At 36.6% G+C, this 56,616-nt stretch overlaps 2 protein-coding genes and 2 non-coding genes across 6 annotated transcripts; all 4 read left to right on the top strand.

Annotated features, from left to right (window-relative positions):
* The first annotated feature begins 25,552 nt into the window (after positions 1 to 25,552).
* Positions 25,553 to 33,857, top strand: LOC131157011 (F-box protein SKIP8). Of its 2 annotated transcripts, XM_058110828.1 has the most exons (4): positions 25,583 to 25,893; positions 25,988 to 26,261; positions 32,346 to 32,542; positions 33,236 to 33,857. In XM_058110828.1, exons 2-4 carry the CDS (start codon positions 26,070 to 26,072, stop codon positions 33,489 to 33,491), a joined length of 645 nt encoding a protein of 214 aa, XP_057966811.1. In that variant the 5' UTR covers positions 25,583 to 25,893; positions 25,988 to 26,069; the 3' UTR covers positions 33,492 to 33,857. The 2 variants fall into 2 exon arrangements, with proteins under 2 accessions (XP_057966810.1, XP_057966811.1); XM_058110827.1 differs by having other exon boundaries at positions 25,553 to 26,261.
* A 1,377-nt stretch (positions 33,858 to 35,234) lies between these two features.
* Positions 35,235 to 35,306, top strand: TRNAQ-CUG (transfer RNA glutamine (anticodon CUG)). Its single transcript has one exon. It is a non-coding gene; the product is annotated as a tRNA-Gln (tRNA).
* Positions 35,307 to 35,323: 17 nt separating this feature from the next.
* Positions 35,324 to 42,445, top strand: LOC131157010 (uncharacterized). 2 transcript variants are annotated; one of them, XM_058110826.1, is made up of 3 exons: positions 35,324 to 35,767; positions 41,679 to 41,921; positions 42,116 to 42,445. In XM_058110826.1, the coding sequence occupies exons 1-3, from the start codon at positions 35,433 to 35,435 to the stop codon at positions 42,150 to 42,152; spliced, it is 615 nt and encodes a 204-aa protein (XP_057966809.1). In that variant the 5' UTR covers positions 35,324 to 35,432; the 3' UTR covers positions 42,153 to 42,445. The 2 variants fall into 2 exon arrangements, with proteins under 2 accessions (XP_057966809.1, XP_057966808.1); XM_058110825.1 differs by having other exon boundaries at positions 35,340 to 35,767; positions 42,126 to 42,445.
* On the top strand, positions 37,212 to 37,283 carry TRNAQ-CUG (transfer RNA glutamine (anticodon CUG)). The gene has a single exon. It is a non-coding gene; the product is annotated as a tRNA-Gln (tRNA).
* Positions 42,446 to 56,616: the final 14,171 nt, after the last annotated feature.

The following is a 56,616-nucleotide window of genomic DNA, read 5'->3' as shown; positions in this document are numbered from 1 at the left end:
AGAGTATGATAAGGAACAAATATATATATATATATATATAAATATTAAAGCATGTATATATATATATATATATATATATATGTGTGTGTGTGTGTGTGTGTGTGTGTATATATATATAAAGTATAAAAGCTTCTTCAAGAAGCTACACTTTAATAAATGTTTACTATTTTATATATATATATATATATATATATATATATATAAAATAACACAAGCTTCTTTAAGAAGCTTTGAGTTCATTCTCTCTCTCTCTCTCTCTCTCTCTCTCTCTCTCTCTCTCTCTTCTCCCTCTCTCCTACGACTCTCTCTCTCTTCGATTCCGGGCTAGTTTTACGCTTGATCGACAAACCAAAGTCACCACGACGCTCCTGGCAAAGTTCTCTACAAGTCTGTCGGAGTGGATCGTCAGGGAAACGAAGTTGGATTTCATCCCAAATCCAAGGTAAGGTTTTATATTCAATATTTGGATTTTTGGCAGTTGAAAAAAGTGATATAAGCGTAAAAATACTGAACTTTAATACTGGAAATTTTCAGTTCCAAGGTGTTGATTGGGAACGTTGGGAATCATCCCTAAGTTGAGGTAAGATTTTTTAAGTCGAATTTGACTTAGTGGTAGTTATAGAAAATGTTATACGTACGAAAATACTAAACTTTAATTCTGCGAGTTTTCATTTTCAGGGTGTTGAGTTGAGAACCTTGTGGGTACGGGGAAGATTTTCTTAGGGGTTTTTCAGGAATCAGGTAAGGGGATAAACTAAGCTAGTTTTGTTTTGAGAAAATGTATGTATATATATATAGCATCTGGTTTCAGGAAAAATAAATATATTTATATATATGATTTATATTTGGAAAATACTGTTTAAATGATGATATGTTGAATACGTAGAAAATTTGTTTAGTGTGGCGTGAGTATAAAAATGTTGTGAAATACTGTTTTTTTTTTGAATGGGGACGATATGGATTTCTATGATGGAAAATCGGCGTACGGGCCGAGATATTTTTATATGTATATGTGATTTGCCAGCGTATGGGCCGTGCTATGTGGATGAGATTTGCCGGCGTATGGGCCGTGCTATGTGATTTGCCAGCGTACGGGCTGTGCTATGTGATTTGCCGGCGTACGGGTCGTGCTATGTTAAAATGTGTAATACCGGCGTACGGGCCGATGATTTTCATGATACACGTATATATGTGAAATGATATGATTGATGCGAAAATAAATGATATGAGATATTTATGTATCACTGTTTTAGTATATGTATATGATATCAGAACCTGGTTGGCTTGGTTTAGGCTAGCACTTGCACGGTACCGTTACTATGTGTCCATGGTCCTCGTGATCATGATATCTGTGTTAACGCCGCTGTACGGAGTGGTGTGAGATTGGATGGTCGATGTGGTTATTTTCAAGAAGTGTGCTGTTATCGCCCCTGGTGTACGGACCAGTCTGGGTGGACCCATCGGACCTACAGACTACTGTTTGACTTGGCAGTGGTCGGCCAACCATTGTCAGGTCCCGCCTTCGGGCCACACAACCCAGTCATGTGGGAGTAATACATGACAACAGCCAGCTAACGTACCAGGATTGTTTTATGTTATTATTAGTGTATGAGATGAGATATGTTTATGAAAATGTAGTATATTCTGCTATGTGTTGATAGGCATATGTTTTCCCATATTTGATAAACAGTATTGAATATATTATGTATGGTATATGTAGAACACAGAATACTCATGTTGCCACACACTGGTATTAGTTTATTTCCCTTACTGAGAGGTGTCTCACCCCTAAATCTTATACATTTTTCAGGAGCCCCTAATAGGAGAGCGGGAAAAGCCTCACTGATCTAGATCAGTTGTTTGCCCTCTTTAGAAGGGTAAGTTTTTGGTAGGGACAATTAGGTTTTGTGGGGATTGTCCCTAGATTTCATTTTTGAGATGTATATACTGTGAGATAGTAATTGTAGTGACTCTGGTATGTGTTATGCACATTATGATAAGATGTATATGATTTTATACTTTCTGCTGCATAGGCTTCTGCTGTATGTTTTGTTATATCCCTGGTGCCCACGGGCCCAGGTGGATTGTGACCTGCTGAGTTGGAATGTATGATGTGATGATAATTTATTTATATAAAAAAATATATATATGTGAAAAAGGAGCAGGTCGTTACAGATCCGCTCCGGCAGATTTGGAGAGAACTTCCCTAGGAGCGTCGTGGTGACTTCGGATTGTCGATCCGGTGAAAATCTGGCCCGAAATTGATGGAAGAAAGAAAGATGACCGAAGGGGAGAGAGAGAGAGAGAGAGAAGAAGAATAGCTTAATTAAGAAGTTAAATTTGGATTTTTCATATTTATAGGACAGTGGAATTCGTTGACGAGCCCGTCCTTCGTTGACGAGTCCTTAACAAATTTCGCCAACGAAATCCACTCCTCGTCGACGAAATTCAATCGGCTCAAAAACCCCTCTCGGTATTTTTTCGTCGACGAAGCCCTGTGTTCGTTGACAAAATCTTTAAAGCCTTTGTCAACGAAACCTTGTATTTGTCGACGAAGCTTAGCAACTTCCCTTCTGTTCCTATTTCCATTTCCCTTTCTTTATTATTTAAATTCCATTTTAAATTCGGGTCGTTACATCCTCCCCTCCTTATAAAAATTTCGTCCTCGAAATTGACTATTCCCGCAACTCATCATCCCTTAACCAGGAAAAAGGGTCTACTCATTTTATTACCTATCCTCACTTATGGCGGAGGAATACCGTGGTTACATCCCAAGTCTTGGAAGATTACATATACAAAAGAAAATTTTCTCCCAAAACTAAAATACTACACTAACTAAACCTTTACATGTACCTGCAAAATAAAACCACCTAACTACTTACATTTTCCCCAATCATACTTCTTGGAATAGATGCAGATACTTCTGTCTCATCTGCTCCTCAGACTCCCAAGAAGCCTCTTCTACCGCATGATTCCTCCACAAAACTTTCACTTGAGGAATTTTCTTGTTATGTAGCTCTTGCACTTTCCTATCCAGAATCTGAACTGGTACCTCCTCATATCCCAATGAATCATTAAGCTCCAACTCATCATAGCTAATGATATGAGAAGGATCTGGAACATATTTCCTTAACATCGCAACATGGAATACGTCGTGGATCCTGGATAACACAGGTGGCAAAGCTAGCCTGTAGGCTACCGGTCCCACTTTATCTAGAATCTCAAATGGACCGATAAACCTAAGACTATGTTTACCCTTCCTCCCAAATCGCATAACCCCTTTCATCAGGGCTATTTTCAAAAACACATGGTCACCCACGTCAAACTCTAAATTCCTGCGGCGATGGTCGGTATAACTTTTCTATCGGCTTTGAGCTGCATTAATCCTGTCCTTGATAAGCCGAACCTTATCACACACTTGCTGCACAAGCTCTGGCCCCACTACTCGCCGCTCACCCACTTCTTCCCAAAACAAAGGAGAGCGACATCTTCTACCATATAAAGCTTCAAACGGTACCATGCCAATACTGGACTAGTAACTGTTATTATACGCAAACTCTACCATTGGCATGAACTGAGTCCAACTACCCCCAAAATCTAATACACACGCTCGGAGCATATCCTCTAGTATATGTATCGTCCTCTCAGTTTGCCCATCTGACTGAGGATGGAATGCCGTACTAAACGATAACTAAGACCCCAGAGCCTCCTGCAAACTCCTCCAAAAACGTGATGTAAATCGCGGGTCTCGATTTGACACAATAGATACAGGCACCCCATGAGAACGAACTATCTCCTGAATGTAAATCTCCACTAAACGGCTAAGGGAGTAGCTGATCTTGATAGGAATAAAGTGAGCGGTCTTCGTCAAATGGTCAACAATCACCCAGATGGCATTCTGGTTGTATAACGCCGTCGGCAGTCCTGAAACAAAATCCATCGATATATGATCTCACTTCCACTCTGGGATAAATAACGGATGCAACTGCCCTGCTGGCCTCTGGTGCTCAGTCTTTACCTGCTGGCATGTCAAACACTGGGCCACATACTCGGCAATCTCTCTCTTCATACCACTCCACCAGTATGACTCTCGTAGATCTCTGTACATCTTCGTACTACCAGGATGAACTGTATACAAAGATCTGTAAGCTTCCTCTAAAATAGTCTTCCTGATCTCAGTATCGGCAGGAACGCATAATCTAGAACGGAACCGCAATTCTGGATCCTCCCCCTGCCCATTCTGTACTCTGTCTATCACCTCTGCTAATTCTGGATCCTCCTTCTGAGCGGCTTTAATTCTTTCCTGCAAGGTAGGCTATACCACTAGGCTAGCAATACATACTGGAAGATCACTCTCTACTAACTCTATGCTGAGTCTCTCCAGATACATCATGATCAGATGCTGGATCCCCATAGCCGCCAACACTGGCTCCTTGGATTTCCTGCTCAACGCATCAGCTACCACGTTTGCTTTCCCTGGGTGATAACTGATGGTACAATCAAAATCCTTTATCAGTTCCAACCACCTTCTCTGCCTCATATTTAGTTCTTTCTGCGTAAAGAAATACTTCAAGCTCTTGTGGTCGGAGAAGATCTCACACTGTTCGCCGTACAAGTAATGCCTCCAAATTTTCAATGCGTGTACCACTGCAGCTAATTCAAGATCGTGGGTAGGGTAGTTCTTCTCATATTCTTTCAACTGTATAGACGCATATGCCACTACCCTGCCATGCTGCATCAATACACAGCCAAGTCCCTTCAAGGACGCATCACTGTAGATCGTATAGCCCTCACCCCCAGATGGGATGACTAATACTAGTGCTGTGACTAACCTCTACTTCAGCTCTTGAAAACTCTGCTCACAGCTATTGTCCCACTCAAACCTGACATTCTTTCTCCTTAGTTGTGTCAAAGGTCCTGACAAAACTAAGAATCCCTCAACGAAACAACGGTAATAGCCAGCTAGTCCTAAGAAACTCCTAATTTTCTGGACGTTCCTCGGTCTAGCCCAATTCACAACCGCCTCAATCTTGCTAGGATCCATAGAAATACCATTTCCAGATACAACATGCCCCAAAAACACAACCTTCTCCAGCCAAAATTCACATTTACTGAACTTAGCGTACAACTCCTTGTCCCGAAGTGTTTGCAAAACTTTACTCAAGTGCGTCTCATGCTCCTCATAGCTTCTCGAATAGACCAGTACATCATCAATAAACACAACAAAAAACTGGTCTAGGTATCGATGAAAGACTCTGTTCATCAAATCTATAAATACCGCAGGAGCATTCATCAATCCAAACGGCATAACGAGAAACTCGTAATGCCCAAATCGGGTCCTAAAGGCCGTCTTCGAGACGTCTTCTGCTTTCACTTTCATCTAATGGTAGCCGGATCTAAGGTCAATCTTCGAATACACCCGTGTACCCTGGAGCTGGTCAAACAAATCGTCAATACAGGGTAGAGGATACTTGTTCTTGATGGTCACTTTATTAATCTCTCTGTAGTCTATACACATCCTTATAGTCCTGTATTTCTTCTTCAAAAATAGAACAAGAGCTCCCCACGGAGATACACTGGGTCGTATGAAGCTCTTATCAAGCAAATCTTACAACTGATTCTTCAATTCTGCCAATTCTACTAGCGCCATTCGATAAGGTACTTTGGAAATAGGCGATGTACCAGGAAGTAGATCTATGGAAAAATCTACCTCTCGATCAACTGGCAAGCCTAGTAACTCATCTGGGAAAACATCAGTAAACTCCCTTACTACAGGCGTGCTAGTAAGTTTCAATTCATTTTCTGACATCTCCTTCACCACAGCCACAAACCCCTGACACCCACTCAGTAATAGTCTCCTGGCCTGAATAGCTGAAATTAGCTGAGGCGGGGATTGCACTCGCGACCCTACGAACTTGAATTCTGCTTCCCCCAGAGATCTGAATATCACTTCTCGTGCTCGACAATCTATACTAGCAAAATTGGCCGTGTAAGAACCCGAATTTGTATTGTACAGGTTAAGTATGTAAAAGAAGGGTAAAATGGGAATTCTGCAAACTTTGTCGACGAGGCCATAATTCGTCAACGAAGGTAGTGAATTTCTCTTCAACGAAATTCAGAGCCTCGCCGATGAGAAAAAGCTGAGAGGCGGTAAAAATTGGAAATATCAGGGTTCATCGACGAGGCCACCGGTTTGTCGATGAATTTTGTGAAGACTTCGTCGACGAGAAAATCAATTCGTCGACGAAATCCCTTGGGTCAAAGGTCTATCAAAGAGATATTTGGGTTTCTTCTTGGCTAAGCTATGGATATTCTCTCTCTCTCTCTCTCTCTCTCTCTCTCTCTCTTTGTTTCCTTCACCGTTTGTCGCCAGATTTACAAATCCAAAGTGATAGCGAGGATCAGCGAAGGATTCTCTACGTTTCTACTGAATCGGAATCTCGATTCGAGCGTTTTTGGATTTCGAGCTAAAATCAAGGTAAGGCTCGATTTTCATTTCTGATTTGGTATATGTATAGTAGTACGAATTGTAAGTATGTTTAGTATTGTGGTTTGTAGATTTCAGAGTCTCAGTTTGTAGTTTTGAGGACCGTAAAGTTCGTAGTGGATTTCAAGTTAAGGTAAGGGGATTCTGTTTATATCAGTCCATTTTTGAAATCAGGATCGGTAAGCTTGTAGGCTACAATCGTATGTATGTTCTTCCAGATATTTGTGAAACATCTATGTGGCGGTTTATTACTGTACGCTAAAATGTATAGGGACGTGAGTTCCCAAAATGATTCCAGGTTTTGTGAAATTGGCTAGGGGCGGCTAATTACCGTACGCCGAGAGTGGCTGGCTCTATATCCAGGGTGTGAAATATCACCAGTATGGTTCGCCTGGTCACTGAAGGTGTGATCTACACCGTTTGTAGCATTGGATTCACAGTGGGCCTGGGTCGTCGCAGCGTAGTTGTCACATGGCAATGTAATCGGGGTGAGACTGGGTGATCTTGTGTAGTTGCGTATGTAGCAATGGATTCACTATTGGGCCTGAGTAGTAGATCTTCGTAGTTGCATGTGTAGAAACGTAATCGCTATGAGACTAGGTAACCTTGTGTAGTTGCGTATGATGCAATGGATTCACCATTGGGCCTTGATTGTCGCAGTGTAGTTGCGTATGTAGCAATATAATCGCTGTGAGACAAGGTGACCTGGTGTAGTTGCGAACTAGTGTGACCTTCATGGCCTTCAGGTAGCGGTAAGTAGCATCCTAGTGGGTGGAATTAAGGGTGTCGTAGCTATTGCTAGTACCTTCTAGGTACGAGTTTTGGTATCCAGGTTATCGGGATAGTTGTAGACACCTGGGGTATGTTTTGTATTATGGGAATGTATGTCCTAGTTGTATAGACTCTAGCATGATACTGTTATTGTATAAAAGACCATATTTAGTTGTGTATTCTGGATAGGATAGATGATTGTATGTATGTATATAGGGCAACTGTGTACCCCACTGGGTCGGACCCTCATTGTATGTTGTATCATGTATGTTTTGATTGATACAGAGATAGGCTAGGTTCCTACACCTCCGGGTCTCGTTTTTGGGTTCGGGGCGTGGCAGCTTGGTATCAGAGCTAACTAGGTTGTTAGGTCTTGTAGACTTGGTTAGGAGTATTGATGAGTACATACAAGAATGTAGGATGTATGGAATGGGTAGTGTTGGTCGAGGGTTGTTCTATTGCTAGATTGGGATTTGTCGGCGGTATTCCATGTTTTTCCTAGGATGATGATTCCAGTAAAGGCAGGACAGACCATTGACAACTTTTGTGTCAGTGTGACGGGACAGGCTTAGATCTGTAAAAGGAGTAGTTGACATAATTAGGTCTATGATTGTGTTAATTGTGTGCGATATAGGAATTCTAACCGATTCCTATTCTGTTTTCAGTATAGAGCCCAAGGATAACAACTTGGAGAGTGGTTCCGAGGAGACGGCTAGCGATGAGTCTCCTTTTGTGTCTTGCGGTTTGGCGAGATAGGTGATCCGAGAGATTGGGCCGAGTGTTAGGAGACGCAAGAGTTCTCCTACTGATGCGGGGTGTACCTTCGAGAGGTTCACATGCATGCAACCTCCGACATTTACGGGAGGACCTGATCCGATAGTGGCGGAGGATTGGGTTGAGAAGACCGAGAGGATTTCGGAAGTCCTCCACTGCACTGAGAAGCAGAAGGTCTTGTATGCTACCTTCCAGTTGACTGGGGAGGCAGGGCGATGGTGGACGGAAGTGAGCCTGCTGGAGAGACAGAGAGCTGGTCCATCTAGCATGACGTGGGGCCGTTTCAAGGAGGTATTTTTCCAGAGATACTTTTCGGTCTCCACTCAAGATGCAAAGGCTGATGAGTTTTCAGGCCTGGTACAGGGTACTTTGACGGTGCATAAGTATGCTGCCAGATTTATCGAGTTGTCTCGATTCGCACCGTACTTGGTTTCGAATGAGCACGAGAAGGCTCGGAGGTTCGAGAGGGGTCTGAGGAAAGACATCCGCCGTCTTGTGGAGATGCTGCAGATCCGTGAGTTCTATGTCTTGGTGGATAAAGCCACCATAGTTGAGACCGACCTTCGGGGAGATAAGGTAGTACAGGTTCAAGGGAAGAGGCCAGTATCTTCTGGTCCTTAGAATGGTCCTCGGTAGGGACATTGGAAGAAGAAGAAGGGCTACAGTTCTGGTTATCGGCAGAACACCGATCGATTGAGTTCTCAGGGGGGTCCATCCTCCGTACCATGTTCTAAGTGCCATAAATGGCACGAGGGCAAGTGTCGGCCTTTTTGGGGTGTTTGCTACAATTGTGGTGAGTCGGGCCACATGGCGAAGAACTATCAGGAACCGAGGAGGATTATGCCTGCACCAAGTTAGAGCAGTGGAAGTAACCAGGTGCCTCGGGTGAATTATCAAGCAACCACGGCTCCGGTGAGAGTATATTCACTTACTATAGCAGATGCGGAACACGTTGGAAACGTGGTGATAGGTACCATGTTATTGCTTTCGAATAAAGCTGTTGTGTCATTTGATTGGGGGGCAACCAATTCATTCATATCTACTAGATTTGTGAAATTGTGTGGGATTAAAACTGATGTGATGAATAAGATGTTGTCTGTAACTATGCCGACTGGGAGTATAACGATTTGTAGTAAGATGTTAGGAAATTGCCCAGTTGTGATTCATGAGAGACTGTTACCGGCGAATCTTGTAGTATACGACATGTCAGGTTTTGATGTCATACTGGGAATGGATTGGTTGTTCTCCAGCTATTTGGTAATTGATTGTCATAGGAAGGTAGTAGTGTTCAGATCTCCTGGGAAGCAAAAGTTTGAGTTCGCTAGATCGTGTATGCGTTCTACGCCACAAATTCTATCAGCTTTACAAGCAAGGAGGTTACTCTTGGATGGTTGTCAGGGGTACCTAGCTTATGTGAAGGAACCGCCACGGGATGAGTTGAGACTCGAGGACATTCGAGTGGTCAACGAGTTTCAGGATGTGTTTCCAGACGACTTACCCGGTTTACCTCTGGATCGTGAGGTGGAGTTTACGATTGAGTTGCTGCCTGGTAAGGCACCGATCTCTAAAGCTCTATACCAGATGGCTCCAGTAGAACTTCGAGAGTTGAAGGAGCAGTTGCAGGAACTACTGGACAGGGGATTCATTCGACCTAGTGTTTCACCCTGGGGAGCTGCAGTATTATTTGTGAAGAAGAAGGACAGGTTGATGCGTATGTGCATTGATTACTGTGAGATCAACAAAGTGATGGTGAAGAACCGTTACCCTTTGGCTCGTATAGATGATTTTTTTTACCAGTTGCAGGGAACACTAGTCTTTTCGAAGATTGACTTGCATTCAGGATATCATTAGGTGAGGGTTAGAGCAGAGGATGTATCGAAGACGGCTTTCCGAACCAGGTATGGCCACTGTGAGTTTTTGGTCATGCCGTTTGGGTTAACCAATGCTCCTGCGGTGTTCATAGATTTGATGAACAGGGTTTTCCATGAGTACCTAGATCTATTTGTAGTGGTATTCATTGACGATATTCTGGTATACTCGAGGAGTATGGAAGAGTATGTGGAACATTTGAGGTTAGTATTACAGATTCTACGAAAGAAGAAGTTGTATGCTAAGCTGAAGAAGTGTGAGTTCTAGTTGAACCAGGTCGCGTTCTTAGGCCATGTGGTGTCTGAGGGCGGTATTTCCGTTGATCCTAGTAAGATTGAAGCTGTGGTCAACTGGGCTAGACCGAAGAGTGTGCAAGAGGTTCGGAGTTTTCTGGGACTAGCGGGTTACTATCGTCGGTTCGTAGAGGGTTTCTCTAAATTATCTAGACCTCTGACACGATTTAATAAGAAAGGGGTGAAGTTTAACTGGACTGGTGATTGTGAGCAGTGCTTTCTTGAGTCGAAGCACTGACTGGTTACTGCTCCAGTATTGACCATTCCCTCGGGGGATGGGGACTTTGTGATTTATTGCGACACATCTCTGAAGGGTTTGGGATGTGTGCTTATGCAACAGGGTAAGGTGGTAGCTTATGCTTCTAGGCAAATTAAGGAGTATGAGAAGAATGACCCCACACATGATCTAGAATTGGCTGCTATTGTTTATGCCTTAAAGATTTGGCGACACTACCTATACGGTGTTCAGTGTGAGATTTTCACTGACCACAAAAGTCTCAAGTACTTTTTCACGCAGAAGGAGTTGAACATGAGGTAGAGGCGGTGGCTAGAGTTGATTAAAGACTATGATTGCACAATCAGTTATCATTCGGGAAAGGCTAACGTGGTAGCAGATGCTTTGAGTCAGAAGTCAGAACATGCAACAGTATCTGCGGTTGTAGCTTAGCATCATGTTAGACGAGATTTGAAAAGCCTTGGCATAGAGTTGGTGTCTGGTGATCATCAGGCTTTCATTGCCAGCTTGGTAATCCAACCGACCTTGTTTGAGCGAATTAAAGTTGCGCAGGCTAGTGATGCAGAGTTAGCAGAGATTGTGGAAAAAGTGCAGCAGGGTTCGGCTGCATATTTTAACATCTCGGATAAAGGTGTTTTGAGGTTTGGGACCAGGCTGTGTATTCCAAATGACGATGAGATCAGAAGGACAATTCTGGAAGAAGCGCATCATTCTTTGTATACGGTACATCCGGGTAGTACAAAGATGTATCGAGATTTGCGCGAGTCCTTCTGGTGGTCTAGTATGAAGAGGGATATTGTCCGGTTTGTGGAGCAGTGTCTGACATGTCAGCAGGTGAAAGCTGAACATCAGAGGCCGGCAGGGCCGTTGCAGCCTTTGCCTATTTCGGTAAGAAAATGGGAACATATTTCCATGGACTTTGTTACCGGTTTGCCACCAGCACTTCACGGGCAGAATGCTATTTGGGTAATTGTGGACAAGCTGACGAAATCTGCTCACTTTGTACCGATGAAGGTTAGCTATCCTTTGAGTAAGTTAGCTGTTATGTATGTGCATGAGATTGTAAGAATGCACGGGGTGCCAGTGTCCATTGTTTCAGATCGGGATCCGAGGTTTACTTCTCGATTTTGGAAGAGCTTTCAGGAAGCATTGGGGACAAAGCTTACTTTTAGTACAACGTTCCATCCCCAGACAGATGGACAGTCGGAGAGGACGATACAAATCTTGGAAGATATGTTATGGGCTTGTCTATTGGACTTCGGTGGTAGTTGGATTCAGTTTCTGCCACTAGTGGAGTTTGCCTATAACAATAGCTTCCACGCTAGTATAGGGATGGCACCGTTCAAGGCTTTGTATAGTCGGAGGTGTCGATCTCCTTTGTATTGGGATGAGGTTGGTGAACGTCAGGTCTTAGGACCTGAACTTGTGTAGCAGGCGTCTGAGAAGGTGGGTTTGATCTGGGAGAGGATTAGATCGGCTCAGAGTCGGCAGAAGAGTGTCGCGGATGTTCACCGCCGTGAGTTGGAGTTCGAGGTGGGTGGTAAGGTATTCCTTAGAGTTGCTCCGATGAAGGGAGTGATGAGATTCGGAAGGAAGGGCAAGTTGAGCCCGAGGTATGTCGGACCATTCGAGGTACTTGAGTAAGTGGGTCCGGTAGCCTACAGAGTTGCATTACCCCCAGCACTCTCGAGGGTCCACGATGTATTTCGCGTATCCATGTTGGATCCGTCGCATGTTATCAATTACGAGTCTTTGGGACTTAAGGATACTTTAGCGTATGAGGAGATACCTATTCAGGTTCTGGACCATAAAGTTCAGAAGTTTCATACCAAAAAGATACCGTTAGTGAAGGTATTGTGGCGGAACCACGAGGTCGAGGAAGCTTCTTGGGAACTAGAGGCGGAAATACGCCGGAAGTATCCATAGTTGTTCAAGTAGTATTTGGATAACAGGTTGATATGAGTATGTATGTATGTGTGTAATCATCTGTTATCGTGTTGTATTTAGTGGTTAGTCTCAGGGAGAGTCCTGTAGTATTGTGAGCTCCTGAGATTATGTATGTATATAACCATGGTATTCCTCCACCATAGGTGAGGGCATGTATGTATGTATTGTAACGGGGCTGCGTATAAATGGCCATTGTATGCTCTAGAGAGTGTATGTATGTATTGTGACGTGGCTGCATATAAATGGCATCCGTATTCTCTAGAGTGTGAATGTAGGTATGTATGGTGACAGGGCAGCGTATAAATGGCCGCCGTATCCTCTAGAGTGAGTATGTATGTATCGTAGAGGGACTGTATATAGATAGTCACCGTTTCATCTCAGAGAATGTACGTATGAGTAGTATGAACGTATTTGTAAAGAGAGATTGCAAATTTCGAGGACGAAATTTTTGTAAGGAGGGGAGATTGTAAGAACCCGAATTTGTATTGTACAGGTTAAGTATGTAAAAGAGGGGTAAAATAGGAATTCTGCAAACTTCGTTGACGAGGCCATAATTCGTTAACGAAGGTAGTGGATTTCTCGTCAATGAAATTCAGAGCCTCATCGACGAGAAAAAGCCGAGAGGTGGTAAAAATTGGAAATATTAGGGTTCGTGGACGAGGCCACCGGTTCGTCGATGAATTTTGTGAAGACTTCGTCGATGAGAAGACCAATTCGTCGATGAAATCCCTCGGGTCAAAGGTCTATAAAAGAGATATTTGGGTTTCTTCTTGGCTAAGCTATGGATATTCTCTCCCTCTCTCTCTAGATTTTGAAGCTCTCTCTCTCTCTCTCTCTCTCTCTCTCTCTCTCTCTCTCTCTCTCTCTCTCCGTTTCCTTCACCGTTTGTCGCCAGATTTACAAATCCAAAGTGATAGCGAGGATCAGCGAAGGATTCTCTACGTTTCTATTGGATCGGAATCTCGATTCGAGCGTTTTCGGGTTTCAAGCCAAAATCGAGGTAAGACTCAGTTTTCATTTATGATTTGGTATATGTATAGTAGTACGAATTGTAAGTATGTTTAGTATTGTGGTTTGTAGATTTTGGAGTCTCGGTTCGTAGTTTTGAGGACCATAGAGTTCGTAGTGGATTTCGGGTTAAGGTAAGGGGATTCTGTTTATATCAGTCCATTTTTGAAATCAGGATCGGTAAGTTTGTATGCTACAATCGTATGTATGTTGTTCCAGATATTTGTGAAACAACTATGTGGCGGTTTATTACTGTGCTGAAATGTATAGGGACGTGAGTTCCCAAAATGATTCCAGGTTTTGTGAAATTGGCTAGTGGCGGCTAATTACCGTACGCCGAGAGTGGCTGACTCTATATCTAGGGTGTGAAATATCACCAGTATGGTTCGGCTGGTCACCGAAGGTGTGATCTACACCGTTTGTAGCATTGGATTCACAGTGAGCTTGGGTCGTCGCAGCGTAGTTATCACATGGCAATGTAATCGGGGTGAGACTGGGCGACCTTGTGTAGTTGCGTATGTAGCAATGGATTCACCATTGGGCCTGAGTCGTAGATCTTCGTAGTTGCATGTGTAGAAACGTAATCGTTGTAAGACTAGGTAACCTTGTGTTGTTGCGTATGATGCAATGGATTCACCATTGGGCCTTGATCGTCGCAGTGTAGTTGCGTATGTAGCAATGTAATCGCTGTGAGACGAGGTGACTTGGTGTAGTTGCGAACTAGTGTGACGACACTGACCGTATGTATGTATATATGTATGTATGTTGGGTATCGTATGCACTGGAATGATTTTTATGAAAATACTGGAACTGTATGGAAAAGTATGAAACTGTATGAATTGTTTCAAACTGTATCGTATATATAGTGTTATGACGTATATAAAATAACATTGGTATGCCACACACTGATATAAACTGTTTCTTCCTTACTGAGAGGTGTCTCACCCAGAACGTACATACAATATTTTTCAGGGCCTTCAGGTAGCGTTAAGTAGCATCCTAGCGGGTGGAAGTAAGGGTGTCGTAGCTACTGCTAGTACCTTCTAGGTACGAGTTTTGGTATCCAGGTTATTGGGATAGTTGTAGACACTTGGGGTATGTTTTGTATTATGGGAATGTATGTCCTAGTTGTATAGACTCTGGCATGATACTGTTATTGTATAAAAGACCGTATTTCGCTACGTATTTTGGATAGTATGGATGATTGTATGTATGTATATAGGGCAACCGTGTACCCCACAGGGTCGGACCCTCATTGTATGTTGTATCATGTATGTTTTGATTGATACAAAAACAAGTTAGGTTCCTAAATTCACCTTCGAGTCCCGTTTTCGGGTTCGGGGCGTGACAAGCCGTTAGCCAGTCCATACCAAATATAACATCAAACCCGTGCATGTCTAGCACTATCAAATCAGCAGACAAAGTCTTTGCTTAAATATCAATTAAACAACCTCGGAGTACCCTACTACATCTCACTACCGACCCAGTCGGTGTAGATACCAACAATTCAACATCTAATGACTGTGTTTCAGCCCCACATATTTTAACACACCCCGAAGACACGAACGAGTGTGTAGCTCCTGAATCAAATAATGCTATAACTTTAAAAGAAAGCATAATCACCATACCTGTCACCACATCACCTGAAGTCTCAGCCTCATCCGGCGTCAGAGTAAACACCCTGGTTGGAGTTGTATTCCTCTGCTGGCCCCCACGTGGTGTCTGATAACCTCGCCGGTATGGTCTGAGAGTTGGAACTATATCTGGTGGGGTTAGGCAATCTCGTACCATATGCCCCGGTTTACCGCAGCGATAGCACACCGGAACTGCATCTGGTGGGATAGGACAGTCTCGCACCATGTGCCCCGATCTACCACAAAGATAGCACACCATACCACCAGCTTGACACTCCGCCCAGTTCCTCCTACCACAAGTCTGACAGGCTGGAGGACCCTGCCCTGACTACGCCTCGTGTCCTCCCGTCTCCTGCCTCCGTCCTCTGCCATGATTTCCTCTCCTCCACTAGCCCGATCTATTACCCTGCTGGTAGCCCGTAGATGTAGATCTCTTCCTCTGTCCCTGCTCCTCTGCATCAAGACGCTCACCGACCTCTACCAAGGCCACCCTATCGACCAACTCAGCAAAGTCCTGGACTTGAAGCACCACCACTTGCTTGAATATGCTCCGTTTCAAGCCTCTCTCAAACTGTCTCACCTTCCTCACCTCATCAGGAACAATATACGAGGCGAAAAGAGAGAGCTCGATAAAACGTGCTGCATACTGCTGGACGGATAACTATCCCTGCTTCAGACTCAGGAACTCTTCTACCTTAGCCTCCCTGACAGTAGCTGGAAAATATCTATCGAAAAACAGCTCCTTAAATTGGTCCCATGTCATGGTTATCTGAGTCACCCTCTGCTGCTCCAGCAATCTCACCGCAGTCCACCACCTCTCAGCCTCTCCTGTCAGTCTATAGGTGGCAAAGAGGACCCTCTGTTCCTCAGTACACTATAGTACAACCAAGATCTTCTCAATCTCCTGCATCTAGTTCTCAACGGCTACAGGATCAACTCCGCCTAAGAACGCTGGAGGATTCATCTTCGTGAACTTCTCTATGGTGCACCCATGGCCTGCAGATGGACCACTTTGCTCCCTCGAGCTCCTAGCGATCTTAGCCATAACTAGCTGAGCCACACTACGTAATACCGCGTCAGAGTCGGTCCCAGCTGCACCTAATGGTCCTACTCCATCACTGCCACTGGCATGGGCACTATTTCCTTCCGGATCCATCCTGAAAACAATAGACACAACTCAAAAATCCTACCCTTATATTTTACCCACCTATCCTCACCACTTATCTCAACATTTCCAACTCATTTCTAATCCCCAGTCCTACATTCTAGGAACACAACCCGACAATAACTTACTATGGTTTTCCTGAAATCGCCACCCTAGGAAAAACACATAAACTACTAGTGAAGTCCTGCTTCTGGACTGTAGAACAAATCCTCAAATCTTTTCCTAAACTCTGGTATTGTTTCTGCTACATTCTAAAGTCTACAAAACCTAACAAACTTGGCTCTAATACCAAATTGTCACAACCTGCTCATTTTTCCACATTTTTTTTATATAATATTATCAACATCAATCAATACCACAAATCACACATTCCAGCTCAGAAGGTCACAATCCACTTAGACCCGTGGGTACCAGGGATATATCAGAGTATTTATATATATAGCAGAAGCCTAAGCAGCAGAAAACATATAACCATATACAGCTTATCACAACATGCATTACAATACCAGAGTTACTATAATCACTGTATCTCATATATACATCCCAAAAATCACTTCTAGGGACAATCCCCACAAAAACCTAACTGTCTCTACAAAAACCTACCCTTCGTAGAGGGCAGATAAAAAACTTTAGATCAGCGGGGCTTTTCCCGCTCTCCTATCAGGTGCTCCTGAAAAATTTATAAGATTTAGGGGTGAGACACCTCTCAGTAAGGGAAATAAACTAATACCAGTATGTGGCAACATGAGTATACCGTGTTCTACATATACCATACATATCATATTCAGTACTATTTATCAAATCTGGGAAAAAAACATATGTATATCAAAACATGGCAGAACATACTGCATTTCATAAGTATATCTCATCTCATATCATAATAATAATAACATAAAAACAATCTTGGTAAGTTAGTTGGCTGTTGTCATGTATTACCCCCACATGACTGGGTTGTGTGGCTCGAAGGCAGGATCTCACAATGGTTGGCCGACCATTACCAAGTCAATAGTCTAGTATGTAGGTCCGATGGGTCTACCCGAACTAGTCCGTACACCAGGGGCGATAACAGCACACTACTTGAAAATAACCACATCGATCATCCAATCTCACACAACTCTGTACAGCGGCTTTAACACAAATATCATGATCACGAAGACCATGGACACATAGCAACGATACTGTGCAAGTGCTAGCCTAAATCAAGCCAACCAGGTTCTGATATCTTATACATATACTAAAATCGTGATACATAGATATCTCATATCATTCATTTTCACATTAATCATATCATTTGCATATATATATATATATATATATATATATATATATATATATATATATACGTGTATCATGAAAATCATCGGCCTGTACGCCGGTATTAAACATTTTATCATAGCTCGGCCCGTACGCCGGCAAATCACATAGCACAGCCCGTACGTTGGCAAATCTCATCCACATAGCACGACCCATACGCCGGCAACCATATCCACATAGCACGGCCCGTACGCGCGGCAAATCATATATATGTAAAAATATCTCAGCCCGTACGCCGGTTTTCCCATAATAAAAACCCATATCATCCACATTCCCAGAAAATAGTATTTCACAACATTTTATACTCATGCCACATAAACGGATTTTCACATATTCAATCATATGATCATTTTGACAGTATTTTGCAAATATAAAACATATATATAAATATATATATATAAATATAAATATATATATATATATATATATATACATTTTCCGCAAATAAGATGCTAAGTATATATACATACATTTTCTCAAAGCAGACTAGCTTAGTTTATCCCCTTGCCTAATTCCTGGAAAGCCCCTAATGAAACTGCCCCGCACCTGCAGGGTTCCTAACTCAACACCCTGAAAATGAAAGATCTCAGAATTAAACTTTAGTATTTCTAAGCGTATAACATTTTCTATAACAGCCACAAAGTCAAATTTGGTTTAAAAAACCTTATCTCGACTTAGGGATGATTCCCAATGTTCCCAACCAACACCCCTGGAAACAAAAACTCTCCGTATTAAACTTTAATATTTTAACGCGTATAACACTTTTCTCAACTGTCACAAATCCAAAATTTGAGTAAAAAGCCTTACCCTGGATTTGGGATGGTTTCCACTTAACTTTCACAAACGATCTGCTTCGGCAGATTTGGAGAGAACTTCCCCAGGAGCGTCGTGGTGACTTCGGATTGTCGATCTAGCGAAAATCTGGCCCGAAATCGACGGAAGAAAGAGAGATGACCGAAGGGGAGAGAAAGAGAAGAAGAATAACTTAATTAAGAAGTTAAATCCGGATTTTTCATATTTATAGGACAGCGGAATTCGTCAATGAGCCCGTCCTTTATCGACGAGTCCTTCACAAATTTCGTCAATGAAATCCACTCCTCGTCAACGAAATTCAGTTGACTCAAAAATCCCTCTCGGTATTTTCTCGTCGACGAAGCCCTGTGTTTGTCGAGGAAATCTTTAAAGCCTTCGTCAACGAAACCCTGTGTTCGTCGACGAAGCTTAGTAGCTTCCCTTCTGTTGCTGTTTCCATTTCTGTTTCTTTATTATTTAAATTCTATTTTAAATTCGGGTCGTTACAAATAATGTAAAAAATGAAAAAGTAAGATGCATTTTTTGTAATTGCTTGAAAAACTGAAAAAAAAAAAAAAAAATTAAAATTGGTTTTCATAACTAAATAAAGCCTAAACATTTACATGGTCAAATTTGGTAATACTCATTTTTTGTCTAGTTCATGTTATAGATTCATAAACCTTTTTGCATTGTCATTGTTTTATAGTAGTGTTTGTGCACATATGTAAAGTGTGAAATGAGAAGGTGTCCTGGCATTTTCAAAGTCACTAATTGAAGACTTGATCATGGTCTTAGGTGAATACGGTTGCCCGAGTAAGGTGGGTTAGGTCTTGCTCAGGGCACAAGACAATATCGATATAAAGCAAATCACTTATTGCTCAGTCTTGCTAGGGATTAAAAGAGAGGCTCGTACATGCAATGTGATTCACTTATCACCTAATCACATTATATATAAGTGTATGCCTATACAAGGTGAATCACTTATCTTAAGAAAGATAGTTAAGTGGTAGTTCCTTCAAGTAAGATTTGAAACCTTCCAATTACAAGATATTATATTAATGTCTAGATCCACTAAAGTGATGCAGGACCAATATCATTGGGATTTGCACCAAGCAATACTTCTTACTTATATGTGTCCAAATACTAATGTGGCATATTGTAATTACATGGTCCAAATCTTACATGGAGAGATCGCCCTTGCAAGTTTTTCTCTATCGCCCTAAGGAATTACAAGTGACCATTTGAGCAATAGAAATCACCTAGTCATCAGGTGATAGAGGTCACCTAGTTATTGAGTGATAGATGTTACCTAATCATATGAGGCAGAAGTCACCTAATATTTAGACAACGAAGGAGAAGAAGCATTAGGCATGACAATCATGCATAAGAGCTTGTCAACTGTAATAATTAACCTCTTTAATGTTTAAAAATAATTCAAATTTTTTATCAAGATTAATGTTTATAAACGTATTGAATTTATGATTTCTATTTATGTCTTGAATTTATGATTTATAACCATAAAATTGACGTAGATTTGACCTAAAAGGAGTATAAATATGTGTAATTTCTACAGTAATAAAACCTAAGTCAAATTCCATATCAGTACAACTAAATTACTGCTAAATGACCTAGTATTGAGGAGAGAAATGGAGACAATACCGCTTTGACTGGGAAACGACAGTCAGGGAGGTAGCAAGAAATTCTCTGTGGGACTCGTTTGGTGAAAACATGCACAAGCTTTATCTATTATCCAATCACAGAAAGAACTATACAAGCTGTTTCGCGATTAATCTTCTTAGGTCCATGCCTTCTTGTAAAACCGTATAATCTTTATGCTATGATTTGTTTAAAAATCACACTATGAAATTTATAATCAAATACTATAATTTACTGGTAAAATTTCTAATTTAACTGGCATAACATATTTCCCTTACCTGATTCCTATAAAGCCTACTAAAGCTCTAAATCTACGCCCCTGCGGCGTTCGAAGCTCAAATCCCTGAAATTATACATATATATCTCCCTGACAATCAACTGAATATCCAAAATAATTATCATACTCACATTTTTCCCGAACACGCATATTCTTACTTTCCTAAACTGTAAATTATTTATTTTCTTTACTTGGGTTCCTGAGAAAACACCAGCTAGGATCTTTAACCCATGCCTGTGGTGTTTGAAAACTCAAACCCTGTAATCTCAACACCCCAGTTTAATCGACTCTACTTCAATATATTTTCATCTAACACAAGATCGAAGTTCAGAAACGCCTACTAACTATATATACCCTAAAATAACCCACTTACCTTGATTTTTGGATGGTGCCTAAACTTTTCAAACCAAAATTCTACTTTGGTTAAGTTGTAGAGAATCTCCCTAAAATCAACGTGGTAACTTCTGATCGTCAAAACGGGGAGAAATGGAACCAAAATCGTAGAGAGAAGGCAAAGGATCTGAATTCTAGAGAGAGAAAATGGAGGAAGGAAGGTTTTCTTGCCAAAAATTTGTTTTTTGTGTATTTATAGGTGGTTGGCCACGTGGCTTCATCGACGAGACACATGGCCTCGTCGACGAACCAAAGAAGGGAGTTCGTCGACAAAGGCAATGAATTCGTCAATGAACCAAAGTCTAAAATATCCTCTTTCGGTATTTTTTCGTCTACAAGACACTGAAACTTGTCCACAAACTATATAAGGTCGTTCGTCAACGAAACCAGGGCATTCGTTGACGAACCTTGCTTTGTCTTTTTTTTTTGGATTTTCCTTTTCCTCCCATTACCTCCCTTTCTCTCTATTATTTAGTTGCTATTATTTTCCAAGTCTCTACAATGTTATTCTTGCAAAAATGGATCCCATGAATTGCAAGAAACCATTATTTTCATGGCATTATGCGATCATGCAACATGCTTGAAGCACGTCTTTGTTTTACACTTTTAGCTATTGGATTTTCTTCAATTTCTCATTCAATTTGCATAATATATATGAAATGAAATCTATTGGTGCGGATATTTTTTGACCATCAAATTTAATATTTTCTCCAACATTCTTTTTGAATAACTAAAATTACATTTCATGCATTCTATCTTATGTCTATTTCTCTAAAAACCTAAAATTTGGAGCTTCTTACTATAATTCTAACTTCATTTCTATTTCAAATACTATTTTTTTGATAAAAACAATGTTATTTGCGAACAATATAAATCATGGAACCTCATTTTGAATATTTCTACTATGAATGGAAATTTTATTGAACGTCTATATATTCATAATGCTAGTCATTACTTTATCCATATATTTAGTTAATCAAACTAGGATAGTAATTGATTTGGCGCAAAGTTCAAAGCCTACTCCCTCAACACTAGTAGCTAGCACACAACCATGTTCTTCATATTCACTTGCCAGCTCATTGAGGATGACATTATCAATCGTGGTGTGTCCATGAAAGGAAAATTGGTAAAGGAAAAAAATACGAATGGATTAGTGGTGGGAAAAGTATGACCTAATTTGGGTCATGAAGATGTGCTCGGACTAAACAAGGGTTAAGAGCATTCAATTTTGTATGGGTATAAATTGAATCAATTAATCTTTTAACTTATTGATTGTTTTATAGATATTATGGTCTTTTGGCACCTCTTCTCAACAAAGAATATTAGGGGTTAAAATTATATCTTAAATGCATATACAATTAAAATCGCTTTTAATTGTTATTTATGTGCAAAACCCTAATTTTGTGTGTGTGTGTGTGTGTGTGTGAGAGAGAGAGAGAGAGAGAGAGAGAGAGAGAGAGCAATGTACTTGACTTTAAAATGGAATTGCTTTGTCATAGAGCTTCACTAGCTAGCAAGGTTTGGTGGTTGATCTACAATGTAGATGCTTTGTTGTAGAGCTTCATTAGCAAAGTTTTGGGAGGCAAGGTGTGTTTTAACATTATTCATGAAATCTTGCGAGTCAAACCATAGTGGAAATTTGTGTCATTTTTTCTTTTTATTTGAAATTGGTTGGGTTTCAGCAGGCACAGACAGAAACTGTTCTCCAAACATTACTCAATTATGAATTTTGAAATCATCTTGTGAAAATTAATAAATTTTCAATTAAATTACGTTTTTATTAAAATTATGTTTATAGTTGAAAAAAAGTTAAATCAACACCTTTGTAAAGTTAATTTCTAAATACGACATTACATTCTATGAATCTATATGCACTGGAAAATATCCTATTTTGCATTTGGCAGCATGAGAGCTTATGTTTAGATATTGTTCTTAAATTTATTTACACAAATATAGATTTAATGATTGAAATCCATGCAAAGGTAGCTCAAAATCCATGTTTCTAAACATAGGGTTATGCTAGCAGTTGGATAATAATAACGTTAACATCAATTGAAACATACAGTCTTTGCGATTTTTAAAATACCTGTATATTTATTCTCATATTTTTCAAAAACATAACTTTGCACATTTCAAATTTTTTTTAAAGGAAAATAATTAATTTTTATATATGTTTTAAATACACGAAAGTATACACATGCACATGCACATATGAACTATCCTACACACTTGCTCATTCATACATACATTAAAAAGAAAGAAAAAGTACACACATACATCAAGTAATCCTGTGGAAAGCAAATGAAAAACATCTAAAATATGTTATGTTTCAATTGAGAAAACCCGAACGCAAATTTAGTACTTAAAATCAATGCTCCCAAATGTAGCTCAAAGTATACCTTTCTAAACATTGTGTTATTAGTAGTTATTAACATTTATTAAAATATAAAATCTTTTTTGTTTTGAAAATTCCTAACTGTATTTATTCCCATGTTTGTCTACCTTAACTTCGCAACTCCTAAACTATTTTTTTAAAGGTTTTTTAAAAGGAAAACACTTAATTTGGCACATGCATGTATGTGCTTGCATATCACGTCTGTACTGTGCTTGTACATATATAGATGTATCTTTGCGCATGTACATGGACCTCCACATACTTGTATACACTTTCTTTTTTTTTTTTTTTTATAACCCACGGCTTCTAGCCACTATTGCGCCACATTGGATACTATGGTGCAGCACCAAACCCGAGGAGGCAGGTGAAAGTCACCCGCACATCGATGCATCCCTGATAATTACAAACTTGTATACACTTGTAGATGCACAAACAAATATAAGTGACATATACACGCATACACCTACTCATGGACCTCCACATACTTGCATATGTATGCACACACATTCCCCTACAAACATACATACATCCTACGTGCATACATACATACATATATACCCATTAACACACACATGCACAAACACATGGATACATACAGACATACATGTGCATCTACATGTGCATATACATAATTATACACGCGCATAAAAGTCGGGAAAAACATCTTGTTTATATACTAAGTGATTTATGAGGAGTGTGAACAAATTGGACTCAATCATACATACTTTCTTCATCTTCGCTGATTATGAAGTTTTAACGTGTAATAGGATGCCAGGAAATTTCTTGAATTAGAATTGTACCTTACGAACACAACATGTTTATAATTACTTGGACTCCAATAGACAAGCTCCCACTATTTCCTTTAGAGTTGCTCACCTCTCTCTCTCTCTGTGAATATTCACAAGGATGCGTTACAGTTTACAAAAATTAGCAGAACAAAGAGGATAAAGGATAAGGCACTGATAAAGAAGATAATAACTACAACAAAACCTTAGTTTTGTTAGGATGAAACCTCATTACTATTGCAAAATCCTTGCTCATTTTTTAGCATATCCTCATCATTGACAATGACATTATCTACTAGTGGATGAGGTGGTAAAATACCTACTAGTTGATTAGTGCTATGCTTTGGAGTGATTAGAATGTGTTCGATGTGATCAATGGTTAAGAGCCTTCAAGTTTGTATGTGTATGAATTCAAGCAATTAATATTAGCTTGATTGATTGTTTTCCAGATGCTTCGATCTTTTCATTACCTCTTGTTATTTAGAATGAATAACAAAGTTAAGATCATATATGTTTTAAGTAAATAAAACAGTGCATATACTTGTTTACTGAAATAATGAAAATGGTTTATCATGGTGCTTCACTAGTAGGATTTGCTAGTTCGAAGCACACGATGGTTTGATATCATTCATGAAATCAGAAGATACCTTTATTTTGAGTCAAAGAATAGATGAATTCTACGTAATTTTCCCCTTTTCTTTATTCAAAATTGGGTGGGCTGCAGTAGACATGGGAAAAATTTGTTAAGCACTCACCTTAACATAGCCTAATCCAAGGATAACTCGGTTTGAATTTTATATTTTGAATTCATCTTTATATAACTAGTTAAATTTTCATTAAATCGGGTTTTTGTCGAAATTATATTCACATAGAAAATGATTAAATTAAGCAACAGCTTCTTAAGGTTTTCAAATTCATTGCATTCTACGAAAGTTAAAAGATACCCTATTTTGTATTTGGGAGATTAATTAAGAGCTTCTCTTTGAATATTAAAATTCAAATTTATGTCAATTTACATAAACACAACATGAAACTACGATCACAAACTTTTGTCTAAATTTACACAAATACACATTAAATGTTTGAAATCTATTCGGAAACGCATAATCTATGCTTCGAAAAATAACCCCCGAGTTAGTAAGCTAAATAATACTATTAACACCCATTGAAATACACAATCTTCGTTATTTTGAAGATATCTATATTTATTCCCGCATTTACTTTACACACCCCGAACACATTTTTAGGGTTATTTCCTTAAAAAAGGAAAATAATTAATTTTTTATATTTATAAATCACGAGAATATGCACATGCACATGCATATACGTATATACATACCGTGCATGTGCACATGCTCGAATATACATGCTTTTACATATACAAATGCATCTATTTGCATATACGTAAAATACAAGTCATATATATATCTTCAAATATTAAAAATTCAAATACTCTTAATCTGCATCTTAACATATGTAAAATACATGAGTGCACGTGCACGTCTAATTATCCACCGATCACACTCATAGTAAAAAGGAAAAAAATACATATTTACAAATACATCGACCAATGTTAGAGGATTGTGAATGAAAAATGTCTAAAATAAAATTATGCTTAATTAAGAAACTTTTTTATCATGTATACTCTCTTAATTTTCGCCGATTATAAAGATTTGATGACGGAAAATATCTTGAATTAATTTTTTTAAAAATACAATATATATATATATATATATATATATATATATATAAAATTTAATAAATATTTGGATTCCGGCTGGCTCCCACCCATTCAGTTACGAGTTACTCATCTCTTTCTCTCTCCTCCCTCTGTGTCTTTCTTAAGGAAGTGTTAGGGTTTGCTGAAATCAGCAGGGCAGAGAGGACAGATAGAGGAGACGGGGACGGAGAAGACGATGGCTACAGCAGAACCCTAGTTCTGTACCGACGGGAGCTCATTATTACTGAGGGATTCCTCGGACTCTGTTATTAGGGTTTCATGTTATTCGAAGCTTTCATGTCTTGCAAATGGACACTGCCTCTATCTTCCCTGGAGATCTCTCATCTCCTTCTATTTTAGTTGCCGCAGCCATCACCGGTATTTGTTGTCTTTTCGCCCTTCTCGCCATTCGATTGTCCCCGCGCAAGTCTAGTTCAATTAAATCAGACGGCTGTGGTGCTTGTGGCTGCAGCTGTTCCTGCACCGGCGGCGGCGTAAATTTGAATTTGGCGCCGGCTGCTGCCCCACACTTGAACGGCACTACTGCGGGAGATATGGTGGAGAGGAAGCCGGTGGTTCCAGAGAGGCAGACGGGCGCTTCGATGATGGAACAGTTGGTACCGGAAATCACGACGCACGCGCTAAGTTACTTGGATTATCCGAGCCTGTGCCGACTCTCGATGACCAATTCTTTGATGCGCAAGGCTGCAAACGATGATAACGCTTGGAAGGCGCTCTATCACAAGGTTTGGTGTGCTTTAAATTGCTCCCTTTGTCTGAGTTTGAACTTTGAAGTTTTATTTGTGTGTTGAGTGTGAATTGTTCTTTGAATTTGGTGGCTTGTGGTTGCAGGTACGAGACTGATGTTCATTTATTACTCTCGATATAGGTAGAGCAAAGTCCAAAGAATTCAAAAAAAAAAGCTAAGAGCTAGGAAAATGAAATAAAATCCTTTATTTAATTCTTCATATCCTGTTTTGCAACATTGCATTCAGGATAAATAGACGGGAATCTGAAGGCAAAGAGAGAAAGGAAGAATAGACTTTTGATTTGTACATAAAAATAGCATTTTATGGTTTGTGATTGCATGTAGGAGCCTAATGTTAATTTCTTAGACTCTTGGTATAGGGGAAAACGAATTCCTAGGAGTTAAAAAGAAACAAAAAATTGTATGAGCAAAGAGAATGAGAAGCAGTAAACCCTTCAGCTTATTTTTCATGTTTTTGGATCACTAGACAGGAATCTGAAGATGAAAGAGAAACAAAGAGTAGACTCTAGATTTATGCATTTTTAATATAGAGAAGATAATGAAAATATAAATCACACTTAGAGTTCCTTAGGACTTGTGACCAGGGTTAGATTGCATCATCTAACCCTTGTACAACATAGTAGCTGAAATTTGCTCTATAACTTGTTGGTTTCATTGAAATCAAAGAGTATGTAATGAATTCGACTTTTTGGTTAGAAGATATCCTTCCACCTATCTACTTGTAAACTTGTCTACTTGTAAAATAAATAATCAATTTATAGGAATAATATAAATGACAATATAACAATAACAAATCCAATTATACAATTGAGGTATACATTCTATGACAAAACCATATGATTTTCCTAATCTAAATCAAGCAGGTTTTACGTGAAGAAGATTTGGCTCAGCGTGTTCTATTCGATATCAGTACGAGAAGAACCCGACTCGGTATTCTTAAAATAAAAAAATAGAGGAAGCAAAACTAAGTCAAGATGATACATATCAACCCTTTAGCACTTAGTGGGAATCTAAAGATGAAAGAGAAACAAAGAGTAGACTCTAGATTTATGCATTTTTAATATAGAGAAGATAATGAAGAAAATATAAATCACACTTAAGAGTTCCTTAGGCCTTGTAACCAGGGTTAGCTTGCATTATCTAATCCTTGTACGACATAGTAGCTGAAATTTTCTCTATAACTTGTTGGTTTCATTGAAGTCAAAGCTTACGTAGATATGCATGGAATAGTGAAAGAATTATAATTTTAATAAGACCGTTAAGTCTTGGACTCGCGAGGGCGGACGTTGGATCAACATTAAAGTTGCTCCTTTGTGACTAGATGGTCATAGGTTCGAGCTCATGGAAACAGCGTCACCGCATAAAATTAGGGTAAGGTTGCTGGTGACGATCCTCCCCCTACCCTCACAAGGCAGGGAGTCTTGCGGCCCATGGACTCCATTTTTTTTAAAAAAAAATTATTCTAGGACTCCAAAAATGAAACTCAACAAAAAGAAGATCCTCACTGAAAAATTTTCTCCAAAATTTCTAAAATTTGATGCTTTTATTGAATTAAAAGAGTACATATGCATGCATAGAATGGTGAAATGTTTTAGTTTTAATAATACATCAAAACTACGACTCTAAAATAGAAACTCCACAAAGAGAAAGCTTTAAATGATAATAATAATGACAGTACTTGTAGTAATAATAATATATCATTATTATTTTTTTGATGTTGTTGTTGTTATTGTTATTAGTGTTCAATTATTGTTGTTGTTGTTTTTGGCATTATTGATATTTTTGTTGTTGTTGCGGCTGCTGCTGCAGCTGCTTGATTCTTATTATTGCTGTTGTTATTATTTTATTTTTATTATTATTGTTACTATTACAATTATAGTTGTTATTATTATTGTTGTTGTTGTTCTCATTGGTTATAGCACAGTTTAGAGACAGTCAACTTTCGTTTTTTTTAATCTATTATGTAGTGAGGGCTATAATTGTCTTTTAGAAAAAAAGAGTCAAGGATCTTATTTGAAAGAGGAGGAATCACTATTCTATTGAATGGGGAATTAGCATTATGCAATTCCACCTTCATTTATGTAATTGAGTAAACGAAACATGGGAATGGGAATTAGGAACAAATTTTGATTTCATTCCGGCCATGATTCTTCTTACCAGACATAGTGTAAGTCTTCTTAGGATCGTGTGATATTTGGGATGCGACGATCCTACATGTTGCAAAATATTGGGTTAGCAAAAAAAAAAAGATGAGAAAAAAGCAATTGAATTTCTTAAAAAAATTCTCCTTCGGCATTGTTTTAGTAGCTCTTGTTTAGCCATGCACCAACATGACCCAACGAAAATATAATCCAAATATGTGCTTTTAAGCATTGAAAGCATGATGAAAAGAAACTTTTTTATTGGTGTACTATAGGCGACGTCTCATGGCCTCACCTTGATCAAGGTCACTCTAAATCTTCTCAATTTTATGAATTTTATCAGTCATCATCAATTTCATTGCATCTTGAATAAAATCTTGGCATGTATTTTATTTTTCTGTTTTCCTCTTCTACTTCTTTTAAATCTTAATCCCACTTCCTTCCATCTGCTATCTTATGTCTCAACCATTCTTGCTTCTCTAGTTCACTTAAATTTATTTCATTTTCTCACTTAGATGAACTGTTAAGCATCAGGGAGACTTTATCTCAACCATCATTGTTGATAATATATTTTTCTGCAATAACAGCAACAAAGCCATAGCTCCTGCAGTGTGGGGTTAGTTATGTGAACCATTTAATATTATTTTATTTTGTGAAAATTTAGCAGTGCAATTAAATAAGATCTTTTATAGTTTTATTTCCTAACTTTTATCCTAATTTATGCTTTGACAATCATTTCAAGTCCTTAAAATGCTAGATTGACTTCCTTTTCTTTAGATGCAAATGTTTTCTCCTAGTTCTTGGAAACTTATAATCCTATGATCCTGTCTTAAATCTAATCACAAAAACCATCTCAATGACTCAATGTACAACCTCAACTTGAACTATATTGGTATGTAGTAGGTATATAGATGTCATTAAGGATATGTATGATAGAAGAATGACTACTATTTGGACTAGGGTGGTAGAGTTTAAGGAATTTCTAATCATAATATGGGTAGAATCCAATGAAGTTCCATGATGTATGTTAATGATGAACTTACTAGAGACATCCAAAATGAAGTTCTGTGATGTATATTATTTGTAGATGATATTGTTTTGATTGATGAAACCAGAGCTTGAGTAGAATCTAAGGTAGAATTATGGACTGAAGCTTTATAATCTGGAGATTTCAACATAAGTAGTGAGATAGGGCAGGAAGTCAGCCATTCAATGTATATAATTGATCCTATTTGAGTGCTGATTCCAAAAATTAGGCCAAGGGCTTGTTGGTCCTAAACCCAAAAATGTTGGTTTTAATTAAGTAGTAGGCTTATGTTTATGGGTGTATGTTTGTAAAATAGGTGTCTTGAGGGCTTGTTTGTAATTTTCTTGTTTTTAGTATTCGCTCTGAATGAGAATGCAGTTGCACTTGTACTGAAACAGTTTTTGAATTTGGATTGAAGTGTTAACTATGTGCTTGCTTTCCTTCGAGGTCATCTGCCTCTCTTCTCTTTTCCTTTTTGATGCTACATCAAATAGAGTACTTAAAAACCAAGTTTAGTCATTCCAGGAAGAATAGTGGAGAAAATATTGGACTTGATGATCCATAAATTCTTAGTTCTAGTTGACGGATAAATTGAAGAAGAGTGTGGTTTTTTGATGGAAATATCAGGGGTTTCAACTTACAGAAATTTCAACCAAAATTTGATTTTGATGAAAATTTTGATTTCGATATTAAGGGAACAACACAGATATGGTAGATAATGGAAATTTCTAGTGCAACTTTGTTGATTGTTAAGTGTATGATTGGGCATGATTTATGACAAACATAAATTGAAGGAAATGTATATGAGACAATTTATGGTTTTTTTTAATAGAAAAGAAGCTTTATCAAGAGAAAAACTAATATGCAAGGAGGATAAGAAATCGTTTTAAAACAAAATAGGAAGAACAAAAACAATAAATGAATTAAATACAAACAAGAAATAGAAAGCAATATCTAGCTAGCAGAGCCAAACAATCTTGCTGTATATCAGAGAAACCCACACTCCCTAAGCAACTGGACGAAAAGGTCCACAATGAAGAGAAAGGACAATTCAGTTCATTACCAAATCTGTAGACAAAACCTGATATTGAAATGCGAGCATCTCTCCAGCTAAGCACCCACAAGATAGCAAATACAGCATGCCACCAAAGTTTCCTCGCATCCTTAATCCAAATTCTTTAAATGCAGTCAACCGAAAATCCTCCAAAGAACTAGGGCATACACAACATTCTCCAGACGGACCACAGAGCTTGTTCCATTGAGACCAAGCCACAGAACAATGAAGAAAGACATGAGCATGCATCTCACCTCTAGCATAACACAGCATGCACACATGATAAGACATAACTTTTTATATGATCTTCTAAGTTCTAGTCTGTAGCTAACTCAATTAAGTATGGCCATCCACATAAAAGCCTTCACCTTGGAAGAAGGAACCTTAGATTTCCATCAACGATTGGCAAGAGGAAAAAAATACAAATAAACAGTGCCTTTGTAAGCATATAAATCAAGTAAGAAAGGCCCAAGACAAGGTTCAAGAAGGCTTGATAAGTTTAAATTTGATGAAAATTTAAGGTGGGTTGCTCGTGCTGCAATTTTGCTGAGAGAATGAAAAAGAAGAAAATGAGTCAATTGCAAGTTCAAAGGTTTGAAAGAAGTCCCAAATCAGCCAGTTTTTTTTTTAAATAAATCAGAAGCATAAAATTTTCTAAATTTCTAAATATTTGACCAAAATTTTCCAGAGTCGCTGGATAGTGGATGAGAAATTATAAAAATGAAAATGAAAAGTGGTTTTCATTATGATTCTTCCTGGATAAAAAGTCCAAAAATGATGAGGATGCTAATATGGATGAGTGGTATAATTCTAAAAGATAAAAGAAGGAATGAACACATGCATGGTAATGTAAGCACAGGATAAAGGCGGGCAGTTATGATGGTTTGGCCTTTAACTTGGACTAATAATGTTCCAATGCAGATGAGAGATTAGATGCTGTTAGAGGTGCTGGTGGGGCATCTAGAATAATTTAGACTTGTATAGTAAGTGTTTTTCAACACTCCTAGACTTTCTAAGGATATTTGTCTTAGATCATGTTGAATGGTAGGAGAGAATTTGTGTAGCTGACCCAATATGTGGGACTTTGGGCTTGATTGTTGTCGTCATATTGCTGGTGATGTTTTTCTGGCATTGCGTTCAAATTAGTATGGAAAACTTATGGTGTATCCTCAAATAGAAATAGGAGAAGGCGTGTGGGTGATCTTGTGTGGGCGTTTTTTCACTTTTGAAATTAATATGGAAAACTGATGCTGTATCCTCAAAAAGAAATAGGAAAAGGCTTGTGGCTGATGTTTTTGCTACTTCACCCATAAGGTATTTGTTTATTCCAATGCTTATGCAATGCACAAAGCTAGTCTTTGTGAATTGTGTGCCATAACAATAGATTTAGTTATCTTCTAACCATAAGAACTGGGCCAGAAGATCATATTCTATGCATGGCCACAAAGAAGTTTTTTTCTTTTACCTTGTGTATGTATTTTGATTATTGCAATATAGCTGCTATGGTAGTTGGGAGTTCTCTCCCTATGTTAAATCTTTTTAATTCTCTGATGTTTGTGGCCATACTAGAATATGATCTAGACAGAGTCCTGATTCTTTGATTCTGGTGGATCATGGTGTGTGTATGCATAATGTTGTGTTTTTATTAGATAACTTTGAATGATTGGAAGAACTGAAGAGTAATGATTTTTACTTTGTTGGGTGTGTATCAAATTTTATATCTCTCTGTTTCTTTGATTATCTCTATGTGAACTTGACTTGCAAAGACAGCATTTTTTGCATTTGGATTTTAATGGGTATATTTAAAGGTTCTTTTTTATATTTTACTTCTTCTTCTAGGATTTCACATTGGAACAGGATAGCATAAGACCAGTAAATGGATGGAAGGCTTACTATGCTGCCACAAGGGCTGTTGTGAATATCAATTCAGAATTCTTCAGTGTCATTAGAGATAGATCGCTTAGCGCAATGAGCCGTCTTTGGCTTAACGCAGATTACGTGAAGTGTGTCCATGCCTCGGGAGAGTTATTCACAGGGTATGGTACTTTAATTTTTTGAGAAAGAATTACAATTTCTTTCTATATTTAGATTTAAGTCTTTTCCCACAAGAGAGAATTCTGTCTTGCACATTCATCATTGCCCATCTGGGTACTTATTTCTGAACTGCTCACGTGTTTTTGTCATAGCTGTGCTCTGAAATGTTCAACAGTGCTATGCCTGGTATCTGGTTGGTATTCTATTTTATGAACTTTTGATTATGGTAAATAAGTTGTAGTTCGTAACTGTGTTTGAACATTTACAACCCTTTTCGTGGAGAGGAAAGAAAAGGAAAGCAATGATTTTTTTTTCCTTCATTTCTCTGGTTTGGTAAACACTAAACAGAGTAGAAAAAAAGTTGAAAGGAAAAAGAGGGAAAAAGGTGGTCATTTATTGTGTCCTAAATTGGAGGGAAATTGAAACAAACTACCAACCAGACTGAAGCACCTTCTAAGACAATTTTAAAAAGTAACCTCTTGTGCCATGGATTTTTCTCTTCTTGTAACATGCAATTGGTTTTTTGCTTTCTTTTTCTATGATTCTCTACTTCCTCTCATATTTAACCAAACAATGTGGAGAGAAACTAGTTTCCCATTCCATCTCTCATCTAAATTTGTTTTCTTCTGTTCACTTCTCTCTAATTATGGTATTAAACTGAAGCTAATCCATTTTAAACCCCTCATCATCAACAGGTTTAGTCCAGTAATGGAGAGCTGGCAGATGGCATTCAACTGGGATCAAGGGGTTGTTGACTTCCAGGTTCGTGACATTCGGGCTCGGGTGCTAACGGACATGGCTTGGGTTACAATGAAAGCGTACGTAGACATGGAGACTGGCCCATTTAACATGACTAATGTCTTCGAGTTCCATAACGGGCGGTGGTACATGGTACATCACCACAGCTCTCTTATGGTCGCCGAGGTGGGGCAGCATATCATGCATGGTTAAAAGGGTAGGAGGAGAAGAAAGGAAGTTACAACATCGGTGATGATAATTCTCACCAAAAGATATAGCGTTACTTTGTTCTTTGGAGTGCTTAGGCTCCAAAAATGTTTCTTTAATTTCTTTGGAAGATCATTGTAATTTTTGTGACCTCAGTTTTGGCTTTTTTTTGTGGTGAAGCCTCCCCTCTTTCGGGCTCTCTCTCTCTCTCTCTCTCTCTCTCTCTCTCCATATATATCCAAGAATGTAGTAAAGAGGTCAAAATCGTCATTCCTGGACAGATCTAAGTATATCAAAGTTCAAGTGTCATCATGTGGCGTAAATCCTTAATCAATGATGCATTGATGGTCCAGCAATGGCCGTTCCCAGGAATGTTGTGAGCGTGTTTGAAACAGTTTTCATTTTTTTTTTAATTTTTGGGTCCTATCGTTGTCATCTTTAATAAGAAACAAATTATGGATATTGCCATTCTTGTAATCTTTTTTTGAAGATAAATTAGTTTTTGAGGTTTTGAACCATTTTTTTATGATTGCTATGAATCTAGAGTTGTCCATTTTGATCAAGTATTTTGGTTGGAGAAGGGGAAAAAAAAAGAAGTAAAATTGTGTGAATTTGAACAAAGAACAATATAAATTTGTATTGAATTTTTTTTAAAAAAAATTTATATAAATTTATTAAATTCATATTCTAAAATACATGTTACCAAACACTGAAAAAAAAAAAATCTAAGATTGGATTTCTAGTGCTCGTTTCAAAATCATTTTACATCTTATTGAAAATCTTAAGTTTAATGGTTTTAATGATCAATTGCATGCCATTTTTTCTAAGCTGCAAGGAGCAAATTGTCTTTCAAGTTATAAGGTAAGAATTCACATTTACCAACACAATTTTTTCATCCTATTAGTGATGCTTACAATCTTTTCTTCTACTCTCTTAACCAAAATTTCCCTCTAAATTTTACCAACCCAATTCACATTTAACCTCTTCTTTTCTCAAGTCTTGATACTTCAACTAATCTTTTGAAAATGTACCATAACACAACACATGAAAAATTAAAAATAAATTTAATAAAATATTTGCTTTATTTCCCATACTCATAGGTTGGGTTTAGAAATTGGATCGGACATTGATTACTTTATATTTTGATGTTTACATTTTTATATAATTTCTTATTTATGAGTATGTTTCATTTGGTGAATATATTTACTTTTATTTTGGGTTATGCATATATATATATATATATATATATATATATATATATATATATATATATTTGTTTTAATTTTGAGATACAGCTGTGTTTGTTTTTGTTTTTTGTTTTTTTGCTTCTAATGCAGATGTTGAATCACAAATTTATTAGGATGAAGTGTGTGCAAAAATGTTGAAGATGAGAAATTACTAAATGCAAGTGTAAAAAAAGTTAATCCTATGTATATATTTAAGACAAATTATTATCTAAAATCAAATTAATATTTTTAGTAAACAAAATTTTAGATTAAAATTTATGATATAAAGATTGTGTCCTCGGCCAAAAATAATAAGTTAAATAGCTCATCAAATAATAAATAAAATGTATTTTTAGAATATCTAATCGCACCATTCCTCTTATAAAATTATGAGTCATCACTAACTTCAAAGCATTAACTCATTTGGTAGATTGAAATGAAATGGAATTGAATTAAATTTCATTTTAACTCATTTCGTATGATTTTTGTATTTATACTAAAGACAAGTTCAAATACTTCAACAGGTTCTATGGTCTAGTGGTCAGGACATTGGACTCTGAATCCAGTAACCCGAGTTCAAATCTCGGTAGAACCTTTTTCGTTCCTGCTTTCGGCATTTATTTGGTTCTTTAAAATTCTCTCTGCTCTGGAGTCTGGCCTAGCATCAGAAGCCCTTTCTTTTCTCAGCCTCACAATCCAACGCCAGAGAGGAGAGAGAGCGATGACATGCAGTAGCGGCAGCTGCTGTAGTACCCTTCTCTCCTCACTTCCGCCTGCCGCCCACCAGTCTCCCTCCTTCCACGGCCGCCGCCTCTTCTGCGCCGGCACCAAATTGGCACAAGGCCCAGCACCACCACCCGCCCCCACACTGACTGTAAAATACCCATTGCTGTCTGACCTTCTCCCTCTCTGTTCTCCTTCCCCTCTCCCTGCTCTCGAAGAAGACAAAGAAGTAGAAGATCTTTCCTCTCCTTCAACTTCTGCTACAGAAGATGCCGTTGCCGTCGTCCGTCCCTCCGAACCATCCGCCGTTGACAACGTCAGCGTTCCTCCGAGGTATCGCCTTTCTTTGTCCGACCTAATTTCATTTCCCGGTTCTTGTTTATTAATTCCATTTTTCTTTCGATATCATCTCTGGATTTGGATTGAAGTTGGTGTTTTCGTGTTCATTTTTATCCAAATTTACAGAGAATTTAAAGTTCGTGGATAAGTGATTTTCACGAATTAGGTTCCATGGCCCTTTTTAGTTTGTAGCTTTGAATTACTTCTGTATTCAGTGGTTTTGTTGGAATTGAAGCAGAATCATGGTTATAGTTACCAGAAAATGTGCAAATCTAACTATGTAAAGTTTAAATTCAATGTTTTTCATGTATGAGGTGAGGTCCTTTTTTATTAATAAGGAAGAGGAGTTACTTTTCAACCCACATTTTTCCTCAAGACTTTTCCTCGTTATTCCTAAGAAACCTCAATCCTACAAGGTACAATTTAATTGCAACATTTGGATATGTAATTTAACAAAATATTTTTAATTTTAAATTTCTAAAATCTCTCCATGACTCGCTCATTATCTTCTAAAACACAGTACATTTGGGGGAAAAAATTAGATCCTCCATGAGGACCTACGTGGTCCTTCCATTAGGCCCTATCATCCAATGAAAACAGTCCAAATAGTGGATCTCACATGATAGGCCCACGTATAATCTGATGGAGCTCACTGTTTGGAGTGTTTTTATTAGATGGGAAGGCTGGATGGCGTGGTCCTCCTAGGAGAGCTAATTTTTTAACATAAGTTTGGGTGTGTGTACCTCACATCTAGCATTTATTTAAGAGAGGAAAAGCATTGTAAATACTATTATATTGCACTTGGGAGAATGGATTTGTGACTCCCAGATTTCGATGTGTGAATTTGAATACAATGCAATACAAAATCGTGTTTAATTTTGTTGAACTCCACACAGTACCAAGTTGAAGCCTTGAACTCCATGCTCACAGTCTTAGTGTAGCATTAACAAAATGTACCATAGCAAATGAATTCTGCGAGCTGACTGTAAAGAGGGCCATGAAATCTGAAATAACATTGGAAAAAGAGTGGAAGTCCTGAGAAGAGACTTGAAGCTTTGCATGTTAAGACAAGGCCTTTGATAGCTTGGCATTACAAAACTGGATTCCTGATGATTGCTGTGGAGGCACTTTTCAGTTTCCTGAACTTAAATTGTTGTCATGTGTGTGTAATTAGTTGTATGCAAAATTGAGGCTGTCAAACTGATATCTAGGAAATCATTAGAAGATTGATGACATTGCAAAGTTTGGTAGCACTAGAGTTGTTTCTAATATAATTGGCTGAAACAGAATGGAATTGAATTTGTCACTTAATTTTTTCATTATTTCCTTTCAAATTTTCATTTTATTTCCTTTTTAACTCGTTCCATTTTGCAAGCCAAAAATCAAGACTCCTGTTTGAAGTTTATATTTTAAAGACAAGTTCAAGCAAGCATCAACAGGTTCCATGGTCTAGTGGTCAGGACATTGGACTCTGAATCCAGTAACCCGAGTTCAAATCTCGGTGGAACCTTTTTGTCTCCTTCTTTTGGTATTTATTTATCTTTTTAATTTTTCATAATGGGCACACATACCTCGGTCCCATGCATCTGTGCAATGGCCTAGTAGTACCCTTCTCTCCTCACTTTCGCCTTTTGCCCACCACTCTCCCACCTCCCATGGCTGCTGTCGCCGCCTCTTTGGTGTTGGCACTGAATGCGGGCACAAGTCCCATCACCACCAGCCTCCCCCACTCTAAAAGTAAAATACCCATCTTCTCCTAAGCTCTTCCCTCTCTGTTCTCCTTCCCCTCCGCCTGTTCTGGAAGAAGAAAAAGAAGAAGAAGCTCTTTCCTCTCCTTCAACTTCTGGTACAGAAGATCCCGTCGCGGTCCTCCATCCCGCTGAACCATCCACCATTGACAACATTAGTGTTCCTCCAAGTTATTGCATTTCTTTGTTCGAACCTAATTTCGTACCCTGGTACTTGTTTATTAATTCCATTTGTCTGGATTTGGATTAAAGCTAGTGTTTTGAACACAAATTAAAATTTAAACTTCTTGGATAAGTGATCTTCACAGATTGGGTTCCATACTTCCATGGCCCTTGTTGGTTTGTAGCTGTGAATTACTTCTATATTCAGTTGTTGTCTTGGAATTGAAGCAGAGTCATGGTCATAATTACCAGAAAATGTGCAAGTTAGCTATGTAAAGTTTTAATTCAATAATTTTCATATATGAGCTACCTTTTTATTAGTAGAAAATTAGAAGTAGATTGTATTATAATTTTATTTCTGTCTTTATTAATATACATCTTTAAATGAATTCTCTTTTAGATTTGGAAAAACTTCAACATCCTCTCTTAAAGATACAAGTTCAATAGCACAATTTTGAATATATCTATATAGTATTTGTAAACCCTTATGGCAAGTTTGGTTTATGGAATATATAGAAAGGGGTGGGAGTAAAATGGAATAGCATAAGAATTGAAGAACATGCAAAAATAATGTGACAGATTTGATTTAGTTCCATTCTTAGGTACCAAACATGTGCTTGCATTACATTTGGTTTATAGAATGTCCATTCTATGGGTAAAATGAAATAAGATGTGAATGTAACAAAAACTGTATCAAGATCTAATAATTTAGGAAAAAATCAATGTGTAAAAGGTTGTGTTTCCATGTTATAGATTCATACTTTCATAGAAATATTTGCATTGTCGTTTTCTTTATAAAGCTAATGCATCTTATTTTTTAAATTATCAAAATAATATATTATGACCATTTTGTTATTAGGAATAGGCATATGTGAACGAAATGTGATCTTAATTTTTTGTATTTTAGGACATGAGCAGATCCTGTTTTTGTTCTACAAGTCAGAACATGTTTTTTTTGGATTACAGGTCAGAACATTTTTTGTTCTAGAGAACATTGATCATGGTGTTGTTTTTGGGTTTTCTGATTTTAGTTTCCTTCTGTTTAATTTGCCTGTTATTATACAATTTGGTTCCCTACATTTGTGTGATGTCTTTGATGGAATTTTAATTTTATTGATTAATTTTATTTAATTTTTAACAATTTTTAAAAGGCGAAAGCGTAAGGCGGGGCACTCTAACCCTTAAGAGGTGAGGCGTAAGCCTTAAGGCGTTGGGGCGTAAGCCTTTTGAGATTTTATTTTTAGATAAAAATATGTAAATAAGTTATATATTTTTAAGAATAATATTAGAGAAATATTTTCTCCTTCCATCTATAGATTCTTGCATAGTTATTAGAGCAGATATTTAGGCATTATTCTTGGAATTATTCTTGGGATCTTGTTCCCTTTCTCATGTATTATATACAAACTGTAACGTTGAATATTTGATATAGAAAAGAGTCATTCTTCAACTTTGACATGGTATCAAAGCAGGTTCTCTGCGTATACTTTTTTTTCAACACCGTATGAATTTTTTTTTTTTCTGCAATCATGTCCAACATCACATCTCCGGAGGTCTCCTCCTCCAATCCAACATCCCCATCAATTCTAGATGTATCTTCTCCATATTTTCTTCATTTTGCTGATCACCTAAGTGTCATCCTAGTCTCCACCATTCTCAATGGTGACAATTATCCTACCTGGAAGAGGGCCATGAAAATGGCCTTTAATGCCAAAAATAAGTTTGGTTTTGTTAATGGTACCTTCCCCAAACCGACGTCCTCTTCAGCAGAAACTCAATTGTGGGAACATTGCAATGATATGATCTTATTATGGATCCTCAACTCCATTGATAAATTCATTGTTCACAGTCTAATCTATCATAAATGCCCCCGTGATATATGGCTGGATCTTGAGGATTGTTTCTCTTAAAGCAACAATCCTAGAATTTTCAAGTTGAAGCGTGACATTGCTACTCTGACCCTAGGCTCCATGACCATCTCTACGTATTTTACAACACTTAAAGGTCATTGGGATGTTAAATATTTGATATTGAAAAGAGTCCTTCTTCAACTTTGACAAATAAAGAAAAAATTAATAAAATCACAAATATAATTTTAAAAAAAAATCATATATAATTTGCAAACTACTTGTTGGCCATTCAAAAAAATTGCTAACTATTACAAAGTTCAAATTATTTTTCAAGATCTAAGATACAACTTAATTTTCTTGAAAAGGTTGAGGTTTAAGAATTTTGGAAATCAGCTGATATTATGAAATTCCTTTTATATAAACATGGAATCAATATTTTCTAGCCAAATCTTACTTGAGAATCACACACCCAAAATGCGCAAGTCTCAAGTAAAAAGGCGTAAAAGGCGAGCCTTTTGTACAAATGCGTAAGCGTCAGCGCGTAATGCATTAGCCTTTTTGGGATTTGGTATTTAGATTGAGCCTCAAGGCGTTTTAGGCATGCCTTGCCTTAAGGCGAATCTTAAGGTGAACCTTGACTAAGCCTTTTAAAACATTGGTTTTCAATGCAACAATTATAATCAAATGAACATTTCAGTAACTTGGAAGAATTATTGATATGGTATTTCTTTGGATATAATTGACAGGAGCATTGTATCTCTCCTATTAATTAAAGAAGAGGCGTTAATTTTTAATAAACATTTTTCATCAAAATTTCCCCCCTCATTATTCTTAAGAAACCCTCAATCCTGTTAGTTATGATTCAGTAAAATAATTTTAATTTTAAATATTTTAAAATCTCTCCATAACTCTCCTATTATCTTCTAAAATACAGTAAGTTTGGGTGTGTATGCCTCACTGTTAGCATTTATTTAAGAGAGGAAAAGCATTGTAAATAATATTATGTTGCACTTCGGAGCATGGATTTTTGACTCCCAGATTTGGATGTGTGAATGTGAACAAAATGCAACACAAAAATCATGTTTAATTTTGTTGAACTCCACACGGTGCCAAGTTGAAGGCTTGAACTCCATGCTTCCAAACACACCGTTAGTGTAGCATGGACGAAGATTTACCACAGCAAATGAATTCTGCAAGCTGAGGACTGTAAAGAGGGCCAAGAAATCTGAAATAACATTGGTGAAAGACTGAAAGTTCTGACAAAAGATTTGGAGCCTTGCACATTTTGGAAGACAAGGCCTTTAAAAGCTTAGAATTAAAAGCTTGATTTTTGATGATTGCTGTGGAGGCACTTTTCAGTTTCCTGAACTTTAATTGTTGTTTCATGTGTGCCTTATTACTTGTTGACAAAATTGAGGTTGTGAAACTGATGTTTAGGAAATCATTAGAAGATCGATGACATTGCAAAGTTTGGTAGTGCTATTGTATTTGCTAATATAATTTGAACAATGAGTTTGATATTACTTGGTAATTAGTCAAGTTCTGTTGGCAAAGTCCTAGTTTGTGGCCAATTAAAGTGGCTATTTGGTATTATGAACAATTATCTTGATTATAGTTATGCTTTGCTGTTCTTTGTTTTTTTGTTTATTATTGCTTTTAGAAACAAAACCAGATCAAGCATGTAGGTTGGGCAAAACCAAATGCAACTTATGAAGTTGATAAGAGAAAGAACCTAAAGCAAAATAGAAAACTCAGAGATTTATATGGTTTGAGAATCCTATATTTACAGGCAACGGAAGAGACAAATTATTATGAACTCGAGGTGCACTGAGCAATTACTTAGATACATTTGGGTCACTATCCTTCTCCATAATTATTTATTCTGCTGAACCAGCGATGCGTTATCTGATCTTTGAATGTTGATGGACATTGGAACCCTTTCAACTAAATTCTAAGGAAATGACGTTCTCATTTGCAAGCAAATATCCCTGGAGTTCTGTAAAATGGATTAATATTATAACATTTCCGTTTGCTCTTGAATTGCTTATATATTTTGCTTCCTTTTTGCAATGGAATTGCTCATATGGTTCTATGAGAGGGAAAAAAATGCTCATTTGTAAGGCTGTACATGAAACTCTTATGCAGGGGCTGTAAGGCTTGTGGGAGTGAGGAAATAGAGAAGGGCTGTAATGGTGAGGGAAGGATTCAAGGTGGGATTGCAACAGTTCCAGGCTTTGGTTGGTGGCCAATAAAGGCTTACAGGCCATGTCCTGGATTTATGGCCTCAGGTGGTCGGTACAGACGCCGTGGGCAAAGCATGGATGAGGTTGCCTTCGGAAGGGGGGAGAGTGAACCTTCTGCCCTGAGTAATGATGAGGCTCAGTCACGGTAAATTTTTTATTTCCTTATTTCATTCGACTCTTTTGCTGTCTTAACTGCAATGCTGTGTGGTGCTAATTGGTAGAATCTTGGGATTCAAGAGTTCTTGCTGACCTAGCAATCAAGAAATATTGGGTTGAAGTAAGATTGTTGACAGATGACTTATTTGTTCATAAACATGTGACTTACACATATCCTTGCAGCAAGAAACAGAAAGGGCCAAGGGGATTCAAGAGGTAACGAAGTTTTGGAAGTTGTCTGCCAGGCTATAACTCAACCTTACCATTCAAGGCTGATAGCCCCTGTTGAAGGGCGATGATTAGCAGCTGGAGGCAATGGGTTTGATATGGTATGCATCATCAAAAGAAGTTGCGGTTAAAAAAGTTGAGTCTTCTGTTGTACTCTTAATATATCAAGAAAATCCAAATGTTTTCTGGCGGGTATGTGCCATTACAAGTAACCGGCTGAAATGCTTGGTGCCAATGTATTAAGTAAAATATGAAAGGTTTATGTAGATTATTTTGGGTGAGAAATTGAGGATGATGGTGTGTTTGTATGCTGCGTTTTTATTTTGTTCTACAATTTTGTAATGACGGAATGGCAACTTTGATGCTTGCCATTATTCAACACCGAGCTTCAAAATTTGTTAGGTCTTAAATGATCCAAGCTGAGTTCTCTGCAACACAATTACGGAAATAAATTTTTAGACAAAATTTATACAGATCTAAATTCAAAGCCTCTTTTAATTATGAATTGTACAAATTTCATTTTTCCGATGGGATTCAGCCATCAGGTGGCTTGATTTGTCACATTTGCTCTTTCTTTTTGTCATTTTCTTTTGTTTTGCTCTTCTCACTGGGCGCCTAAATCCGAACTAGACAGACCAATCTAACTGGATTTGACCGAACCGGTATTCGGGCTGGTCCAGTCAGCCACCAATAACTGGAAATGCCTTAAATCGGGATTGACCTGTGAGACTCGGCCAAACCCGGGTTGAACTGGGGTTGGGGCTTGCCAACTCAGCTGCTCGCATTGAAGAGGGGGGAAAAAAGGACAATATTTGCACCTGTTTTATTCAAGTTTTTTCTCAGTTTATTATTAATTTATAATAATATACTAAATAATATTTTGTTTATGAAAATTATTTTCAGAACAATGTTCATGTAATCTCGCTTCTTGGTCCAGTAAAATTCAACAAATCTCGTTACACTAAATAATGAGATTTGCCACGTGTCAGGTTCAGCTTTTTTTCCGAGCAAATCTCGCTGTCACGCATTAACACTCGATTGGCCTAACATTTAAATCTCGTTGGACTAAGCAGCGAGATTTATTGTGCATTCAAATTTTTTTTATTAATAATCCTAAGTATTCCTTTTTTCAAAAATCTTTTTAACTGCAATTTGTAACATGAACCGTTTCAATTTTTTGTGTTCTCCTTATATATTTATTTATTATAATAATAATAATAAAAAATTAAATTTTTGGAGCAAAGAATCATTATTAATTTAAATTTTCATGTAGAATAGATTAATTTTTTTAATTTAATTAAAAATATTATTTTTATTATAAATTAATATAACAGTCATACATTATAAATATACACTAATAACAAGATTATTTTTAATTAAAAAGGGAAATCTTATATTATTTTATGTAGTAGAAAATATTTAAATATTAATTAAAAATAATTATTATTGAAATTGTTAACTAAAAATATTAATAATTCTAATTTAAATTATATTTAAAACTAATAATAACACTTATTTAAATACAATCAAATGCCATTTATAATTTTTAGGGTTTCTCCAATTCAATACTTATTATCAACACTTATTAAATTCAACACTTCTACATAAGCATTCCAAACAATTCTTTAGTTTATGTTATCTAAAGAGTTGCATTCAGATTGAAGAAGATATTTGAAATTTTAGTATATAATACTCTTGAGCTTGAAAGAAATTTTCGAATGAGGAGTTGGGGTAGTTGATAGAGGGAAAAATAAATCTACAGTTAGGAAATCCTTATCTCTTATAATTAAATTAAACGCACTCAACACTGAATCTCAAAAAAGTATTTGTATAATATGTCAAGGTTCTTTGTAAGACATAAAAGGAATTTCAAGTCACTTATTTATTTTTCTTGACTGTAGTAGATCATACAATTTGTGCATGCAGAATTCTTGGTACTTATTTGGCGTCACCACTATGAATTTCAAGCGCTATTTATTTGTCAAATAATGCCTTAATGAAATTTCAAAAATGTGAGTTTGTAACAGTAGGAGGCAATAGATGGATGGATTCTTTTGCTTTAATATATTTTACTTTGGTTGATCCTTATTCAAGTACAATGACCAACCTTCAATAGGAATGAGTCACGTAGTAGTCATTACATGCTTATTACAAGAAAAGGCTCTAAACTCACTGTCTCAGCTTGAGTTGTAATACCCCAACCCTAAAGGATCTAGGATATTTACTTTTTACTATTGATTTACAGTATAAACAAATAACTTAATTATTATTAAATCAAAGCGCTAATTATCCATATTACAATCATTTATTTTAAAAGAAAAAAAATTATACAAGCATAAATATCTGACATCATACTAATATTTCTAATCAATCTTTATTTTTCTATTCCCACCAGCATGCTTATTAAACCTGATTTCTGACATGCCCTTCAAAGTTATCTGAAATAAAAATATGATTGGAGTGAGACGACGCTCAGTAAGTAAATAAGATTATTATTAGTGTGTGGCCAAAATGAGCTTTTAAAAATTTCGTAAAATAATATTTAATACTATAGCTTCAAAACTGCTTCTAGAATAAATATAAATTTTTAAAAAAAATTCTGCATAAAACTTTTACCATCAACTATAACAGTAAAATTTAATAACCATATACTGTGACCGTTAAATTAAACTTTTAACTTTAAAATTATAAAAATATTTAACTATATACATACATATACTTTTCCTTATACGTACGTTTCCTTTAAATCGTCATTTAGGCACAAGAATGACCCTTTTTATATAAACTTATAATTTTCCTTTAACTCATTAATAACTCTGTACACGTAATTAAATATGTATAAACATATATTGTAAAAAACCACCATTAGGCCTGTTAATCGTAAGTCATGTTTACCCCTATGACTGGGTTGTGCGGTCCGAAAACTGGACTTAACTGGCTGACCGACTAAACTAAATCAACGTACGTAAATATTAAGTGAAATTTTCCTTATTAAGTCTTGGTCTGGAACCAGGTGTGCACTCAGGAAAAATCCACAAACATAAATAACCACTCTGTAAATAGTGTGGGTGCACTCTAATCCATTTACACTTTAAATTGTGGTACCGAGCATCTGTAACTTTGAACTTACTTTACCATAAGAGATTTTAAAATCATCTTATTATAATTTATGCAATTTAAAATAATCTCGTGAAAATCTCATCTTTACTCATATTTTCATGAATAATGCAACGTAAAAATAAACTCATGTCACACAATTTTTGTATTAAAAATATATATAATAATTTTTTTTTAATAAAAAGAAATGCTAAAAATTCACCCGAGAGAATTAGAACATTTCTTAACCCAAAAATAAATGCAAGTATATTAAAGATAGAATAAGTATAATTAAATATACGAAAAAATAAATTCATGGAAATTTTATGGAACTAAGTAACATAATTGAAATTTACTTACAAAATAAACTCGAGTATGAATTTTAAATAAAAAAAAATTAAAATAATCATATTTACTTACCTTCTTCTTTTATCTTGTGCTACGAATACAATAACTATCTCTAAGAAATGAGATCGGAAAGAGTGGGTGAGTGAGAACTTACTCAAAAATTCTCTCTCCACCACAAATTCTTTCACTCATTAATCCTTCTCTTCCTTGAAAAAATTGTTATGAAAAATGAAGGTTAAGACTTTCCTATTTATAGGAAAATTTTGGGGAAGAAATGAAATTTATAAAAGTGTGGGGAGATTGGTGAAATTATAATTTTTTAAAATTAAAGAATGGGCAAGGTATGGGTTGAGTATGGGATGGGGATGAAGGCCATGTGGGAGTGCTTGCCACCATTCTCATTAAATAAATTTTTAATTAATTACTTACCTAATTAATTAATCAATTAGGTAATTAATTATTTTATTATTTTTCTTAATCATTATTATCATTGCTATTACTTTTAAACTATTTTTAGTATTTATTTATTTTATTATTTATTTTTGAACAAAAATTAAATTTAAATTTTAAAAACTCATGTGAGTCCTACATGGTCTTGTTGGCTCCACACAACTTTGAAACTCAAATGGATCTTACGTAACTCCAATAATTCTCATACGATTTTATGAGCCCTATACAGTTTCGAGACTCGTGTAAACCTCCACACGACTTTGGGACTTATGTGGACCCCACACAGTCTTGTGGGCCCCGCATAGGATACTTATATTTTTATTATTTTATTATATATTTCTACAAATTATGTCAGTGAAAACATTATTTTATGTACTTATTTACGTATATAAACAGTGTCTACCCTATTTATCCTATGAAATTCCATTTTGATCAGGCCGACCCTTAAGGAGCGACTGAGCTGCAATGGTCTCTGAGCACTCGCTAAAACAAGGTCTTTCTTAGGCATCAAACATGGAATCAAGGATCTTACAGAAAAACACTTCTGTATTGATATTAACTTAATGACCAATTTTATTATTTTATTATTATTGTGCTTTAATCGTATATATCTTTTTTTGGGTCATCACATTCTCTCATCCTTATAAAAATTTCGTCCTCGAAATTTGTTAATTTAAAATGAGTACTGTATAATTGGTTGCGCTATTTGAAAGAGTAAATTTATTAATGATTTGACTAAATCTTAAAATAGATTGAGGGTCAATTTGGTGAAATATTTTCTTTTGGGAATTGAAGTGTGAATCGTCGGTCTAATAAGGGTTGAAATGGAAAAGAAATTCAGAAGATGTGGAAAAGGATAATTTTATATATATATATATATATATATATATATATATATATATATATATACATATATATATATATATTTATATTATACATGTCATATAAATTAAAAATATATGTATAAAAATGAAATGAAATCTAGCCTTTAGAGCCTTAGATCAACGTCAACATCTATTGAAGTGCTAGCGATGTCACTGCTAACCGCCTGCGTTCTTTCTTGACAGAGTTGACCTCTTATAATGTCGCCGGCTTGGGTCGAAAAAAGGGAGAGAACGCCCGTTTGTTCGTTGAGGGAGGAAGAGCTGCCCTCTTCCCTTTATGGCATTTGGTGGGGATGATCATAACGAGTCATTGGTGGCCCGTATATGATTTTCAACGCGCATTGGACCTCCTTGCAATGGTGGAGTAGGCTAGCATTATCCAAAACCCTTAGTGTGTTGACTGTGATATTGTCATTGTAAGGGGTATGACTCATTGGTGTGATATTAGTTGTAAGTTTCATAGACGTAATATTCTCGATAGGGATGAGGGTTGGAAGAATGGCAGGGGCACTGCTTGGGGCGATAGTGGTGGAGGAGGTAAGATGGAGAATTGATGGGGTAGTAGTTGAGATAGTGGCTTCTCCAACTGATCCCCGCCTATGACTACGGTTCTCAAACCAAAAGCGTATATTTCTTAGCTCGATTAGACCATACCGTCGGAGTTGTGCTGCAAACAAGATAGTACGCTCCACAAAAAGGAGTTCCCCTTGACTACTGTGGAAGGCCTCCTCTAAAATCTCCAATTGTGCCTTACTGGGTTTCCATCTTTGGATCGATGATCTAGTGCTACTCTCGACAACTTGGGAAGTTGGGTGATTTGACAACATTTTCGAGTAATGAGACAACTAAGAGACAAGTTGGGAAGAGCTAATCACTACAAACCGAAATGTGATTGTTCAAGATAATAGAAAGCTGTGATGCTTAGAGTTCGAGAAGGGCAGACCCTTTTTATAAGGGAATGACCACGTGTTGTGGAAATCAAGAGAAAGAGCGACATGTGCTGCGAGAATCGAGGGAGAGCAACGCATGTCACAGATATCAAGCAACGCGTTTTGCACAAATTGAGGGAGAACGACGTGCGTTGCGAGAATCGAGAGAGAACGACGTGTGTCATGAATATCGAGCACGCATTTTACACAATTCGAGGGAGAGTGACATGTGCCACGAGAATCAAGAGAGAGCGACGCGTGTCATGGATATCGAGCACACATTTTGCACAAATCAAGGGAGAACAATGTGTGTCGCGAAAATCGGGAGAGAACGACGCATGTCACAGATATCGAGCAATGCGTTTTGCAAAAAATCGAGGGAGAACGATGTGTGTCGCAAAAATCGAGAGAGAGCAACGTGTGCCTCGAGTGACGCATTTTTTTCAAAAATCGAGGGAGAACGATATGTGTCGCGAAAATCGAACGAACGACACGTATTGCAAAATTTGCGGACTCAAGGTTCTTTTTATGTTTCTACATCTTTATTAATGTTTTAACTATAATTAATTTCATCCTTAGGTCACCACTTGGGTGGGTGGCCTAATGGTAAGGAACCAGTCATGCATCCATGTGATCGTGAGTTCGAGTCCCCACTATGCTCAAGTGGTCTCATGCCCTAGCCTTGCTTCGGAGGTAAGTGAGCCATAGTCGATAATTTCCACCCATGAGGTTTTTTTTTTTTTTTTTTTAACTATAAGAGTACCCCTTTTATATATATATATTCCATTATTATTATTATTATTATTATTATTATTATTATTATTATTATTATTAGATCAAATATATGTTGGGCATGTTTAGCCAATTGATGATTTGACATTGGTTAGTTATTTGAAAGAAATTAGTTAATTTTTATATTACTTTCATTAATGAAATTTTTACTATATAAACTTTTTTTTTTTAATATAGAAAAATTTAAGTTGTATTAACTTTTATAAATTTATACAAAATTAAAGATTTCATCAAAATTTGTACTCCTAAATCAAACTTGAATACTTGATGGAAACTAAATATGCAATGGGAAAAAAAACAGATATACATATTTAACTTGCACATGCTAAAGGAATATATATATATATATATATATATTTGAATTTAGCTATAATAAGTAATATTAAAATTATATTTAATTCCTTATAAACTAATACAAAATTAAAATTAAAGATTTTATCAAAATATATATTCCTAAATTAAGTTTGAATGTTTTGTTGATAACTGAATATGTAATGTAAAAATACATATTCGTATCCAACTTATACATGCAAAGAAATTTTGGATAAATTCAGATTTCATAATAGACCGTTTGTTCATATCTATTTGTATGTGTAGTACTTCTAAACTCAGTAGGGTCTAATGTGTTATTTCTTATATATTTAGTGAAAATAATAACAATGAAAATAAATAAATCTCAAATATTATTATATTATTTTATTTATATATATAAATTTTAAATTATTAATGCATCTGACAACTAATTATGAATCATCAATATGGGTACGTATTTATACAAACATATATAACATATTTAAATTAATTAACGTGTCTTTAATAATACTATAATTTTTCTTAGAGAATTTATGATTATTACCTGTCCTTGGGAGCCTTTACATTAATCTCATTTCCTCCAATACTACTATCTTTAAGATCCATTCTTAAACAATGATAAAATATTATTTTAAAATCATAAATCTATTATTCACGTATAATAATATAACAAACTAAAATAAATATTCTAAACTATCCAATCCTACCCAAATCATGTTTTATACCTAAATTCTGGTAAAATTTATATATTAGAGTATGCAGAACCTATATCCTATGCTCTGGTAAAATTATTTCTTAAAGTCTACAGAACCTATAACCTATTGCTCTGATACCAAATGTAATACCTCAATCCTTAGGATATTTACTTTTTACTATTGATTTACAGTTGAAGCAAATAAACTCAATTATTATTAAACCAGAGCATTAATTATGCATATTACAATCATTTATTTTAAAAGAAGAAAAATTACACAAGCATAAATATCTGACATCATACTAATATTTCTAATCAATCTTTATTTTTCTATCCCCACTCGCATGCTTGCTAAGCTTGATTTCCGACATGCCCTTCAGAGTTATCTGAAATAAAAATATGATTGGAGTGAGACAACGCTCAATAAGTAAATAAGATTATTATTAGTGTGTGGCCAAAATGAGCTTTTAAAAATTTCGTAAAATAATATTTAATACTATAACTTCAAAATTGCTTCTAGAATAAATATAAATTTTAAAAAAAAAATTCCGCATAAAACTTTTACCATCAACTATAACAGTAAAATTTAATAACCATATATTGTAACCGTTAAATTAAACTTTTAACTTTAAAACTATAAAAATATTTAACTATATACATATATATACTTTTCCTTATACGTTTCCTTTAAATCGTCATTTAGGCACAAGAATGACCCTTTTTATATAAACTTATACTTTTCCTTCAACTCATTAATAACTCTGTACACGTAATTAAATATGTATAAACATATACTGTAAAAAACCACCATTAGGCCTATTAGTCGTAAGTCATGTTTACCCCTATGACTGGGTTGTGCGGTCCGAAGACTGAACTTAGCTGGCTAGTCGACCAAACTAAATCAGCGTACATAAACATTAAGTGAAATTTTCCTTATTAAGTCTTGGTCCGGAACCAGGTGTGCACTCAAGAAAAATCCACTAACATAAATAACCACTATGTATATAGTGTGAGTGCACTCTAATCCATTTAAACTTTAAGTTACGGTACCGAACATCTGTAACTTTGAACTTACTTTGCCATAAGGGGTTTTAAAACCATCTTATTATAATTTATGCAATTTAAAATAATCTTGTGAAAATCTCATCTTTACTCATATTTTCATGAATAATGTAACGTAGAAATAAACTTATGCCACACAATTTTTGTGTTAAAAATATATATAATAATTTTTTTTAATAAAAAGAAATGCTGAAAATTTACCCGAGAGAATTAGAACATTTCTTAACCCAAAAATAAATGCAAGTATATTAAAGATAGAACTGGTATAATTAAATATACGTAAAAATAAACTCATGAAAATTTTATGGAAGTAAGTAACATAATTGAAATTTACTTACAAAATAAACTCGGGTATGAATTTTAAATAAAAAAAAATTAACATAATCAAATTTACTTACCTTATTCATTTACCTTGTACTACGAACACAATAACTATCTCTAAGAAATGAGATCGGAAAGAGTGGGTGAGTGAGAACTTACTCAAAAATTCTCTCCACCACAAATTCTTTCACTCACTAATCATTCTTTTCCTTGGAAAAATTGTTGTGAAAAATGAAGGTTGAGAGTTTCCTATTTATAGGAAAATTTTGGAGAAGAAATAAAATTTATAAAAGTGTGGGGAGATTGGTGAAATTATAATTTTTTTAAATTAAAGAATGGGCAAGTGATAGGCAAGGTATGGGTTGAGTATGGGATGGGGATGGAGGCCATGTGAGAGTGCTTGTCACCATTCCCATTAAATAAATTTTTAATTAATTACTTACCTAATTAATTAATTAATTAGTTTATTAATTATTTTATTATTTTTCTTAATCATTATTATCATTATTATTATCATTGCTATTACTTTTAAACTATTTTTAATATTTATTTATTTTATTATTTATTTTTGAACAAAAATTAAATTTTAATTTTGAAAACTCATGTGAGCACCACATGGTCTTGTGGGCCCCACATAACTTCGAGACCCAAATAGATCCTGTGTAACTCCAATAATTTTCATACGATTTTATGAGTCCTACACAGTTAAGAGACTCGTGTAAACCTTTACAGGTCTTCGGGACTCATGTGGGCCCCGCATAGGATACTTATATTTTTATTATTTTATCATCTATTTCTACAAATTATGTCAGTCAAAATATTATTTTATATACTTATTTACGTATATAAACAGTATCTATCTTGTTTATCCTATGAAATTCCATTTTAACCAGGCCAACCTCTAGGGAGCGGCTGAGCCGCAATGATCTCTGAGCACTCGCTATGACAAGGTCTTTCTTAGACATCAAACATAGAATCAAGGATCCTACAGAAAAACACTTCTGTATTGATATTAACTTAATGACCATTTTTATTATTTTATTATTATTATGCTTTAATCGTATATATCTTTTTTGGGTCATCACATGAGTGCCAAAAATTTAGAAAGACGTGTGACAGTACCATCCTTGCAGCCTTAATTTCTTCTTTCCAAACTATCGTTTCCCTTCTTCTTCTTCTTCTTTCTTCTGAAGATATAATTAATTAATGGCTAAATTATACTAGTGGAGATCATCAGCAGTGGCTTTGATCAAAGCATTTTTTGGGTGCTTGATCCGTCTTGTTCAAGTAATTACATTCAACTTTGATTTTGTTTTATTTGTCGTTTTTAGCACTTATATATATGCTTCTCTTCTCCTAATTGTTTAGAAAAACTGAAAGCTCCAACCTATCTTTAGACTATACACCTTGGAAACTATTTAATCCTAATTTCATCACTATGTCATCATTAGATGCTGTGATGTAGTGGTTATGGGTTTGGCTCGATCTCCTCCATCTTTTATTTTTTTTATCATCATAATTAAGAAGTCCAAAATCATAATTTTCTTCAGAGGTGTTGATTATGAGATATGACAGTAGTGGTAGAAGGTTTAGCAACAAGCACTAGTGTACATATATAGGATTTGTCTGTAAGTAATGACCTGGGAATTTAAATAAGTAGAAAATATGATGAATAAAATGGATTAATGGGTAATAAGGGATAAAGGAACGAAATTAGAAGGAAAGCAGGCCTCGTCGACGAATGTCCTGTATTCCTCGACGAGTGTTCTTCTAAGCTCGTCGACGAAGAAATCCCGAGAGAAATTTGGAAACCCTGAATTTCGTCGACGAAGGTATCTTCTCGTCGACGAAGTCTCTATAGCGCCTCGTCAACAAATCAACGTGTCTCGTCGACGAAGCCCCGACTATAAGTTGAAATTCTTTCATTTTCAACGAGAAAACTCGGGAACCCTCTTTCCTTTCTCTCTCTAGGACGGCTCCCCCACCCTTCTCTCCTCGATTTCGAGCCGGTTCTGACCCGGTTTGACAATCTGGAACCGCCACAATGTTCGTAGGATCATTCTCTGCAAGGCTGTAGGAGCTAATCGTTGGTTTGAGGGGTTTGGGAAACATCCCAAAATCAGGGTAAGTGAATTATTTTGAGATTTTCTTAAGGAATGTTGTTATTTGGAGCTTAGGAAATAGTAAATAAGTATTTTCCTTAAGATTTAAGTTAATTGGAATTTATTGTATTTAAATTAAGATTTTTGGATTCAGGGTCCAAGTGAACGTTGCGGGTATCGGTTCGGGGATCCTGCCAGCGCAGTTTGAAAGTCAGGTATGGTGGAAACTTATATATTAAATCAGGTTTTCATGAATTAAAATGAATTATGCGTTATTTTTGTACATATGTTTATATGTAGATTTAAAATGCTAGCCATGAAATGATGTTTTCTGAGCCTAGGAATGTTTATATAGTTATATATATGTGAAACTAAATGAATGAAAGTGAAAAGGTATTTTTCTAAGGAAGTAAGTAAGGAATGAAGTGTATTTTCAGTATATCAATGTTAATTATGGGTTGACTTATTTTGTAAGTAATGTATATGAAATTTTACTGCTAAAACTGTGTGGCATGAGATTCTGTGCAAATATATGTTAGATATATGAGATGAAGGTTAAGTAAGTAAAGCTTATGAATAAAATATGATATGGACAATGCTGCTTGTGTATGTTAAACGCAACCATGTAAATGTAAGATAGCTGAAAGACGGCCATGTTAGCATATTCTAGCGCATTTCTATGTAAAAACTAACTGTAGCAGATTCTAGGGCATATTTATGTGGAAACTAACTGATGATGGCTAAAGACCAGTTGTACTACGAATGAATGAAATGAAAATGTTATGCAATGAAATGACAATGCAATGAAAAGAAATGTGAAACGTGAATGATACGAATGGGAAAGAGTCACTTAAAGTGAAACGAAATGTAAAGTTAAGTTATGAACAGAAATGAATGTGTATGAATGTATAAAGACAGAAAAGAATGTATTACGATATTAGAAGTATGTATGTATGTAGAACATGTTACGATTGGGTAAGGTGAACTCTTCGCCTGAGGGTTTGCTGAGAAAGACGAGTGCACTAGTAGCTTCAGATGTGGCAGTAGTTGCATAACGTACTAGGGCAGAGGTAACCTATTTGTATGGGCGGATAGATTTCCTTATCCTTAGGGCCATTGCCGGTAAACTATTGTTGAATGCGTTAGTACGAGATTAATCTAACACTTGAGGGCTTACTGAGTAAGGTAAGTGCCTTGGTATGCTTTAGTTGTGACCTCAGAGTTGCCTAAGTATCAAAGCAGAGGGGTGCTACTTGTATGGGCGGGTAATCACCCCTATTCTTAAGTAATCTCATGGGTTAAAACTTTGCACGTGATTGTTTAGGTTCAGAAAACGATTTCAAAGTTATGTTAATGATTTGCAAAAGTTATTAAAATGATATCTATATATCTCATGTTAGTCACACGCTGTTTTAATATATATATTTCTTCCCTTACTAAGATGTGTCTCACCCAAATATGAATGTTTCTTTTCAGGACATTCTCGAGATCGGGCTTAAGGAGCTCGAGGGTATTATTAGCGTTTTTTAGGACTATAGAAACAGGGTATATGTTGATAATATTTTGGGAATGGAAATGTTTATGTTTTATGTTATTACGTTTTTAGGTTTATTGAGAACGAAATGGTTGTGAACATACTGAATGTTTTAGAGATGTATGAATATATAGAGATTATGATGGTTGGTTTTTTTTTTTTTATGGATTTCTAGTTAGGATATAGTAAAATCTGGTATATTGCGGTATTATGGATTGTTGGTATTATGGTCTATGTTGTATGGAGATTTTGTTTATGTTTTCCGCTACGTATGTATGTTAATGATTTATGATTTAACAGGATAATATCAGGTATAACGCACCGGACCTGGGTTTAGGGGTTCGGGGCATTACATTTTGGTATCAAAGCAATGATTTTGGGATGTTGAGGATTTAGGAAATGATTTATACTAGAGTATAGGAAATAGTTAGGATGAGGATACTAGATGAATAGGTTAGGTATTGAGAAATAGGTTTGGTGTAGGGAAGTATAGGATGATGTTTTGTGATTTAAAGGCAAAATTACGTCGACGATTTCCTGTGATTTTTCTGAAGTAGTTGACGGCCTTAGAAAAGCCATGGTAAACCTTAGATGTTTTTGTTTCTGAATTGTGAGGCTGGTCCTTATATGGAGATTTTGGATTTTATTTAATGACTATGTTATTTGGAGTTTTAATATGGAAATCTTATCTCTTTTTTGTCCTATTTTTCAGGATGGATTCTGGAGATGAGAATATAGAGGCTAAAAGAAGGGAGGATTCAGTGACCACTAGTGAGGAGGAAACAGATACCCCTAAGGTGTTGCGAGGTATCGTCTGTCAAGTAAAATCAGAAATGAAGAAGGAACTCAAGGAACATAACTGTCCACCTGCAGGACAGGGCTACAGTATTAAAGAATTTATGAGGATGAACCCTCCAGCCTTTACAGGAGGACCTGATCTAATGGCAGTAGAGAACTGGGTACAGGAGATAGAGGAGACTATGGCTGTACTCGACTACATGGATGAGCAGAAGGTCCGTTATGCTGCATTCAAGATGACAGGAGAGGCGAAGCGCTGGTGGCTTTTTGCGAAGCTGCTGGAGGATCAGATGGTCGTAAAGATAGCTCTTACCTAGGAAAAGTTCAAGGATCTATTCTTTGACAGGTACTTTCCTTCATTTGTCAGAGAGGAAAAGATAGAAGAGTTCACTAATCTGACCCAAGGAGACATGACAGTTGCGGAGTATGCGGCTAAATTTATAGAATTGTCGCGCTTCGCTCCAATTCTGGTCCCAAATGAAGCAAGGAAGGCTAGGAAATTTGAGAAAGGTCTTAAGGAGATTTTGTTCTATGTTGTATGAAGATTTTGTTTATGTTTTCCGCTGCGTATGTATGTTAATGATTTTTTATTTAATAGGATAATATCAGGTATAACGCACCGGACCAGGGTTTAGGGGTTCAAGGCATTACAGTAAAGTCGACAACGAGGATGCTGACCAATACGCTTCATGCATAATCGAATGAAAATCCGCGACATATATCGCATAATGCTCGAAAGTGCTCTAACATGACTTAACATACTGGACAACATTCAGTTGTGTCTCTGTACATACAGCGAAAATGTGGGAGTAGGGAAAGTGTAAAGTTTGTCACTTCCCACATGAGCATTCGCGTCCACCTTGAATGCTTAAAGTTTGGACGTTGTTTCTTTTATGTGGCTCCAATTGCATGATTGTGATGTTAAAACTACCCCTATACCGGTTGAACGTCATGACTCGATGTTCGATCGCCTTCAGCTTCCTTCCTTCCATCGCTAGCAAGATATGCAGAGTGAATGCATTTCCTCTGAATATTGTGTTACGAGCAACCTCCCGTTGGATATTGAAATAATATGTAACGCAATAAAATGTTAGTTGCATAAGGGTCATTATTGGGAGGCTATGAGTGCCTTTC

Source organism: Malania oleifera, chromosome 6, assembly GCF_029873635.1.
Source record: "Malania oleifera isolate guangnan ecotype guangnan chromosome 6, ASM2987363v1, whole genome shotgun sequence".
NCBI lineage: Eukaryota > Viridiplantae > Streptophyta > Magnoliopsida > Santalales > Ximeniaceae > Malania > Malania oleifera.
This window is presented reverse-complemented; position numbering and strand designations above follow the sequence as displayed.

Bases quoted from the DNA above. Each gene is read 5' to 3' on its own strand.
- LOC131157011 (XM_058110827.1), top strand. From the start codon at position 25,824: ATGGACACTGCCTCTATCTTCCCTGGAGATCTCTCATCTCCTTCTATT. The intron at 26,262-32,345 runs GTTTGGTGTGCT...TTCTTCTTCTAG, and splicing joins GGAAGGCGCTCTATCACAAG to GATTTCACATTGGAACAGGA. The intron at 32,543-33,235 runs GTATGGTACTTT...CATCATCAACAG, and splicing joins TCGGGAGAGTTATTCACAGG to GTTTAGTCCAGTAATGGAGA.
- LOC131157010 (XM_058110825.1), top strand. From the start codon at position 35,433: ATGACATGCAGTAGCGGCAGCTGCTGTAGTACCCTTCTCTCCTCACTT. The intron at 35,768-41,678 runs GTATCGCCTTTC...ACTCTTATGCAG, and splicing joins AACGTCAGCGTTCCTCCGAG to GGGCTGTAAGGCTTGTGGGA. The intron at 41,922-42,125 runs GTAAATTTTTTA...AGCAAGAAACAG, and splicing joins AATGATGAGGCTCAGTCACG to AAAGGGCCAAGGGGATTCAA.